Raw genomic sequence first — 72,089 nt, forward strand, 5'->3', positions numbered from 1 at the left:
TGCCACACAAGAATCATTAGAAATGATTACTGCCATGAATGACAAAAAGTCTGATGGTGGGGAGGTGTCAGGACTCATCTGACGTGTCATCTGACAGCGATTAACCCCCGAGAAAAGTGAGGGTGAAAAAAGAGCATGTACTTATTGTCGATTACAGTATATGACATACAGCTATTGCAACCACAGTCCGAAGAAAAACAAACACAAACTTGTTTTCTGATTTTTAAGATCACAAGACGCCACCACATTCGGGAGGGTCAAACTGGCCCTCACGGTCACAGAGTACAGAGCACTTTAATATTTCATCGCTGTAGAAGTCGTTGCTCACTCAACTGTGCCTATTTTGTTCTTTCTTTTAAAGATGGTGTCTCCGTGGCTATCGAGGCGGCCCCCTGCACCTGCAGGCACCCAGGTATTACTCAGCGCTATAACTTAAACGTACAGTATATATACTGTTTGCCTTACTGTTTATAGACTTCCTAGACACACTTTATATTTTGAATTTCAGAGAAGACTAAAGCAGAACGAACGATGATGAGTTCATCCAGGATGTCGTGGAGGCCTGCGGGGAGGCTTTGCTTGTTAGTGGAAATGATAATGATGCTAATAATAATAATTACAATTATAATAACAATAATAATAATAATAATAATAATAATAAAAAATAATAATAATAGCTGCAGGCAGCAATACACAGGGTCCAGTTTAGTCATTTTGGTACGTATTACAGTTTTCCAGTTTCTGTGAAACGCGGCACAAGTTACAAAAGTTACAAACACAGTGGACTTGCGTCTGTTGCTCTTTGGCGTTCAAGAATCAAGATTCAAGATTCAAGATTCAAGATTTTTTATTTGTCACATACATATACATACTTTCATACATATATGCAGTGAAATGTATTGCAACGCACCCGGTGATAGCACACAATATGTCCTAGGGAAAAATAAATAAAAGTAAAGAATTCCTTTCTAATAGACCGACTAACTGACTCCTAAAACGTAATACAGTAAGTTGAATACTTATAGAATAGGATAAATATATATAGAATAAAATGCAATAAAAATAAAATGAAATAAAATGGAATAGATAGAGGGAATATGCCAATGTATATACAGATATGTGCAATTAAAGTGGCATGTGAATTAAAGTGGCATGTGAATGTGAATAGAGTGAGGTAGTGTTTGGGATAATACAGCACAGTATACAACAGTACGGCGCAGCAATACGGCATCATGAACAACCCTGCACAGTGACACAGTATGCGGTACAGTATGCTACATACAGTACAGTAGGTAGTGGAGCCTAGTGTATGGCTCGGTTAGGACCCCTGGTGAGGTCAGCGTTGACAGTTGTAATGGCTTGCGGGAAAAAACTCAGTCTCAGTCTCTCTGTTCTCGCTGTGTGACTGCGGAGGCGCTTGCCTGACCGCAGCAGCTGAAACAGTCCGTTGTTGGGGTGATGAGGATCCTTCATGATCCTGCGGGCTCTGCTACTACACCTCCTGGTGTATAGCTCCTGCAAGGGGGGGAGGGTAGTTCCAGTGGTACGTTCAGCTGAACGCACCACCCTCTGCAGGGCCCGCCTGTCCTGGGCAGTACAGTTCCCAAACCAGGCAGTGATGTTGCCTGTCAGGATGCTCTCCACTGCTCCAGAGTAGAAGGACTTGAGGATCCTCACGAGATCCGGAATTTCCTCAGCTACCTGAGGTGGTAGGGACGCTGCCTCGCCTTTCTCACCAGAGTGTCTGTGTGTACAGTCCATGTTAAGTCCTCTGTGATGTGGACTCCCAGATATCTGAAGCTGCTCACCCTATCGACAGAAGTCCCATTAATCCACAAGGGCGCGTGCGTCCTCGATTGTGATCCACGCCGAAAGTCCACAATCAGCTCCTTGGTTTTGCTGACGTTCAGGTGTAGGCTGTTGTCCTGGCACCAGAGTGACAGGTCAGCCACCTCCTCGCGGTAGGCCTTCTCATCGCAGTCGGTGATCAGGCCCACGACCACGGTGTCGTCAGCAAACTTGATGATGGTGTTGGAGCTGGACCTGGCCACGCAGTCATGTGTGTACAGGGAGTACAGTAGGGGGCTGAGGACGCAGCCCCTGGGGGATCCTGTATTCAGGGTGAGGGAGCTTGACATGTACTTCCCCACCTTGACCACCTGGGGGCGGCCTGTGAGGAAGTCCAGGATCCAGGTGCACAGCGGACCATTCAATCCAAGCTCCATCAGCTTGACAGCCAGTCTGGTGGGGACTATGGTGTTTAAAGCTGAACTATAATCAATGAACAGCATTCTCACATAGGCCCCCTTCTGGCCATCCAGATGCGTGAGGGTGGTGTGCAGTACCTGGGAGGCCGAGTCATCCGTGGATCTGTTCTGCCGGTACGCGAACTGCAACGGGTCCAAGGTGCGGGGGAGGGAGGCGCAGATGTAATCCTTAATCAGCCTCTCGAAACACTTCATGACCACCGAGGTGAGGGCCACCGGACGGTAGTCATTCAGGCAGGTTGGAGAGGCGATCTTCAGGACAGGAACGACGGTGGACCTCTTGAAACAGTATGGGACCACTGATTAAGCCAGGGAGATGTTGAATATTGTGGTGAACACCGGAGCTAGCTGGTTAGCACAGGTCTTCAGTACTCGCCCAGATATGCCATCTGGGCCCGCAGCTTTCCTGGTGTTCACCCGCATCAAAGCCCTCCTGACCTCGTGCACGGACACTGAGAGTGCGCGCTCATCCCCAGCGGTGTAACTCCAATTAGCCGGCGAGCTAGCGGTGTTGCTGCCAGACTCGAACCGCGCATAAAAGGAGTTCAGTTGGTTGGCCAGGGAGGCGTCCACACTCGTGGCTGGGGAGGAGCTGCTCTTGTAGTTTGTTATTGTTCGCAGCCCCTCCCACAAGCGTCTTGTGTCCCCCCGCTCCATCTGCAGCTCCACGGTCTCTCTGTACGTCCGTTTGGCGTCCCTCACCGCCCTCCGCAGATTGTACGACGCCGCTTTGTAATTGTGCGCGCATTCAGAGCGCAGCGGATGGATTTATCAACCCCTGGTTTCTGGTTTGGAAATATCCGAACTTTCACCGTGGGAACGATTTCATCCGCGAGCGTAGCCACAAAACTTACTACAACCTCCGTAAACTCGCTGACGTCACTTGAGCTTGTTTGGAACATGTCCCAGTCTACGTCAGTCAGAGCGTCCTGAAGCGCAGCCTCTGATTGGTCCGTCCACCGCTTCACTTCCCTCGTCATCACCAGATCCCGCGCGATCAGAGGTCTGTAAACAGGAAGCAGCGAGATCGCGGCGTGATCTGATTTCCCGAAAGCAGGGAGCGAGACGGGCTTGTGTCCGTTCTTGTAAGGAGTGTTACAATGGTCCAGAGTTCTGTCTCCCCTGGTGGCACACGTGATGTGTTGGTGGAAATTCGGCAGAACTTTTTTAAGGTTGGCCCTGTTAAAGTCCCCAGTCACCACCACAGCCGCGTCGGGATGTCTGTTCTGAAATCCGCACAACACATCGTACAGGACCAGGACAATGATCGGTGAGGTTAATCTGCCCGCTACAAGAAGACAAAACTGAGAATATCCAAGATTATATATTCTGCAGAATAAAGAGAAAGATTCAGTACTGCTCCAAAGCAGCGCTCGGATCAATCTGATATCACAGAGAAAGAGAGGAGGCTTTATACAGAAGAAACAGGGTGTGGTTTGGGTTAGAGGTCTCCGAGTCTGCCTCCCCCCCTTAACTGTATTCCTGGGTGCTTCCTCCCCTAACTGTCTTCCTGGGTGCCCCCTCTTCCTAGAATGTAAATAACAGGTACTTGCAACCTTGACCTGGCAGAATGGGGGTTGCATGACAATGCGGTTCCCCAGGAGTGTCACTCATCTCCATAGAAGGTAAACAGGCCAAGTGTGATCGGATATTGGAATTGACATTGTAGGAGCAAAACATTTCTCTTTACATAATTCTGAGGGGTTCCTGCGGGGGCAGACACAAATGTTTTAAAACCCCCTTTTGGAGGTAGAAGCCTTTGTCCTCATTCAAAATAGTTGATCGTAATAATTTTTCCCTCACACTAGACAACCAGCTCTACCTCCTGAGCTACCACCCCCTGAAGGAAAAAGTCCTTAAGACCATCGCTGAAGCCGTCAGCACGGGACTTGAGTGGGCAAAGCAGTTCCGACACTCCAAGAAAACCATCGCCTTTGTCAGAGCTAGGGAGCAGGCAACCCCTGCCAGAAGAACACCTGCAGGCATCCTGACCTATGCAAGAGGATGGCAGCCGGCCACCTCATCCAGGTGGACGGCTGGGTCACCTGGATGAGTGTGTATTATTTTGAAAGGCCCGAAACACCCAATGATTCCAGGAACATCACTGATGATGTGTCCAGAGGCATCAGCAGATGTATTTACACAGCGATAGATATATATAAAGAAATGTATGATTAAGGCAATTATCATCATCTAACATGGAAGTATGTTAAATGTGACATCAAGGTGTTCACTTATTGTGCACAACATGGAATTTTGACGGTGGTAAGCTGAGCATTTCCCTCTCCAAATCCGGGTCATCCTCCATCACTGTAAGACAACATATTATAGATTTTTAATAATGGTCCATGGTGAAAATAATCTAATTCAAAGAGTAATGCACAACTTAATGAATATTATGAGAAAATGTCACAAATTACTTTGAATGACTAATGTAAGGGGTCAGCAGAGGTCAGACACTGGTGTAGAGAGAGACCTGTTTTCTCTCAACAGATACTCCTGCAGACGCTGCATCTTTGTACCTGAAGCACACCTTTTCCCCATGATGAATGCTGCATACCCATAAGCCCCCCTGTCCCACACTTCCTTCCTGGTGTCCTTCGCTCTGACACCAAAGCCAAAAAGGTTGTTTTCTTCTGACACAGGTGGTGGAGCACTGGAACTCTCAGCCTCATATTTAAGAAGAGACCTTATCTCCTTGAAACTAAGTGCATACTGCTGAAATAAGATAAGACTGTCCTTGCTGGGCCCTTCAGCCATAAAGACTCCAGTGTCTCTCTCCTTCTGGGCACTCTTGATCAGGTACATTGTGTACCCTACATCATTTTCAAGAAGCCACCTGAAGGATTTGCCCTTATATTTCCAAAACTAGAGAATATACTCCCTGAGCACTTCACTCCGGTCAGTATAGTCCCCTCCCTGTTGTAAACCACAGTCCAGGCATTCTTTCTGACCACATCCTCTTTGACCGGTGCTGACCTGTCTTGTTAGGACAATTAGGACAAGGAAGATTTTTTTTTTTTCTTCTCTGAGGGATCCCGCTGCAGAAAGCCCAATGGCCCCATTTGGAAGAAAACTTTTACCTTCCCCGTGAAGATTATACGTTGTTTTTGCGACATGTTGATCACTTCTGTACAAACAACAACAACAACAAATGATCCAACTATTATGCCCAGCAAAAAAGAGAAGTCATTCAGCTTTGTGACATGTAACAACGTCAGATGCGGTAGTTAGTACAGGGAGCCAAATGTCATGATGCCAAATGATGAATAATCCCCCATATAGCCCCTGCACCCCTAGGCCAGCAGCCCCATGGGATTTCTATGTGATGTCAAAGCTCTCCTCCAATGGGGATTCAGTGTTTGAACAATGCCATCAGTTTCCAACTGGCAAATTATTGCGCTACCCCACTGACTTACCAAAAATAACAGCAGAAAGAGGTCTACGCCCGAGCAGCTTGGCAGTTTTCAGCATGGAGCACAGCAACAGAGAGATTGTGGTCTCTTTCATCAGCTACAAATTGTCTCAGCAGAACTATCCAATACTGCAGCTGGGGCCGGAGAGCACCAGTGAAAAGGCACTTTGGGAGTTGGCGGACGAGTTTGAGCTGCGCTATATGAAAGCCTTCAGCGACACTTTGTCCCAGCTCCACATCACTCCCGCCACGGCCTACAACAGCTTTGAGAACGTGATGGACGAGGTGTTTCGGGACGGGATCAACTGGGGACGCCTCGTGGGCCTGTTTGCCTTTGGAGGTGCCCTCTGCGTGATTGCGTGCAGAAGGAGATGAACAACATGATGCCCCGCATAGTAGACTGGATGACCATATACATGGGCCACCACCTTGATCCATGGATCCAGAGTCAGGGAGGATGGGTGAGTACCTCGGCTTAAACAAAGTAACCTTGTTGCCTTAACATTTTGAGTAGAGACTTTGTTATTTCAACTAATGCATTTAAATTGGGTTAGGCAAACAAAAAGAAAAAAGAAACCGACCTGGTGTCAGTTGGCCTGGTTTCAGTTGGGCCGGTACAGGCCCAACTGAAACCAGGCCAACTGACAAGCAGTCCACCAGGGGAATGCCTGGTACTCCCGGTGGCCAGTCTGCCCCTCCTTCTGACGCAAGTGGATGGATAAATGGTTATTTGTCAAAAATTGTTCCCAATGTAGCCGAAATTCAAACAACATTTGATTTCGTCATATAGACTAAAAGCTAATTTCCCGAATAAAATAGTGTGGTAGAAAGGCTGAGAACCAAACTCAACCCTAACAGCCTGTCAGTGGTGATGTGTGCAGACCAATAAACTATGAATTTATAATCACAAATAAAAAAATAATTTGTTATATTAGAAAGTTTCTTTGTTCTGTCCTTCTTGTCACTGTCCAAATTAAATAGACAAACACCCAAACAGGCAAACTAATGTTGTGCACGAGTTGAACCAAGATGTTTAGCAGGCGCAAGTAGCCTTGTTCTCTTTGACTCTTTGAGCGAAACATTTTGAGTTCCAAGTTGAGTGCCAATGTTCCTTGACATTCAAAGTTGTTCAAGCGTTTTTGCTGAAGTTAGTTTAACCGACTCAACAACAACAACACATGAATAAATTGCTGTATGACACTCAAGACACAACCACTGTGGCGACTGCTGCTGGCTATGTAAAACTTTAATTCATTCTAATCTTCTTTTCTCTGTCCGTCTCGTGATCATCATGACAGCACCACTTTGCGGAGGTATTCAGCGAAGATGCTGTTGCCAGAGTCAGGAGGTCGAAGGAGAGTTTAAGGTGATGGACGCTGGTCGGGGTCGTGCTACTCACAGGAGCGCTGTTCTACGTGGTCATTGTGAAGAATCGGCTTTAGAGCAGAGGACAATGGTTATTTGATTCTATTTTTCATATACAGTAGTTTGGAAAAAATATTAATTCATCATCATCATTATTTATTTTTCTATTTTGGAAAGGCTTGTTCTTTTTTTCTGTTGTACAGTTATTTGCATGCTTCAAACAAATGCATTTTAGAAATGTCATTTTTGATATCTTTGATCTGTGATACTATTTTTAGAAGAGGAAGAACACAAGTACAGAAGGTTTTCATTTGGTGGTTAAGTGACATCTCTGAACTACCACAATTCAAGTTCAAGAGATTATTATACGGTCATACATATGTGCAGTGAAATGTCCCTTTGGGACTCTGCAATTTCTCTAGTTGTTAATGTGCCTTATTACTTAATGAAAGAATTTTTTTTTTTCCTTAAAATTAACTTAACCACACCATTGCTCTGTTTAATTATTCTATTATATAATTATAGATCCAGAATTACGATTGGTGCGCTGCCCCTTGCAGCTACCTGCGCGAGCACCTTGTATCGATCGCGCACATTTTAGTATTTTTAGTATTTTTAGAGCTCATAGAGCTTATTGTGCATAGTAAATTCTGCAAAAGTGCAATAAATGTGTCAAGTGGAAATTTAAACACACAGTTCCAGTTCAGGTTTTATTTGTGTTGAGTTAATGCTGAAGTCTTCCCACCTGCCTAATTTTGAACATTGGGATGCTTTGAGCAATAATGGCCACATGAAGATGATTTCACACCATCTCTTACTGAAGAAGGTTAAAGGAGGTTTAATGCAATTAAGTAGTGTAAAGCAATAAATGCTTACACTCTATCAACAATCTATCTCAATACAAATATAATTTTAAGGGCAGCGCCACTCACACACTTGGGCACCCACACATACAGTACGTACACAATTCACACTATGTACTGTAGAAGAAGTTCTCCTGCATTTTCTGTGAGGTTAATCTGCCGCTACAAGAAAACAAAACTGAGAATATTAAAGATATTTATTCTCCAGAATAAAGAGAAAGATTCAGTACTGCTCCGAAGCAGGAGCAGACTGGTCAGGAGACTGCTTTGGAGCAGTACTGAATCTTTCGAAGAAGGCTTTATACCGATGAGAGGTTGTGTACCTTTAGTCAGGTGTCATTTACAAGACAATGCCCCCCTCAATCATCCATTGATCAAAGCAATTCAAGAGAGCTCATACAATGGGTTAACAGCCAAACTCAGGTCACAGGTATGCTCTGACATCATACACACAATGCTCTGTCAAGTTACCCTTATCTCCACACAAGGTTGAGTGAGGATGAAATGTGATCTCGTCTTTATACTACTTTTTCTTTTTTACTTTTTTTAACCTGTGCTGTCAGCATGCAATGGCATACAACACAGAGTATTTGTATTGCATTCAGGACAGAGTTAGTCTGCAAGTGGAGTTCAAGTTCTCAACCTGCAATGTGACTCTTTATTAATTCTTAAATCATCAAGAACTGCTGCAATAACTCTGTCCTGTGGATGACCTGTAGAATGACAAGAGCACAATTTTTGGCTATGGAGAGCCACCACCAACCCCCCTCTTTGGAGAACTATTTATCATGTTTGGGTATATAAACAACTGATCACTACTCCAAGAGTGGGAGAATCATCACGGTGAGACAAATAAACATGGAAACAAACAACATTTACACAAAAACATGAACATTGGACGACAACATGTATTGAAAAACTGAATTAGGTCCAGGAAAACTGGAACTACAACTGGTCACGTGGCCTCTTCCTGTCATAGTTATGGAAGCAAATGAGGGAGGAAAGGAGAGGAATGCAACCAGGAGGGTGCTGGGGTGCACTCGAAGCAGGCGTGCGTGCGTGCGTTCGTGCATGCGTGCGTGTGTGTGTAAGATGTCCACCGGTAAGTGTACATGACTTATCCCCATTGGTACTGGTGCAGAAGGTCGGTAATATGTTGCGGCACCTCCAAGCAGCGCAAGGGGCCATGAAGCCCCCCGAACCCCTCAGCCCTGAGGACAACCCTCGGCTGCAGGTGATCCCCGGGTACCCTGCCCTGCAGCCACGGAAGACCCCCAGGCCCCCAGAGAAGTCAGAGGGCTGTGGAGCAACTCCAACGCCCAGCCCCGAGGAGCATGACCCAGTCCCAGGGAGTACGAGGAGACCCCACACCCCAGGGGCGCACACATACAACCAACCCCCGGGCGCAGGCACAAGATGCAGCCGCCGGCACAGAACCCGGGCCACGGGCGCAGGGCACGGACCGCAGGCCCAGATCACGGTCCCATGGTGACAGACCGACACTCCTCGAGCCACCCGCCCCACGGGCGGGCCGGCAGGACCCCCACACCCACCCACGCCCCGCACAAGGGGGGAGGCCCGCCCCACTGCAGTTGACCAGACGCCCACACACCGCAGCTAAGCGCCCACACACGCAGCGAGCACCCAGCGTGGGGCACCTCGATGCCACACCCCCCTCCCCCCCGGCAACGCCTGCAGGCCACCCGGCACACAGGCCCAACGCCACCCCCAGCACCCGGGGCCCTGCAGCAGAGAAGCCGCGCCGCAGAAGCAAAAGGCCAACAGCCGCCCCCTACACCCCAACCCACACCCACAATGACAAGCAGTCCCCCCAGGGGCCCCGGAAGGGCCCGGCGGCGCTCTCCGCAGCCCCACCAGGTCGCAGCACATCCCAAGCCACCAGGCGCAAGGCCAGCGACCAGCCACCCCTGAAAAAAAAAAACCCCAGTGCAGTTAAAATTGCGGGGTTGGGGGTGCGAGTCCATCAGGCATAAGCGTTCATCGGATCACTCGCACCCCTTTTGTCCCGCAGGCCCTGGTCTGATGGAGTGTTGTTTGGAGTAGGATTGGTGTGCCAGTGTATGTGTTCTAAGCTAATGTGAGTGGGATTAAAATTTTGAGAAGGACGAGAAGCTGCTTGGGCAGGAGTGTGACAGGCAAGATGGTAGCTGCCCGCCGCATCCCCAACCACATAGCCTGCACCCCGCCCATCTCGCAAGCCCTCGGCCTATTGTGTGGTGTATGTGCTGAGTATGAGTTTTGGCACTGAGAGAGATAGGCGAGTCTCGACCCGGGGCACGACTAAGGAGAGGTCACCGAGAAGACATATAGACGGGGAGAAGGGAATGCTGAGACCCAGAAGAGTTGATAGCTTCTTGGTGATGTTAGTCCAGAATGCTATGTTAGGTGGGCAGAGCCAGAAGGCATGAAAGTCGTCATCTCTGGTATCAAGGGAACAGTGGGAGCAAATGTCTTCATCCACAAAACCCATTTTGAACATTTTGTGTTCCGTGATATGGGCTCTGTTCAAAATTTTATATTGGATGAGTTGAATTTTGGAGTTGCGGGTCATAGAACAGGTGTTGTTGCAAATAAGTTTCCCCAGGTTTATATCGGTGGGACCAGCAAGGTCTCAAGCAAGGTAAAGATAAGGTGTCATCTATTTTTAATAAAAGTTTCTATATTCTGGAAAAGGGATTTTTCAAGTGACCGATATGAGTGAGATGTTCAATCATTTCAGGTGGTTGTAGGATGTTGTGGGTCAATTTGATTTAAACTTTTAGAGACTGCTGTAATTGAAGGAATTGAAGGAAGCCGTGGCCACCGATATATATATACCTTTGGGTTAAGGTTGGGAAGGATATTAGAAAATTGTTTTCAAAAATGTGTTCCAGATGAGTAATTCCTTGTCTTTTCCAAGACTTAACGATTATTGGTCTGTTTTTAACCAGGAAATCTGGGTTGTGCCAGATTGGGGTGAGTTTGTTTGGAGGTAGAGTGTGACCACTTAGTTTGAGGAATTTCCACCAGGCTGACAGAGTTGTTGTGATAAGTGGGTTTTTAAAGCAATTATGTTTCCTTAAAGATTCCGTAAGAAATGGGAGATCGGATAATGATAACTCCTGACATTCAGATTGTTCAATGTCTCGCCATCCATGGGCCAATTGTTGCTCTGGTTGTAACCATTTAATTATAAATTGAAGATGGTTTACTAGATAGTAGTATCTAAAGTTTGGGGCTGCTAGGCCTCCACAGTCTTTGTTTTTCTGTAGTGTTGCTAGTTTGATTCTCGGTTTCTTGTATATCCAATAAAATGTGTTGACCATTGAGTCTACAGTATTGAACCAATGTACTGGTGGTTGCACTGGGGTCATTGAAAATATATAGTTTATTTTGGAAGTATATTCATTTTCACTGCTGCTATCCTACCAATTAGTGAGATGGGTAGGTTGTTCCATCGAATGAGGTCTTATTCAATGGATTTGAGCAATGGGGCGAAGTTAAGGGGTAAACAAATCTGATAGATTGGGGGAGATATCAATACCAAGGTATCTAATATTGCCCGTTGTGATGGTTAAGTGAAGTTTCTGGGTTGCAGCATTACAGTCCCCCCCAATGAGTGGTAAGACTGTGGTTTTAGTCCAATTTATTAAATAGTCTGAGAATTTAGATATAAGATTTAACACCTCCGGTAGGGATGATATTGGGTTCCGTATGTACAACAGAATATCATCTGCATACAAACTGATTTTGTGAACAGAGTTTCCTGTTTGTATGCCAACAATATAACTGTTTTGACAGATACCCGCCGCGAGGGATTCGATTAGGATGACGAATAGTAAAGGGGAGAGCGGACATCCTTGTCCTTGAATCTTCGATGGCTGTAAAAAGTGATTTTTCTCTATCACGTTTCAATTGATTGGCAAGAAATTTACCTGATTTGTAATTGAAATCAAAATAATTTGCTCTTGTTCACGTCATAAGGAATTGTGTCTTTTGATGGATGATAGCTTCAGGTTGAGATGTATTTGTCCTGATCTCATTTCGGATTTGCTCAGAAGATGAGTGGGCTTGTTGGGAATGTAACTACTTTAGTCGCTGTTGGAGTTTATTTTGGCATTCTTGTCCTTTCTTTTTCTTGTGAGTGGAGAATGAAATAATATTACCTCTTAGAACTGCCTTTGCTGTTTCCCAAAGCAAGGATGGTGATATTTCTGGGGAGTCATTCAGTTCAATGAAGGAAGTCCATTCTCTTGGAAATACCTTACTTTCCGGACTATAGAGCGCACCTGTATATAAGCCGCATCCGCTCTATTTAAAAAAAAAGAGATATACAAGCCGCACCGGGCTATAAGCCGCAGATATCTATGTTGAAAAATTAGATATTTACTGCATGTACAGAACGATTTTGAACTGTAAACGTACATGTATGTACCTGAACAGATTTCCGAACAGTGCCTTTTAACACGGCAGCAACTTTGCTGATTAAAACGGAACAGAACCAAGAGAAAAAAAACGGCATTTATTTACCTTTATTTCTCCTGTGTTTGAAACCACAAGTCACTTTAATCATCTTCGCTGAAACCCATGAAGTCGTCTTCTTCAGTGTCGGAGTTAAACAGCCTCAGAAGCGCTTCGTCACATCTGTCTCCATCAGTCTCGCTCTCCGTGTCACTGTCATCCACCGGTGAAGTTGACTCTGAAGGTGCGCCGCTCTCTTCGCGTAGCAGTCCAGCCTTTCGGAACCCGTTGGTGATGGTGGATTTTATAAATAATTACCAGTTGGTAATTTATCGTCCGCGTTATATCTGCTAAAGAAAAAGTAACGTATTCTTCTTTGCAGTGATTTTTCGTCTATCTTATTTTTGATTCTAATTCCGGTTAGAGCGCCCCAAGCGGTGGAAGAAAAATCCACAGAATAGCCGCACCTTTGTATAAGCCGCATGGTTCAAAACCTAGGAAAAAAGTAGCTGCTAATAGTCCGGAAAGTACGGTAAATGGTTAAATTCTTTATCTGTTAAAAGTGAGGTGTTAAACTGCCACCTGCCGGGAGGGTTCCGGATTGTTTCATTTATCAGGTTGAAACTAATTGACCCGTGATTGGAAATTACAATAGGGTGGATTTCTGGATTAGTGATTTTGGACAGTGGAGTTACTTGTCAAGAAAAGGTAGATTTGAGAGAAACTTTGGTGATGTGGTGAAGAGTATATGTATTCCTTAGAATGTGGGTTATTTGATCGCCAACAGTCCCCAAGAGCAAGATGACTCATATATTGTTTTATAGTGTCCGACGAACGCCAGGATTTGGGAATATTTCTGGTTTGAGAACGGTGTAAATTTGGATCCAGTACTGTGTTGAAGTCTCCTCCCAGTATGATAATTTATTCAAAAAATTCTAAAAGTTTTGAAAATATATTGTCAAAGAAATTTGGGTCATCCTCATTGGGGCCATAAATATTAGCTAAGGTTCATTGATGTTACCTAAAATCCCATTCATCATTATGAAACGCCCTTCTGGGTCAGATATTGTGGTTTTATTTTGATATGGGATACTTTTATTGTTCAATATACATAGATACACCTCTTTTTTTTGAGTTGTATGATGCGGAAAACATCTGATTAACCCATTTAGCTTTGAGTTTGAGGTGCTCAGATGCAGTGAGTTGGGTTTCTTGAAGTAGACAGAAGCTGGGGTTCATCTTGGTGAGGTGAGTTAGGATTTTGCTACGTTTAGCAGGTGAGCCCAAGCCTCTCACATTCCAACCAACAAACTTAATGGGTGTCATTGAAGCTAGTTAGGGGGTGATGGCACAATGCATCTAAGGCAATAGCTATACTACCGTTCCCATGCTTTTCCATAGATAAGTCTGGGGTTTCCTCCTTTATATTCCTTTTCATTGCCATCATATTGTAGGAAGTTTGTAGGGATACATAACTACACAAACAAATGACGAGTAGACAAAGATAAACACAGAAAATTGCCGGATTAGACATACATAAAGTGAAAGACATTATAGAGTGAGAGTGATAGGAGAAGTAAGGAGAGAGGGATTAGGGAGGTGAGATGTGGCATATCCTCTTCGTGGAGATGGAGGTTACTCGCACATATCCCACTAGGATCGTGATCTCAGTTCACATCCGATGATTTACCGTTGTAGTCGTTTATCTGGTCCTCTGGAAGGTTGCAGACTTTCTTGAAATGAGATGCGTGTGCCCACGTAGGTCATTTTACCACCTTAACTGCTGCTGCGGTGGTGAGGAGGATCTGGAACGGTCCAAGGAATCTGGCAGAGTTCCAGCGTTCCCTCCGGAAGTTGTAGATCACCACCCAGTCACCTGGTCGGAGGTCGTGTAGTGGTCCTTCAAGTGGGATTGCAAGGGCTGCTTTGACCTGGGCACATACATTTAAACACTTGGGTGAGAGACTTACATTATGACAACATTGTTTGCTCTAGGTCCAAGAATGTAAAATAGGGTATGGGGAATAGTTCTGTGTTTTTCCAAACAGTTATGTTGAATAGACAACTATAGTCTCAGTACAAAATAAATATATGCAGTCACCCTAGCGGAACAACAGAATAATATTATCACATTGTCTAATATGTAGGAGATAATGTTAATAGAATATAGATTAGGCTACAAAATAACCGACAATGTGTAAATCATGCAAGGTTTTTTAAATTGTCCTAAAATGCATTTCTCGAATGTTGCCTGAACATAATCTCATCTACACAATCCATTAATAAACGCAAGTCTAAAATGATAAATCCTAAAACTGGACAATCTGATCACTGCTGATTTACATGATGTAATTCATATGTGGCTTTTGTCGACAGAAGATAGACCTAAGCGGTCTCCCGGTCAGCACTTCATGCTGGGACAGTGCTCTCGCACCATGTGATCGCCCTCACATTCCCATCATCACTAATGGCAGGAATGAAACTCAGTCAAGCTGACCTTCATTGGGATTCCATTAAGAAAACCATGTCAAGCTCCCCAAACAATATTTTAACCATGACAAAGCGTCATGGTAAGCGTCTGTATGTCTCATCAATCAGCTGCTCGTCACATCACACTTGCCTGTACATATCATGCAACCAAATAAAACAAAAGACAGTTTACAGCAAATAGATACACAAACACAACCAGTTGTACCAAGAAAGACAAACACTGTTTTCAACAAAAAAAACAGATGATGAACAGACAAATCAAACGAAAACCCTCCTTTTTGTTGTACTCATGAGTTTAAATTATTGTGGTTGAACTTTTCAAGAACTTCAGTAGCAAGATCTGGGCGGGACGAAGCCACAATGGCAACGCTGTCAAGTAATCATGTGAATCACCAAAAGACGGAAGAAGAGAAGTTGGAGTAAGCAAAGTGAGTGTTGCACATGTTGATGATGGAGAGGTGCTGCCTGAGAGAAATGAGCCGGTTTGCTTCGTAGCAAGATAAAGGCTCAATGACTCAAATAATGACTTATTTAGTGCTGGCTGGAGTTATAGAGGAGAAGAAAAGAAAAAACATCAAACTAAGAATTTTAGGAAGTCCTGTGTATCCATGACACAAGCAGATGAGTAAAACATCAATATTGCAAAGTGTGCTGCCATTGATAAATTCAAAATCAGTCAAAATAAATTTCCGTAATGTGGCAGGACAAAAACATTACCGACCCAAACCCTATCCCTAAACCTAACCCTAACCCTAACGAGTTAAGCAACTAAAGAGGGTAAGGAAAAATGTGATCAACATACTAAAACATTTTAATATTTAGCCTTCATTACTATTTTCTCTTTTTTTAAATTAAAAAACATTGAAACGGTCGACGTATTTCACATTTATTTTAGTGTTTCAATTTTTAGAAAGTGAATGTTCACAATCCATTACCTCTCTTGTGTACAAAACAAAACAATTATTCCTCTTTGTTAAACTACTTGTTAAGTTTTATTGTGTATAAGAACATCTATCTTGTTCAATGTAAAATTGCGATAAAAATAATAATAATAATAATAATAATGTTTGTTTGATTATAGAAAATCATTTGAGAAAAACAAAGTAACCGGTAAGGATATGAAACATACAAACACAGTTGTATATCACATCAAAACTAACGATTCACTCATGCAAGATCATGATTTCATTAATAGTGTTTAATCAATACTATTTAGTTATTTATCATATCCTTTCATTTAGAATTACAAATTTACTAATGCTTTGTGCCATTGTGCCAATTTGTTACTGTTTTAACACTGCAGACAACCCACTGTGGGAAAGATAAAGGATTATCTTATCTCAACCATCACTTTGACAAAAGAACACAAAAGGGAAAAATAAAGTATCTAAAAAGAATAACTCTTTATAACCCAAAAAGTAATTCATTTCTGCTGCTACTATGCATCATATCTGTGCTCCGCAATGTCTTAAAACATATTTTGGAAGCAGCAATTATAATTTTTTTAATATTGATATATTTATTTTTAGCAGTTTGGAATGCTTTGTGATGGGCGCAGCGGAAGCATGCTGGCCCCATAACCCAGAGGTCGATGGATTGAAGCCATCCTCTGCTAAAGCGATGCATTTGGTACCATAGGATGTGGACTTATGCTAATTTCAAGTTACAAACTTTCCATGTGTTGAGCAGGTGGTCAAGACAGCTTTGAAACACTCGTGAGCAACGAGTATTGATGATCATGCCCTCCTTAAGCATAGATTGTGCGTCCGAGTCCCACCTGATGTGCTTATGAGCAGAGCTCACCACTGAGGCTGCCTGCCCCTAAAATCCAGGGATCTCTCGATCAAAACCATGATAAGGCCTTACCGTTACACTAGGACCAAATGCATTTGGACCTGAACTCCCGCTAACAGTATGTTGAGGAGGAAAATGCTTCTTATCTATCTAAAAGATGCTGATCAGAAAACATTTTCCAGCCAATCATGACAATTTCCCTCCACGGTTGATGATTTCACCTTCTAAACAAGGGAATGTGGGCTCAAGTCCTACCTGGGGCTCTCAAAAGCAGAGTGGTGCAGTGAGAGCGTACTGGCCCCAGAGCAAGAATGTTGATGGATCCAAACCATCCTCTTTTCAGACCTCCCGCTTGCTAGAGGTATTGATACTGATCACACAAACATTCTTGACAGTTTCACCTCCCAAACCAGGATGTGGACTCTTGCTAATTTCATCTTGCAAACAAAAAAGCTTTTTACCAACTCTCGATGTGTTGAGCAGGTGGTCATGCTGACCACAAAACAATTACTGTCCAGTGATGACAACTTCCAAACACTGATGAAGATTTCAAGACCAGTCATGACAATTTTCCCCTCCTTAACCAGGGATTGTGGGTCCGAGTCCCACCTGATGTGCTTATAAGTAGAGTTGCCAGCAGAGGCATGCTGGCCCCAAAACCCAGAGATTGATTGATGAAAGCATTCTCTGTTAAGGCCTTACCTTTACTATCAGACCAAATGCGTGTAGACATGAACTCTAGCTAACTATATGTTGAGGAGGAAACTGTTTCTTACCTATAAATAATCTATTTACCATGTGTTGATGCTGATTGCAAAACATCTTCCAACCATTCAGGAAAATTTCCCTCCACTCTTTACGATTTCACCTCCTAAAAAACTGATTGTGTGCTCAGGTACCACATGCCGTTCTCGAATGCAGAGTGGCGCAGCGGAAGCGTGCTGGGCCCATAACCCAGCGGTCGATGGATCGAAACCATCCTCTGCTAAGGCCTCGCATTTGGTACCATAGGATGTGGACGTGTGCTAATTTGAAGTTATAAACTCTCCATGTGTTGAGTAGGTGGTCATGACAGCTTTTAAACACTCGTGAGCAACGTGTCTTGATAGTTATCCCCTCCTTCAGCATGGATTGTGCGTCCGAGTCCCACCTGATGTGCTTTTGAGCAGAGCTCACCGCTGAGGCTTCCTTCCCCTGAAATCCGGAGATTGATTGATCCAAACCGTTCTCTGATAAGGCCTTACCGTTACAATTGGACCAAATGCATTTGGACCTGAACTCCCGCTACCAGTATGTTGAGGAGAGAGATGCTTCTTACCTATTAATCATCTATCTACCAGGTGCTGATCGGAAAACATTTTCCAGCCATTCCTGACAATTTCCCTCCACTGTCGTTGATTTCACCTCCTAAACAAGGGATTGTGGGCTCAAGTCCTACCCGGGGCTCTCAAAAGCAGAGTGGTGCAGTGAGAGCGTACTGGCCCCAGAACCATGATGTTGATGGATCCAAACGATCCTCTTTTAAGACCTCCCGTTTGCTAGAGGTATTGATGCTGATCACACAAACATTCTTGACATTTTCATCTCCCAAACCAGGATGTGGACTCGTGCTAAGGTCATCTTGCAAACAAAAAAGCTTTTTACCAACTCTCGACGTGTTGAGCAGGTGGTCATGCTGTCCACAAAACAATTACTGTCCAGTGATGACAACTTCCAAACACTGATGAAGATTTCAAGACCAGTCATGACAATTTTCCCCTCCTTAACCAGGGATTGTGGGTCCGAGTCCCACCTGATGTGCTTATAAGTAGAGTTGCCAGGAGAGGCATCCTGGCCCCAAAACCCAGAGATTGATTGATAAAAGCATCCTCTGTTAAGGCCTTACCTTTACTATCAGACCAAATGCATGTGGACATGAACTCTAGCTAACTATATGTTGAGGAGGAAACTGCTTCTTACCTATAAATAATCTATTTACCAGGTGTTGATGCTGATTGCAAAACATCTTCCAACCATTCAGGAAAATTTCCCTCCACTCTTGACGATTTCACCTCCTAAAAGACTGATTGTGTGCTCAGGTACCACATTCCTTTCTCAAAAGCAGAGTGGCGCAGCGGAAGCGTGCTGTGCCCATAACCCAGAGGTCGATGGATCGAAACCCTCCTCTGCTAAGGCCTCGCATTTGGTACCATAGGATGTGGACTTGTTCCAATTTCAAGTTACAAACATAAATGCTTCCTACAAGCTCTCCATGTGTTGAGCAGGTGCTCATGATAGATTTTAAACAGTCGTGAGCAACGAGTCTTGATAATTATCCCCTCCTTAAGCATGGATTGTGCGTCCGAGTCCCACCTGATGTGCTTATGAGCAGAGCTCACTGCTGAGGCTTCCTGCCCCTAAAATCCAGAGATTGATTGATCTAAACCATCCTCTGATAAGGCCTTACCGTTACAATAGGAACAAATGCATTTGGACCTGAACTCCCGCTAACGGTATGTTGACGAGGAAAATGCTTCTTAACTTATAATCATCTACCAGGTGTTGATGCTGATTGCAGAACATCTTCCAACCATTCAGGAAAATGTCCCTCCACTTTTGACGATTTCACCTCCTAAACAAGTGATTGTTTGCTCAAGTACCACATGCTGTTCTCAACAGCAGAGTGGCGCAGCGGAAGCGTGCTGGGCCCATAACCCAGAGGTCGATGGATCAAAACCATCCTCTGCTAAGGCCTGGCACTTGGTACCATAGGAAGTGGACTTGTGCTAATTTCAAATCACAAACAAAAATGCTTCTTAGCAAATCTCCACGTGTTGAGCAGGTGGTCATGACAGCTTATGAGCAACGACTCTTGATAGTTATCCCCTCCTTAAGCATGGATTGTGCGTCCGAGTCCCACCTGATGTGCTTATGAGCAGAGCTCACCGCTGAGGCTGCCTGCCCCTCAAATCCAGAGATCTCTTGATCAAAACCGTCCGCTGATAAGGCCTTACCGTTACAACTGGACCAAATGCATTTGGACCTGAACTCCCGCTAATGGTATGTTGAGGAGGAAAATGCTCTCACCTATTATTCATCTATCTACCAGTTTTTGATGTGGAACGGAAAACATTTTCCAGCCATTCATGACAATTTCCCTCCACTCTCGATGATTTCACCTCCTAAACAAGGGATTGTGGGCTCAAGTCCTACCCGGGGCTCTCAAAAGCAGAGTGGTGCAGTGAGAGCGTACTGGCCCCAGAACCATGATGTTGATGGATCCAAACCATCCTCTTTTAAGACCTCCCGTTTGCTAGAGGTATTGATGCTGATCACACAAACATTCTTGACAGTTTCACCTCGCAAACCAGGATGTGGACTTGGGCTAAGGTCATCTTGCAACCAAAGAAGCTTTTTACCAACTCTGGACATTTTGAGCAGGTGGTTATGCTGTCCACAAAACAATGACTGTCCAGTCATGGCAACTTCCAAACACTGATGAAGATTTCAAGACCAGTCATGACAATTTTCCCCTCCTTAACCAGGGATTGTGTGTACGAGTCCCACCTGATGTGCTTATAAGTAGAGTTGCCAGCAGAGGCATGCTGGCCCCAAAACCCAGAGATTGATTGATGAAAGCATTCTCTGTTAAGGCCTTACCTTTACTATCAGACTAAATGCGTGTGGACATGAACTCTAGCTAACTATATGTTGAGGAGGAAACTGTTTCTTTCCTATAAATCATCTATTTACCATGTGTTGATGCTGATTGCAAAACATCTTCCAACCATTCAGGAAAATTTCCCTCCACTCTTGATGATTTCACCTCCTAAAAAAGGGATTGTGTGCTCAAGTACCACATGCGGTTCTCAAAAGCAGAGTGGCGCAGCGGAAGCGTGCTGGGCCCATAACCCAGAGGTCGATGGATCGAAACCATCCTCTGCTAAGTCTTCGCATTTGGTACCATAAGATGTGGACTTGTGCTAATTTCAAGTTATATACTCTCCATGTGTTGCGCAGGTGGTCATGACAGCTTTTAAACACTCGTGAGCAACGAGTCTTGATAGTTATCCCCTCCTTCAGCATGGATTGTGCGTCCGAGTCCCACCTGATGTGCTTATGAGCAGAGCTCACTGCTGAGGCTTCCCGCCCCTAAAATCCGGAGAATAATTGATCAAAACCATTTTCTGATAAGGCCTTTCCGTTACAATTGGACCAAATGCATTTGGACCTGAACTCCCGCTACCAGTATGTTGAGGAGGGAGATGCTTCTTACCTATTAATCATCTATCTACCAGGTGCTGATCTGAAAACATTTTCCAGCCATTCATGACAATTTCCCTCCACTCTCGATGATTTCACCTCCTAAACAAGGGATTGTGGGCTCAAGTCCTACCTGGGGCTCTCAAAAGCAGAGGGGTGCAGTGAGAGCATACTGGCCCCAGAACCATGATGTTGATGGATCCAAACGATCCTCTTTTAAGACCTCCCGTTTGCTAGAGGTATTGATGCTCATCACACAAACATTCTTGACATTTTCATCTCCCAAACCAGGATGTGGACTCGTGCTAAGGTCGTCTTGCAAAAAAAAAAGCTTTTTACCAACTCTCGACGTGTTGAGCAGGTGGTCATGCTGTCCACAAAACAATTACTGTCCGGTGATGACAACTTCCAAACACTGATGAAGATTTCAAGACCAGTCATGACAATTTTCCCCTCCTTAACCAGGGATTGTGGGTCCGAGTCCCACCTGATGTGCTTATAAGTAGAGTTGCCAGGAGAGGCATGCTGGCCCCAAAACCCAGAGATTGATTGATAAAAGCATCCTCTGTTAAGGCCTTACCTTTACTATCAAACCAAATGCATGTGGACATGAACTCTAGCTAACTATATGTTGAGGAGGAAACTGCTTCTTACCTATAAATAATCTATTTACCAGGTGTTGATGCTGATTGCAGAACATCTTCCAACCATTCAGGAGAATGTCCCTCCACTTTTGACGATTTCACCTCCTAAACAAGTGATTGTTTGCTCAAGTACCACATGCTGTTCTCAACAGCAGAGTGGCGCAGCGGAAGCGTGCTGGGCCCATAACCCAGAGGTCGATGGATCAAAACCATCCTCTGCTAAGGCCTGGCACTTGGTAGCATAGGAAGTGGACTTGTGCTAATTTCAAATCACAAACAAAAATGCTTCTTAGCAAATCTCCACGTGTTGAGCAGGTGGTCATGACAGCTTTTAAGCACTCGTGAGCAACGAGTCTTGATAGTTATCCCCTCCTTCAGCATGGTTTGTGCGTCCGAGTCCCACCTGATGTGCTTATGAGCAGAGCTCACCGCTGAGGCTTCCTGCCCCTAAAATCCAGAGATCTCTTGATCAAAACCGTCCTCTGATAAGGCCTTAGCATTACAATTGGACCAAATGCATTTGGACCTGAACTCCCGCTAATGATAGGTTGAGAAGGAAAATGCTTCTTACCGAATAGTCATCTATCTACCAGGTGTTGATGCTGATCGGAAAACATTTTCCAGCCATTCATGACAATTTCCCTCCACTCTTGCCGATTTCACCTCCTAAACAAGGGATTGTGGGCTCAAGTCCTACCTGGGGCTCTCAAAAGCAGAGTGGTGCAGTGAGAGCGTACTGGCCCCAGAACCATGATGTTGATGGATCCAAACCATCCTCTTTTTAGACCTCCGTTTGCTAGAGGTATTGATGCTGATCACACAAACATTCTTGACAGTTTCAAAGGTGTCCCCTTTGCTACAACCACATATGATTCAGGATGTGAACTCATGCCTATTATATGCTGAAGAGGACACAGCTTCATATCTACACAATGTTTAATTAACAGGTGGTCATGGTGTTCACAAAACAATTTCAGACCAGTCATCAGAACTTTTGACCACTCGTGACAATTTACAACCAGTCCTGACAATTTTCCCTCAGAAATGAATTCTTTGGGATGTGAACTCATCATGTTTGCCATAGATTTCCTGTCACTGTTGGACTGTTTTAACATTATACAGCACGTTCAAGAACCCACCCACACCAAAGGCCACACGCTCGATTTGGTGGTCACCACTGGCACCTCTCGCTCCCATCTTCATCTGCTCACGACGCATGGCCATATCGCTCTGAATAAGCCCGATGTCGTCCGAGATCTCGTCCCACCTAAAACATGCACACAACATCGTCTGACCAGCGATGGACATCTGGAACCAGGTCCCCGGGCGCGTCATCGAATGCTGCCCACTGCTCCTGGCTGCCCCCCCGGATGAAGGACAAGCCAATATGGGTGAAATGCAGAGTCTGCATTTCACCGGCCACCATCAAAAAAGCATGTGCATGTGTTGTCCTGTGACAAATAAAGATTCTTCTTCCTCAATTCATTCACCCTTTAGTATCTTTTGGTGGCATATTGTACCAGCACTGGGGGAGAGTGGTATCTCCTTTACTCAATATTTCCCCACACTTATTTAATTCATATAGCGTGTAGGCAAGATAATACTTATATTTTACCATTGAATGTTATAGTAAATTTCTCCCATATACTTCCCCTTTGGGGCTTACTATGTCCCAAACATCAATTAACATATATTTGTCAATTCACAATCATATATGGCTACTTTCCGGACAGCTAGATAAATCATCAGTATTCACATTTGGTTATCAGAAAAATGTTTTTTTCTTTAATCAGAATTCACAACCTGATTTCCAAATGTGTTATACCTTTAATTGTTTCCATCCCATCAATCAATTAGCCTATATTACAAAATATATGATTAGAAAAACACATCATAATATAAAAGTAAAAAACCTTTGGTATGATATTAAAAATATGACACATTATATGATTATAACAAAGAATACATGACACTAGAATAAAAACTTGAAAAACCTGACCATTCAATTTGTTTCAACATGCATTGATTCATCATGGCCTTTCAAAGCTTAGGCCTTTGTGAGTCCATATTCTTCATCATCTTCATCATCACTCTGGCTTCCTTCTCCAACATGTTCCCCTATTCCTTTTGACTGGACTATGTCCCATGACGTGAGGATCATTTGTTTGCTCAACCTTGACGCTATCATGGATCTCATTATGGGAATAGAACAGAAAAAAATTAAACCCATTATTATTAGTGGCACCAAGAGTATTATACCTATTTTGGTGAACATCATTCCCCATCATCCCATTTTTTAATCTAGCCATGCAAACCAATCTTTTCCATATTCCATATTCCATATTTTTACCTGCGTTGTCTTTGACCTCCTGTCTTAGCTTTTTAAGTTTATTTATTGCAAGAGGGAACAATCCATCTGGCGAGATATTATTTGGGATAAAAGTGCAACACACTTCGCCTATGAATGCACACACTCCTCCTTTTTCTGCTAAGAGCCAATCTAAAGCTTGCCTATTTTGCCAAGCCACAGCTCTTGTGGCTTTCAATTGTTCCCCTAAGGCGGATAAAGCGTCATCCGTGTAATTAATAGACCTTTGTGATTATAATGGATGTAATTGATCCATTCTGTGTTTTTGGATATTCCTCTGGCTGGTATTGTTTCAAATCCTGCCGCTACTTCATCTCGTGCTTTGAACTTTTTGGGGTATACCTCTAGGTTGTCCTATGTTATCAATTTTTACACTCTCGTCTAATTCGTATGCTCTTTTTCGCCTTTTTAGCTCCTTGGTTTCAAAGTTACCATCAACCCCATCTAATGAGTGTAATAACACAATTTCTGTAACCATTTGTACTCTTGCGCTTCTACCTCTCCACAGTTTAGATAGTACGGGCAACAAATCCTATTACCGCAGATCCAAAATTGGTCTGCCACCACTTTATCCTTTTTTTGATATACACTATCACCCAGCAGGGATGACACAAATGACTTCTTAGCCATTTGACCAGGGTCTTTTAGGTACTGGTCACCTTTTATAACAGGTGATTGTCTTCGTAGTTCGATCCGCTTGTTATCATATATGGTGACATTCCAAATTATCCCACATTGCGCTTCTTCCACACTGCCCACATGACTAGCAGTTGCGCTTCCTTCGTCATTTTGATAAAACTCTCATCCTTCCTCTATTTGAAAATCTGTTCCTATTGGTAATGTTACTTCACCTACTGCGTTGGATAGACTTATGTCCATATCTCAACATCTTTTCATAATTAGGTTATAGGACTTCCATCCCATTTAGCTTTGTAATACTTGTTGTATACACTTGATCCTAGGTACAGTAAACATTGCATTGAACACACTACTACCTTATTATGATATGAGAATATACTGTATTACTTGTTGTTCGTGTTTTATTCAGTTCGGCCTGTTTCCTCAACTCTTTCTCTTCTAAGCCTCTGATTTGCTGCCTCTTCTCTTCTCTACATAATTCACAATTGTATTTAGTGTTAATTACGTACAATGCATTCTGACGACTTGTACTACATAAATAACAGTTGTCTGCGTCTTATTTGTTTTCCGGTGAACTCCACCCATTTATACCAACTATTTGCTTTTGCTCATTCATACAACCGGTCTTTTTTTCTTACCCTAATTGTGCGTCCATAGGGGTCAAGTTTATACTGCCTTAAGGTTCTTGCTGTTGAGAGGGGGTCAACACTCCCAGTTGCATTGAACACTGATTTTGCACGTGAGGTGTCTGGAAGGTTTGAAGTGAATAGGTCAATGAGCTCCCAAAGCTGAGATATAGTGTGGGAATAATAGTAACGTATGTTACGATTAGATTTATTGCCTCCATGTCATACGGAGAACGGAAATAACAACGGGTTAGGGTTAGGTCTATTCAGAGGCCCTATGGGAGAGGAATTTTGTTGATTTCTTCAGCTTGTCCAGAGGAGGAAATGTTTAGATTTATGGCAGAGCCTGAGCGGGCACCTATGTGTTGGGACAAGATATGGTATGTTATCTCTGTACAGCTTTGAAAGCGAGTGCAGAGCGTCGCTTGGCAGAGATTCCATCCGGCTTGGGTCTCTCCTGGACATCCTAGGCAAGTCTGGTTTGATGCTGATTTGTGTAATAAAACTATTATTTTAATCAAGTCAACGTCAGCGGTCACTCCTTCATTCATCAACACATCACATTCATTCAGAAACTACACACGTATCTCGGATATAGGTGTTGGTATTGTTGTTATGATTTTAGTCATAGTAGTCACATTAGAGATTGTCGACATTATCGTCTTATTCAGAGTATTTTCAGAATTGGCCATCGATATCCTAGTCACCTTTGTGCTTAGTATATTCTCTTTTGGGGTCATTGTTGGGCTCGTCTCTGCCTTTCTTTGCATTGTTGTTGTACAATTCACTTCACTCTGTAAATTGGCTGCTGTACCATTTGTTGTTTACATTTTAACCTATAAGGTGTGACTTGCATTGTTATCATTACCAATTGTTTTTAAGGCGTTTGTTGGTTTGTTCGCGGCCGTTGTTTTCTCCACAGTCATAGTTAAGTTATTTTTGGTTCTATTGTCACTGAAGCTCTTTCTAATTTGTTAGAAACCAAAGTTTGTGCTAGCTTATTGGCTACTGAAGTTTCATCTTTTTTAGTAGTAACTGGGGTTGGGCCAACTTTACCCATAATCAGAGTTGGGTCTATGTTATCAACCAATGGAGTTGCGTTTACTTTATCAAAAGTTGTGTTTACTTTTGGCTTACTTTTTCCGACTGAGAGGCCTTGTCGTTTTGCTGTTGTGTAATACAAGAGGCTTCCGGTTCTTGTTTACGATCTGTTGTTATTTCTAATTTTATTTGCAGAAACTGACCTCTTCTTATTTCTAATTTATACTTATTTTTATCGTGGTCCCATTGTTTTTTTGGTTGTATCCTAAAATACCAGTAGGTTTGTTCTTTCCGGATATCTATTTTACACTGGTCTGGTCCCCAGGTGAGAAGTTTGTGTTTCTGGTGCATAGCTTCCCCACATAGCTGTTCTCCTTCTACCTTGACAGTAAAAGTAATTTGTTCGTCGGTGAGTTTTAATTCTTGCGGTGCTATCTGAGCTTGTAAAACCATTTTGTACAACCTCTATTCTCTTGCTTTGTTTAGTCTTCCTGAATATCTCAGGATTGGCCGTTGTTTTGCCACATTCATGAAGAAGAAGCAGTAGAAGCCTTAAATGTGTACTTGTGAGTTCCGACTGAGCAAAAACAGATTTTGCATGTTGCATGTTAGATTGAACTCTGCTCTCCAGTGACAGTTTACAAATTTTGACTTGTCATCTTGGATATTTTAACTCCACATCTGTGATCCAAAGCTGACAATTGTGGTACAGTGGCCTAGTGGTCTACGATGCTGTATTTTGGCTCCATTCTATTTATTTAAATCCCACCACTGCCAAGCTTGACAGTGCTTTTCTCAAGTTAACATACAACTGATGCTTCAAACCTCAAATATCAGTCCCTCAAATTACATGTCCAGAAGTCATCAACAATGGTGGTGTCTTATACAAATTCCATGTAATCCTAGGCCAAACTGTTGCTCTGCCAAGGAGACATCCTTCTCAAACAGCAAAAAAATTGTGTTAATTCTCTTTCAAAGTATTATAGCTATATCGGGCAATCCTTGTATTTACCTAGAGAAATGTGACTGTTGTTGTTTAAACATTACAAACCTGTCCAGAAGAACTCTGATCAAAGTTTCTCAAAGCTTGTGGGTCTATCCAGGGTATGAACCAGGACCTCTCACACCCAAAATGAGAATCATATGTTTTGCCCAACAAAGCCCTAGACCCCTAGTTTAACGATGCTGATTAGCAAGCCAGCCAGTGCAGGTAAAAAATGATGACCTGTCGCCTTGTCTGTCTCCTCTGTTATTAGAAGAACCATGTAGGCAAGCACCGGCTTCACATTTGTCATATTAAGTCTTTAAATGTAGATAGGGTGGCATTAGACACTGTATTTTTGCTCCAGTCTCTACGGATGCCTCGGTTAAGATCAGAATGCTGCCAAACATGGCTTTGGTTAAATCAAGGTTCATTGTAACCTACCATAAGAGCAAGTAAATTGGTCTCTATCAGGATTTGGTATATGGCCATGAACAAATTCTGTGCCTTCCATCTGGACAATGAACAATGCCCTGGAAGGATACAAATTCACTCTTAGAGCTCATCTGTGATTTGAACCTGGGACCGCTCCACCTCAAAGCGTGAATCACACGCACAGATCAACAAGCTCTTCTTAAGTGAACATACAACTGCTGCTTCTAACCTAGAATATCAGCCTCTCAAATTACATGTTCAGATGTCATCAACAATTGTGGTGTCTCATACAAATTGCACCTAATTTGTAACCCTAGACCAAAACTTTGCTCTGCCAAGGAGACTTCATACTCACATCAAATGACAACAATGATGAAAAACAGCAACTCAAGGATGACCTGTCTCCTCTGTTATTAGAAGCACCATGCAGGGGAAGCACCAGCTTCACATTTGTCATATTAAGTCTTAGAATGTAGGTAGAGTGGCATGAGGCACTGTATTTCGGCTCATGTCTCTACGGATGCCTCGGTTCAGATCCAAATGCTGCCAAACATGTCTTTGGCTAAATCAAGGTTCATTGTAACCTACAATAACAGCATGTTAGTTGGTGTTAAATTTGTCTCCAACAGGATATGGAATATGGCCTATCATGGAGAAAACCCCAGTCTTAGGTTCTTTAAACAAATAGGCAGCACTTCAGGTAAGTTGGATACACGGAAAATACTTTTCATTAAGAGAGAACCAGCCTGAGTGAGGTCTGCAGTGTACACTGAAAGCTCTTTGCTTCACAAAGTCATATATTCTTTTCAAAGCATTTACTCCTCCTTGTCTTCCAATTTTTCAAAGTTTTCCACCATATGGAGATAATTACATAGGAGCCCTCTCTACCTCTGAGTGAGGTCACAGGTCACTCAAAGTGAGCCCCTCACCCCTCTGCCTTTTCAGAGGCCTTTCCTTTGGGACATGCATCCAAGTGACATGCCTTTGCTTATTCTCAGGTGCTGCATCACTTGTTTCACTGCCTTCTGTATAAATGATTTTCCATTATCTGAGCTGATCTCTGTTGGAAAACCAAATCTAGGTATTTCTGCTGTAGTCATGAACTTAATTACTGTCCTTGCTCCAACTCTGCTGACGGAACAGCTTCCACCCATCTACTGAATCTGTCTACTGCTATTGGACGTCATGCATGTCTGCTATTCCTGGTGAATAGATAGTGTAGATAATAACACAATGTACCGTAAGGGATACAACTATTTCAAAATTATATTAAAGTAATAGTCAATCTTACATTTTCTGGCTGGTATCCAGCACTAGTTTTATTGTATTTATGATTGTCTGATCATCATGGTATTCTAAATTGGCTATTTATACAGGCGATGGTACACTTAACCGTATTAATCTTGCTACCTGTATCAAAGGACGACCCATAGGTCCAAGGTAATTATGGTATTACCATAGTGGTATAACCTAAATGGCATGAATTGTTGATTTTCCCTTTAACCAGTATATGAAGTTTTCAATCATCAACCAGCGATCGACGTGTTAAAAAGGAGTGATCACTGGTGTAACCTGAGGTTGAATGAAATGCCATTTAAAACGTGATTATTTCCTGAACGTTGCTCTTGTGTTTAAAGTCTTGAAATCCGTTTAAGTGCTGGGATCGCAACTTGCTCCCCCCTCTTTGACACCCACTTTGTGGCCAAAAAGATATTACACCCATCTGTAACATAGAGAATGCATTGAAATTGTTTAGGGAGTTTTCGCGAAACAATCCCCGCCAGCCGCAAGCCAGGCCCGGTTTTAATTCCCAGCCAATGCAGTGGTGATTAAAAGACTGTGCCAATCGAAAAAGAGAAGCCATTCAACTTGGTGACATGTAATAATGTCCAACGCAAAACCCGAGTGTGGTAGTTAGAACAGGGGGCCCGTTAGGTCCACGTTAACTGCATGACTGGTTGGTTGAAAATGCCACTGTCGTGCTGGGGCAAAGCAGATATTTAGGATAAGATCTAGTCAAAGAGTTTGTGAGAAGTGGGATTTGAACCCACTGCAAACTGAATGCAGTGCCTTAGACCACTCGGCCATCCTGACTGGCAAGTGCTAAAGGAAGGCACAATCCACTACTACACATTCTAATTAACTGGCTGGATACCTCAGAAAAAGTGGAAATCCCCTTGAGTTTGGCCTTCTTTTAAATGTCTTTCTCGATGTCTAGCTCTTTTCTCAATCGCGACTGCCAAGATCCACCAAAGTAAATGTCTTCTTGTTCATGGCGTCTTCATGTATTCACTTTTGATTTGTGCATACTACAACCAAAAGAGGCATAATGTACAAAAAGAGTGATGCTTTTACATGTGGATGAGACAAAACCCAAAAAGCATTGCTTAAAATAAATAATACTCCCCACGAGACGGCTGCTCCATCCGTGGCGGCACCTGGGGAGGTGCTCCCCGCGGTGGTCCAGCCTAGAGCTGCTCCAACTGCTGTAGGGTCTCCTGTGGCAGCTGTCCATGTGGCTGTCCCTCCTCCTGTGGCGACTCCTCCAGCGGCGGCTTTCTCGGCTGTGGCTTTTCGGGCAGTGGCTCCCCCAGTGGCATCTCCATCAGCAGATTCCTCAGGGTCAGGGACCCTGGCAGTGTCCCAGAGGAAGAGGAGGGATCACTGCCAGTCCGGCAAGAAGGCCCCCAAGAAGCTGAGGGAAGTGTCAGGGGGGTTTTACGGGGGGTGCGGCCCTGAAGCAGGGAGTAGGGATGGAGGTCAGGGGGCAGACCCCCTCCTTGGGGGAATGTCTCTCCCCTTTGTGGAATGATGGGCAAGGGGGCGCCATGGAGTTCCCCCGCTTCCCCCAACAACATGCCCTATTCCTGGGCTGGCCTCATGGACGAGAGCTTGGAGGACATGGTGTTGGGGTTGTATGACTGATGTTGGGTTTGTTCTGTGTTTAGTTGTGTGTAGTTTTGTGTTTTCATAGCATATTCTTTTTTTCACATTTTGTTTTAAATTAATTATATAGGGGATGGTGGCTCAGGCGGTAGAGCTGGTGTTCTAGTGATCTAAAGGTTGCCGGTTCGATCCCAGGCTCCTCCTGCTAGCATGCTGTAGTGTCCTTGAGCATGACAATTAACCCCTAATAGCTCCTGATGGCTGCGTCCGTCGGTGTTTGAACAATTGTAAGTCACTTTGAATAAAAGCGTCTGCTAAAAAATGTAAAAAAAAAAATGTAATTGTTTGGGGGTCATCACAATTTATTCACGGGGAATGAGGGACTCAGTGAAGAGAATGTTTTTTTTCTATTTTGTTGGGGCTTTGGGTTGTATAATTAGTTTTATATATATTATATATTTGTATTATATATTTTCGAGGGACTGGGACAAGGGGGGGAGTCAGTCTGGAGTGTGGGGGGGGTTCACGCTTCAGGGATGGGTATTCTTTTCGGCAGAGGTGGTTTAAGGGTGGAGGGTTTTTTGTTGTGGTGCAGGGGAGGGTGCTGGGGGTGGATATTGTTTATGGGCGCGTTCCTTTGAGGGTTTTTGTGCGGGGGGAGGCTTTTTTAAAGCGTGTCACCCGGTGGGTGCCACCTGACTTGGCAGAGGCTATGGAGACCCCCCTCACTCTGGAGGAGCTTGAGGGTGCCATCTGAAGGATGGGAAAGCGAAAGAGTTTTGGGGGTTGCTTGGTCCGGGGGTGCTGGAGGTGCTGACCAAGGTCCTCCGTGCAGGGGCTCTTGGAATGTTGATGGCTATGGGGGTGATTTCCCTTCTTTTCAAGAAGGGAGACGTCTCTGACGTTAATAACTGATGGCCATTGACCATGCTGTATGTGACAACAAGCTTCTGGCTAAGGTCCTATGGTTCCTATCCTACCAGGCGAGGAGGGTGATGGGGGCTTTGGGCAACTTGGGTCCTCGGTCAGAGCAGGTGCCATGTCACTACGGCCATGCAGCGAGGTGGCTTCAGGCTCACCCTGAGGCCTTGAACAGGGGTTTGGGGCTGGACCAGAGGAGGCTCCATGCCCAGACAAGGCGGGGGGTGACCGTTCTGGCTGTTTTGGGCATCCTCGAGGCTGTCTGGCTGGCAGTCAAGCCACCAAGCCTGGATAATGGGCGTAAACTGGTCCTGCCTCCAGAAATCACTGCCGGTGTGTACCACCTTGTACCGGCGACGCTTGGCAACATCCCCTGGTGCCCCCGAGCCATGTGGCCAGAGGGGTGTGGGTAGAAGGGGGAACCGGAGGGAAGGCATCCTGCTTTGGCTGCTCATAAGCCTATTCAAAAAGGGCTTGTGGGTGGCAGGGCAGGACCTCATAAGGCTCGGGAGGGATTGCAGAGTCAGGGCTGACGTGGGCAAATGGGGACAGCACGGTGCCCTAGAGAGGTGGAAGGGGTATTTGGTTTGGTGTATGTTTTTAGGGGAGAATGTAAATGTTTGTTTTTGTTCATGGTTGGTTGTATGTATTATGTTAAATATCATATGTAACCGTTTGACTGTTGTTTTTCTCTGTTTGGTCTATTCATGGTTTGTCCCAAAATGGTTTGGGGGATTGTATGATTTGTTGGTGATGTGTGGAATAAAAAACATATCAACCGTGTTTTACAAAAGACTTCCGTGGAGAGGAACAACCAAGAGTTTCACCTCATTTAAACTTTGGCAATTTTTCCAACAGCATTGTTCATGTCAATCACGGAGTGGTTAACACTAAAATATCTGCCTTGCTAGCAGCAGAAGCGCGAACCAGTGAGCTTTTGTTTTATTCATTGACTATTTGATATATTGATTATTTATTTAAACATGTAACAATACGTTAAAACAATTCAAGAATAGCAATAAAAATTAGCATTAAACATATAGTGGAAGACGTATACACTCATGTAGTCCTCTGCCTTCTCCATAACTTGAATAAGTAACTAAATATTTATCACATATGCAACTTAGAAACAACTATCCCAATGCTATTATGTACAACCCAGATATCTACCCAGTGTCAATCAGATATAACATAAACAAATACCTCAACATTCATCCTACCAACCTTTCCTCATCCCTATACCTCTTAAAACATATTTTTATTGTAAATCTTCTTGAATTGAGTTACATGAGGACTTTGCTTGAGTTTAATATCCGCACCATTCCAGAAATCCCCCTGACAATGTGATATACACATACGTGCTGATGGTGGTCAACATGGTATGAACACAGTGTTTTTATGAATTCAAATTTCCTCCTTAACAAGAAACCCCATCTCTATCAAAGAACATTTTTGCATGTTCCCAAGAAGAAAATAATTTCTTGCTTAATTTGTGCAGTAAAAAATTCTACCAGATCCATGAACTTCAAGTCATGTGACTTTAAAAACAGCGTGTGAGTATGTTCACAATATCCTACATTGTTAACTCTCCTTCTGGCTCTTTTTTGTAGTATGCATAATGAATGTAATGTGCTTTTTTACATGTACATGTTACCCCACACCTCCACGCAGCAATTTAGATACAGGTATATGAGTGAACCATACAGAGTGTGAATTTCCATTCACTTAAAAGTGAATGGTTAAAGCAATGGTCTAGAAATCTGAACAGGTGTCCCTGAGCAGGTTCAAATCCTTCCAACTCTGCTTTGTACGGTTGTCCAATCTCTGAACCTATTTTAATTCTATGTGCCATCTTCTGCTCAAAATATGTCCGAAAATCAAGTGAATTACGTTTTGCTGCGACTTCCTCAAATAATCGGAATTTCCATGTAATTTTCAGATCACAAAATATGTGGTCATGGTTGAGTGTTTAAGGTTTATAGGTATATCTCCAAAATTCAAGTGCGTGTTTCCAGCTTCTTCCTCATTTGAATGTAGTTTCCCTGTCTTTTAAAATCACAAAATATATAGTCGTCGCCATTTCCTTGTGCAGGTTCAAATCCTGCAGACTACAATTTATAAGGTTGTCCAAACTTTAAATGTCTTTTACTGAACCTGAACTTCTTGCGCTAGTGTCTCCTTAAAATATCTCCGAAAGTCAATTACGTTTTGCAGGGTCTTCCTCAATTGATCAGAATTTCCTCCCATTTTCAAGCTCAAACTTTGTAGTCATGGCTGAGTGGTTCAGGTGATGGACTTGATATCCATTGGGGTTACCATGTGCAGGTTGAAATCCTCTAGACTGCAATTGTCACAGATGACCCTGCTTTTATGTCATTTGAATTCCTTGTGCTAGAGTCTCCTGGAAATCTCTCCAAAATTCCAGTGCGTGTTTGCAGCTTCTTCCTCATTTGAACGAAGTTTCCTTGTGTTTTAACATCACAAAGTATATTGTCGTGGCCATGTCCCTGTGCAGGTTCAAATCCTGCAGACTACAATTTTTAAGGTTGTCCTACTTCTAAATGTCTTTTAATTCTGTGTGTCAGTTTCTGCTGAAAATATATACAAAAGTCAAGTATGTTTTTGCGGTTTTTGATGATGTTTGAATTCATTACACTCGTGTCTCTTCAAAAAATCTCCAGATGACAAATACATTTTTGGAGCCTCTTCCTCATTTGAACGGAAGTTCTTGGCATTTTAAATGAACTATCCATGTAGTGGCATCCGAGTGGTGAAGGCGATGGACTCTAAATCCATTTGGGTGTCCTGTCACAGGTCAAAATCCTGAAAACTACAATTCACAAATAGTTCCCTGCTTTCATGATGTTTTGACTTATTGCACTGGTATCTCCTAAAAAAAAGCTCCAATACTCAATTATCTTGTTGAATCTTGCCACTGGAGGTGCACAAGCCAGTGTATCATCAGTGCCGGTCCCAAGGCCAGATGAATAGTGAGGGTTGCGTCAGGAAGGGCATCCGCTGAAAAACGATGCCAAATCAAACATGCAGACAACAAATCTGATTTCCATACCGGATTGGTCGTGGTTCGGGTTAACAACGACCGCCACTGGTGCCGTCAGCCAACAGGGTGCCAGTGGAAATTGTGCTACTGTCAGCCGAAGAAGAAGAAGAGGGGGAAGTGTGTCCGGAGACAGCAGGCGAGGAAGAACGGTAGGAGAGTAGGGTTGAGAGTAGGAACTTTGAACGCTGGCAATATAAAAGGTAAAGAGAGAGCTGGCTGACATGATGGAGAGAGGGAAGGTAGATGTACTATGTCTACAAGAGACCAGGTGGAAGGGGAGTAATGCCAGGAGTATCGGAGCCGGGTACAAACCGTTCTACCATGGAGTGGAAGGCAGGAGAAATGGGATAGGGATAGTCTGAAAGGAAAAATATGTCAAGAATGTTTTGGAGGTGTCGAGAGTGTCGGACAGAGTGATGAGCATGAAGCTGGAAATTGATGGGGTGATAATGAATGTGGTCAGTGCATATGCTCCCCAAGTTGGGTGTGAGATTGAAGAGAGAGAAGAATTCTTTAGTGAGTTGGATGTAGTGGTGGAGAGCGTCCCATGGGAGAGAGAGTGGTCGTTGGAGCAGATCTCAATGGGCATGTTGGCATGGGATCAGAGACATAGATGACAAGAAGGTGATGGTTAGGGATGGTGTCAAGGAGAGGAATGTGGAAGGACAGATGGTGATGGAGTTCACCAAAAGGATTTAATTGGCTGTTGTGAATACGTATTTCAAGAAGAGGGAGGAACACAGGGTGACATACAAGACTAGAAGAAGGTGCACACGGTGGACTACATCTTATGCAGGAGGTGCTGAAAGATTAGCGACTGCACAGTGGTGGTAGGTGAGTGTGTTGCTAGGCAACCACGGATGGTGGTCTGTAGGATTTCTCTGGAGGCCAAGAGGAGGAAGAGAGTGAAAGAGCCAAAGATTAAATGGTGGATGTTGAAAAAGGAGGAGTGCTGCATGCATTTTAGGGAAGAGGTAAGGCAGACAATAGGTGGGAATGAACGGTTACCAGATGACTGGGAAACAACTGCAGAAGTGGTGAGGGAGAGGGCCAAGAAGGTACTTGGTGTATCATGCGGGAAGAGGAAGGAAGACAAGGCCTCTTGGTGGTGGAATGAGTATTTACAGGAGAGCATAGAGCAGAAGAGGTTGGCAAAGAAGAAATGGGATAGTCAGAGAGATTAAGAAAGTAGACGGGAGTACAAGCTGATGCGGTGCAAGGCAAAGAGAGAAGTGTCAAAGGCAAAGGAAAAGGCATACGACGTGTTGTATGAGAGGTTGGACAGTAAGGAAGGAGACCGATTGACAAGACAAAGGGACCAAGCTGGGAAGTATGTGCAGCAGGTTAGGGTGATGAAAGATAATGAAGGGAATGTGCTGACTAGTGAGGAGAGTGTGTGGAGGAGGTGGAAGGAGTACTTTGAGGAGTTGATGAATGAAGAAAATAAGAGGGAGAGAAGAGTGGATGATGTCGGGATAGTGGATCAAGAAGTGCAGCAAATTAGCAAGGATAGGGTGAGAAGAGTGGAAAGGCAGTGGAAAGGCAGTTGTCCCAGATGACATACCTTGGGAAGCATGGAAATGTTTAGGTGGGATGGCAGTGGCATTCCATTCAGAGGCTGTTTAACACCATCCGGGAAAGGGAGAGGATGCCGGAGGAGTGGAGAAGAAGTGTACTGGTACCCATCTCTAAGAATAAGGGAGACTTTCAGAGCTGTAGTAACTACAGGGGAATAAAATTAATCAGCCACAGCATGAACCTATGGGAAAGGGTAGTGGAGGCTAGGTTAAGAGGAGAGGTGTGGATCAGCGAGCATCAGTATGGTTTCATGCCAGGAAAGAGTACTACAGATGCAATGTTTGCTTTAAGAATGCTGATGGAAAAGTATAGGGAAGGCCACAGGGAGTTGCACTGCGTCTTTGTGGATTTATAGAAAGCATATGATAGGGTGCCGAGAGAGGAAGTGTGGTATTGCATGAGGAAGTCGGGGGCGGCAGAGAAGTACGTAAGAGTGGTACAGGACATGTATGAGGGCAGTCAGACAGTACTAAGGTGTGCAGTAGGCGTGACGAAGGCATTCAAAGTAGAGGTGGGATGGCTTCAAGGATCAGCTCTGAGCCCTTTCTTGTTTGCAGTGGTGATGGACAGGTTAACAAATGAAATCAGGCAGGAGTCTCCGTGGAATATGATGTTCGCGGATGACAATGTGATCTATAGCGAGAGTAGGGAGCAGGTTGAGGAGAGCCTGGAGAAGTAGAGGCATGCATTACAGAGAAGAGCAATGAAAGTCAGCAGGAGTAAGACAGAATACATGTGTCTGAATGGGAGGGAGGGCCGCGAAAAGCTGAGAATACAAGGAGTGGAGGTGGAGAAGGCGGATGAGTTCAAGTACTTGGGGTGGACCATTCAAGGCAGCGGAGAGTCGGGAGAGAGGTGAAGAAGAGAGTACAGGCAGGGTGGAGTGGATGGAGAAGAGTGTCCGAAGTGATCTGTGACAAAAGGCTTCCAGCAAGAGTGAAGGAGAAGGTCTACAGGACGGTAGTGAGACCAGCTATGTTGTACGGTTTAGAGGCTGTGGCACTGACAAAAAGGCAGGTGGCTGAACTGGAGGTGGCAGAGTTGAGGATGTTGAGATTTTTATTGGGAGTGACAAGGATGGACAGGATTAAGAATGAGTACATTAGAGGGACAGCTCAGGTTGGACAGTTTGGTGGAAAAGGGAGAAAGGCCAGATTGAGATGGTTTGGACATGTGTAGAGGAGAGATGAGAGTTACATTGGGAGAAGGATGGTGAGGATGGAGCTGCCAGGCAAGAGGAAAAGAGGAAGGCCAATGAGAGGGTTAATGGATGTGGTGAGGGAGGACATGTAGGCGGTTGGTGTAAGGGAGGAAGATGATACGTTGTGGTTACCCCTAACGGGAGAAGCCGAAAGAAAAAGCTCAATTATCTCGTTGCAGCTTCTTCCTTGTTTGGTCAAAATGTCCTTGCATTTTACAACAACAAACAATTTACTTGTGGCCGAGTGTAAATGCTGATGGGTTGGATTTATGGGCATGGATTTAGGGCCTCCATTTATGAGAATGTGATTCCAGCACGAGTAAAGGAGGGTACTGTACATTAATGTACTGTTTCGCCTCCCTGTCAGGAAATTGAACACTGGTCTCCAGCGTGACAAACATGGATTCTGGCCACTATACTAACGAGTATGCACAAGCAGTTCCTTCGCAGAGCAGAGTTGAAAAGGGCTTATGTTGCAAGGAAAAAAGAACTCCAGACAGATGATTAAGGAGCTGTTCTCCCTGCTTTGTCAGCTCATTTTAGTCTGGTATAATTTTTGCCATAGAAATCCTCAGCATAGCACGCACATGTTTTCCTAGTAGATGTAGGTGGATCCACACGGGACCAACCTACTTTGGGCCAGTTGTCTTGTGTTTGGATACTTTGCCTCACTCAAAGAGGTGTATAAATCAGGCAGCGTGGATGTCTCAAACTTGTCTCTGACCTTAGAGTCGCAGAAATGTAGATACTTTATATTTCCTAAAATTTTGACACAGCAATCGCCACTGGAAACAACTAATGTCATGAGCAAACCACATGACTTTTAAAGTTGTCAGATGGCTGGAGTGTTTACACTTCACAACTTACTGTATTGTATTCAGTAATCTTGCACTCTTGTGGTTCGCAAACTACATGACTGATTGGCAACAGGGCGTCACACATTACAAGATCTTTCGCTAGGAGGAATCCCTGTCAGGTCTCCAAAATACATTTTGTCACGAAAACACACACAAGAAGTGACACCGGAAATGACACGATACCTTGCGCTGGACTGGTTTATTTATTTTTTATTGTATTCTTGATTCCCGTAAAAAAATGAATAAAAGCAGAATTTAAATACAAAATATATTAAGAACCTAGAGAAGAAAAGTGAAATAGGTATGTTGTGTTTGTGGCAGCTGCTCCGCTGCACTCCCATTTCTCAGTCTCTCCTTCTCGACTCCTCTATCCGCCTCACTCCATGTCTGTTCTCATTGGATCACTCCCCACTCAATTCCAACACAACCTGATATTAAATCTGCTTGATATCTCGCCGGCGTCTGCGAGCAATCGGCCAACGCTGGGCGAGCAGTCAGATTGCATTTTGAGCAGTCCATACCACACTCCCGTCATTCACGGGAGAATGCTATGATTTTACTCCAATCTGTAGCTTTGCTTGGCAATCTCGAAAAACCTTCCGGCGAGTGGAAAATTAGGCCAGAATGACATAGTCTGAACTCAGGCCTAAAGACACGCAGGAAAGCGTATTGGTACCAGCAGGGGGCATCTGCCTCTCCTCCTGCTGCGTCGTGGCCCATTATACAGACAATGGTTGGAAAATGGCTGGAGAAACTGATAATCCTGAGAAAAATAATACTTATTTTTATTCATTTTGATGATGAAATAATAATAATAATAATATGGAATACATTCGGTTTGTGATATAGCAATATATAATATAATCTGATAATCAGTTGAAGCTCTGGATGGCACGTTGAGGTGCAGAGGAGGGATCAGGTTAATCAGGGAATTAGAGAAAGATTTAGGTTTACTTAGTTTCCTGATTTTCTTGGATTGAAAATTCAAGGTTCAAGATGTTTATTTATCACATATGTATACAACTGGGCATACATATATGTAGCAGTGACGTGCGGTGAGGTTCGTGGCTGGTGAGGCTCTGACTTTTTCAGAGTCAGATTTACAAATATATGAACCCAATAGAGTAGCTTAAATTCACCATTCAGTTGGCAGCTTGCACATTGGCTACTGGTTGTGTTTCATATCTCATATAAGCATTCTTTACACACACATAGTTAAGTTTCATATTTGGCCAAGGAAGAACGTTAATTTTATAGCGGCTCAGAGAAAGAGCGCATTTGCTCTGCATCCTCCGTGTGTTCTTAATTTGCCATTCCTCAAATACTATTAGTATTTAATTGATTACATACTCATTCAATACAAATAAAAATTACACTAATCTTTGTCGCTTGTTACACTAATCTCTGTCGCTGTTACACTAATCTCTGTCGCAATGTAGCTGAATGTTATTCTCCCTTGAAAGTCGCTTTGGATAAAAGCGTCTGCCAAATGACTAAATGTAAATGTAAATGTAAAAGGACATACTGCAGTGGATGCATGGTCTTACCTTTACTTGTAAATTAAGTCCATTCTCCTATCATTCTGGACAAATATCTCCGTTAGTTTGTTGTAAAAGTCCTCCTTATCTTCCTATAGTTTTAAAAGTCTCTCGGTCTCAAAGGAGATTATTGACGCACACGCCCCCTTCAGTGAGGCAGAGTTGGCTGCTGGCTGCCTCACCTCGTGCTTTTTCACTGCAGTTTTATGTCAGATAAGCAAGACTAAATATGTTTTACACATACATTTATGGAAAGTGAGGACATACAATAAACGTGTCTACAAACATTACCTTGGTGACAAACAGTGAGAAAGCAAAAGGCGCATGCGCTCAACCCAGTTTGTGAGGGATTGCGCAATCTGAGATGAGGCTCCGGCCCTCGCTGCCTCACCTCGTGCGTCTCCCTTCTAATTGAACAGGAAATACGCAAATTCAGCGATTTTGAGAATAAAAATGATTGAAATTATTGGAATCGTACATGAATTACATCTATAGCACAGCTCAGAAGAGAAATATTAATGTTTATTTTATTTTATCCTCATTGTTTTTTTTCTTTTCACGATGACAGCCTCCCCTGACCGCATGTCCCTGATGTGATAGTGTGTTCATACATGTGTTTGGGCTGGATGTGGAAAATTTGGATTCAAAACCATAATTGGGATCTTTTTACACGGAGCGAAACCTTGTGCTGTTCTCAGGAATCTTGGTGAAATCAGGTTGAGTTTCTCTATAAAACACAAGCTACATGGAGACAAAGGAGCTAGAAGAAATTTTTTGCCACAAGTGGTTCCAGCGGTCCCCATCGAAATGATTACTAGTTAAAATGATTCCTCTGGATCTCAAAGACTAAATCTGATCCAAAGGTGTCTGTGGCAAATGCATCGTATCTATTTATAAAACATATTTTTTAGTAATATTATAAACTTGGATTCGCAAACGTTTACTAACAACAATAAATTGTTTGTTCTAGTCCTAGAAGCAGTAGTGCACCGTTCCAAGTGGATCTGGGCCTTCTGCAGAACGACACAAACCAGAACTTCACTCAAATAGGCCCTGGTCCATTTTAAATTAAATACTCCACACACAAATTCATTATTTTACAAATTCATCCCCCTCACCCTCCTACCATTTTGCAGTTCCATTTCAAACACCATCACTGTCCTAAAATAAATACTTGTCATTTCCTTTATGTAAGTTACATGTAGTTACGCATCTAAAAAATAAATCATGTAAATCATCGTGGACTGGCCTCAGAGGCTTCAAGCTCTTGTGGGAAAAAATATCAAAGTTTGTCATCAAACTGAACTCATTAAGACAAAGTTCTAATATGTTATATAATACATCTTAATGGTAAACTGTTTAAAATGTAGAAAGAAAAGAAGGAAACAGTCTTTAATCGTCACACGACACTCCACAACACATGCTTGCACACACACACATGCTTTGATGGTGGCCGGTGAAATGGCTCCTCTGCTTTTGACCCATCCTGGCTTGTCCTTCCTCCGGGGGCACAGCCAGGAGCAGTGGGCAGCATACGTGGACGCGCCCGGGGACCAGGTGATAAGTGTCCATCGCTGGTCAGACGATGATGGGTGCATGTTTTTGGTGGGGGTCCTTACTGACGTGAGGTGGAGGAAACCCCATGTGAACACGGGGAGAACATGCAAACTCCACACAGAAAGGCTCCTGTTTTTTGGAAGATAACCCGCCGGAGCACGGTGCCAACAGCGCCCCAGGCGGGAATCGAACCCTTCTTGGTGTGAGGCAGCAGTGCAATGCACTGCGCCACCGTGCCACCTATGTATGTAGGGTGTAATTATATATTTAGTGAAATTAAATGCATCTGTGGAATAATGCCTTATATTTTATATTGTGAAGTTGTCTTCTACATTTGTGTGGTTCATATAATTAAGTCATGTCTTAATAAAATTGTAGATGGATCGGGATCCTATACTTTGGTTTTCCATCTGACCTTATCTGATTTGTTAAAAAAAACATCACACTGGAAACAAATAACTCAGTTCTGCAAGATAGAAATGTTACAAATGAAACGTGAAATGAATCCACTTCAATTGGAACAAAGAACACAGTGAAAATGTAAATTGTATTGTGAGTTATTTTTAAATGAAGTGGCAAAATACCTAAGGAAAAAGAAGAGCAACTTGTTGAAAAGAGGTAGACCTGCATTTTGTCTGTAATATTATCATAATAATAATACATTGTTTATTTTTCAAATATTATTGAATTTAATTTTCGAGCAGAAAGACTAAAGCATGTTTGTATGACTTGCAGCGTAGGGCCAGTGTGGCCTCCTCTACGTCCACTGTGAAGCTTTAACACCAGGACTGAAGCACAGGGAGTCATTGCAGCTTGTTCTACTCGTCCTGCGAACATGAGCGGTCGTGGCAAAGGAGGCAAGGGACTCGGGAAAGGAGGCGCCAAGCGCCACCGCAAAGTTCTCCGCGATAACATCCAGGGAATCACCAAGCCCACTATACGCCGTCTGGCTCGCCGTGGCGATGTGAAGCGTATCTCAGGTCTGATCTACGAGGAGACCCGCGGTGTTCTCAAGGTGTTCCTGGAGAACGTGATCCGTGATGCCGTCACCTACACTGAGCACGCCAACAGAAAGACGGGCACCGCCATGGATGTGGTCTATGCTCTGAAGAGGCACTGACGCACCTTGTACAGCTTCGGCGGTTAAACTGCAACAGCTCCACTAAACAAAGGCCCTTTTCAGGGCCCCACGTCCACTGTGAAGAGCCTCCTTCTTTAAGCTTTGAGTGGAACGAGGCACATACTCAACACAAATACGACATGCTAAACGGCCAGAACAACAAACCACCATCTGCTGTATGGCAATTAATTACACTTTACTATAAATACACTATCGTTTTATAACGTCGCTGATCACAATACTATAATATATTTGTTCATATATTGTATATTATGCTATTGCCAGAATGCAATTATGATCAAAGTATCCAGAGTTTCTTGAGATTTGTTTGCATGTGTTGAGGCATTTATGTACACTTCACAATAGATGCATTTTAATTGTGTATAACTTGTCCACATACCACATTGTATATTTATTATATTTATGTGAATTGATTTAGTATTCTATTATTTAATTTCAAACATGGATGTAGATGAGTTAAGAATTCCGTATTTGTTGAAGCTGCAGCTTTATATTTATGCTTTGTTTTCTATAAATCGAAAAGCCAAGGAGCCTGCAGAGATTTGAAGGAATGCATTCAAGAGGTTAATTCACCCATTGGGAATATTTAGGACGTTTTCCACATCTATACATGGTTCTCCTCCCAGTTCTCTTGTTTGATGGCATTAATTATGATAAAAATGAATAAATTGTAAAAAATTAAATCAGAATTATGTTTTCGTTAATACATATAATACTTCCAATTATACATAAATATGCAATAAATTATGCTGACCAAGACAAACTAGTGTGTAACTATACATCATTAATGTATATTAGAACAAAAACAAAAATATAACATTTCTATTGAATATATGACCAAGTAAATCATCATCACGTGACCATTGTGTAATAGAAAAGCCTTTGTTGGACAGTGTGGGCCAACCCAATGAACATATGCAGAGATTTAAAGGATTACATGTTGTTTTAACATAACCCATCGATTGACACAATAGTCCTCAGATACTGCTTTCATCCTTTGGTTTGAGAAGCTGAGCGCTCAGATTACTTGGAGCTGGTGTACTTGATAACAGCCTTGGTGCCCTCGGACACGACGTGCTTGGCCAGCTCTCCGGGGAGCAGCAAGCGGTCGGCTGTCTGGATCTCCCTGGAAGTGATTGTGGAGCGCTTGTTGTAGTGGGCCAGGCGACAGGCCTCACCGGTGATGCACTCAATGATGTCATTGACGAAGGAGTTCATGATGCCCATGGCCATGGAGGAGATCGCGGTGTTGGGGGTGGACCTGCTTCAGGACCTTGTACACGTAGATGGCGTACCTCTCCTTCCTGGTCTTTCTGCGCTTCTTGCTGCCCTTGTTGACTGTCTTGGATACGGTTTTCTTAGAGCCCTTCTTGGGCGCTGACTTGGCAGGTTCGGGCATGATTACGGTGCAGACACACACGGAACCAATGACACGCATGGGATGGTGCTGCTTTTTTTTTTATAGATTCCTGATGCAGTTGATGCTCTGTGACTCCCTCAAAGTGATTCGATAGAATCTGCATGTGACAGTGGGCATGTGCCAGTTGCTTTCGAGGACTAGAACACAGAGACTGAGATTTGAAAATAAGTATCCGTAAATTTACTTTTATTTTATTATTAAAAAGACTTTTATTGTGCCTAATATAGTGAATGGTTTTAATATGAGAGCAATTTAAATAATACGCTCCTTTTTGATTGAAAAAGAGAATGAGAAACTAGATTTAGGATTCAAGAGGTAAGATGGGACATTATAAAAGTTTTTGTTTTTTTTCTGTAATACTACTTAACTACAAAAATGACTTGTCCTTTATACTAGTACGGGGATCATCTCGCCCACCTGGTCACAATGCATAGGTCACAGTTCTGGCCAGGCTGGAGGCATCAACACATTTCCTCTCCCATAGGGCCTCTGAATAGACACGTTATTTTCGTTCTCGGTATGACATTGAAGCAATAAATTAAAAGAAACATACGTTAGAAATTATACCATACAATCACTATACAATGGGCTCTGATTCTTGAGAACCCAGGGCCCTCATTCAGACACCTCATATTTCCCCCTTTGAGACTATACAAAGTCTTGACAGAGAGAAGAGTAATTGAACTTATAATGTTAATTGGCTTAATATAAATCACTTAATAATAAACAAAATTGATTATAAAATACCCTTCTGACCATGCTTAGTCGTAGCAATACATTAAATTTGTGGAGTGTGAGAGCGAAAAACCCATCCGGCAGCTTCCTTTCTTAGTGCATCCAGCAAATAATCAAGACAGGAAAATTCTCCCACGGTCCCTCTGCCCCAGGCAACCCCCTAAGGTATTACAAATCAATAAACAGAAAAAGCCGAAGGGTTTAGAAAACTGTATAGGATGTTATACATATAAGTGCGTACAATTAGAACCTCAGAAAAAAATCAAAAATTTGTCCAAAGTCAGGCTGGTCGACCCATTGGACCTTCCAGTGGACCTTTCCCTGCCTATCACCAATGTCCTAAAAAAAACAGCAAAAAATAAAATACCTGAGGTCCCAATGTATTCACTTCATCCTATTACAGACAACTTAAAGAAAACAATAGCAAATCAAAGTAAGATGTCTTGCTAAAAATATCTAGTGTAGAGTACAGGAATATTCATCCTGTACTGTAATGTAATGTAATGTAATGTAATGTAATGTAATAAACAACTTCCAATATTATAAAAAACATTCAGGACACATATGTATGTATTGAACTGTTGCTTTTTGAACACCATCATTTTTAATGATATTTCACTCGACACCCCTGATCATGATGTCCTCATTCAGGGTCCGCCATCCATTTTCATCCTCCATTTTGCAGTGTCCATGTTTGAGTGCTCAAGTCCATCAGGGTGTAGGATCTCTGGACACAGCCATCCTCTGACTGGTCCTGAAAGAAAGAATCACCAGCCAGTATCTTGCACAAACATCAAATACAGTATAATAATTTCCCTTTTGCATTATACTTTAACATTATTCCAATATATGATTAACCAATTCGGATCTGTGTGTTGACAAATTTTAACAATGCGGTTTTTTCAGCACACCATTCATTTTATCACAAACAACTTGGCTTTGCGGATGATAAACAGCTCCTGAGCGTTGTTTAATTCCCAATTTTTTTCTGAATTAATTTTACTGCTCTATCCACAAACTCTTTCCCATTCTGAGGATATGCGATCTGGAAGTCCCCACCTGCTTATGACCTTACGACACAAGAACTTGGCTTGGCTGAGCATCTTTACGCTTGGTTGGACATGCCTCAGGCCACCGTGAAAATCTATCCACGACGACTAACATGTATCTTTTACCTCCTATTGATCTTATCATGTCAACAAAATCCACAACCAACTCACGTATAGGACCTGTCGGAGTTGGAATGTGACCAGGTGGCCTCATCACACCCCTCCTAACATTGTTTTTAAGACAGATTGTACATCTGCCTTTGACATAATCAATTTGCTCAAGCAATTACAGTGACCAAAAACCATTCTCTTTCGTGTTTTTTCTCCTTACCTCCCCCCTTGCAACATGGGATAACCCATCCATAACCCTTCCTGAATCATCAGACCTAGTAGGTCGGGGGGTGCTGCCATCAGTCCTTTATGATTTCTCAAACAGACCAGCAGAATCTTGTGTGGCCCCTCGGTCCAACCATAATTGTTTATCTATGGCTAACGCCTCTTCTTGCATCGCAATCACATCTTTGAGCTTGATTTTATATTCCAGGTCCACTTCATGGGTGACCCGAAGAACCTTGCCTGCTTTGTTTAATCCTGTAACTGCTTTTGCAGCCTCATCAGCCGCTTTGTTATCTTGTGTGACCCTTGATGTGTCCATTTTGTGTGCTGCACACTATGCTACAGCTATTTCCTTTGGATCCCTCATTGCATGCAACAGTTTCCTTACTGTGCATAATGCTGTATCGGAGAACCATCGGTTTTCTTAAATCCTCGATATTTCCACACTGATCCAAATTAATGACACACATGTGTGCATATGCAGAATCTGTATATATTGTCACTCGCTTGCCTTCAGCCAATAGACAAGCTACAGTCAGGCCCACAAGCTCAGCAAGCTGTGCAGAAGCAGGTTGTGGTATTACTTCTGCTTTCTCAACAACAAATTCAGTTCCCTGGGCTTTGACTACTGCGTAACCAGCACTCAATGAGTCTCCTATTCCATAGCAGGACCCATCAGTCCAATACTCCACATCTGACAGATGCAGTGGGAAAGCTTGCAAGTCTAGATCTGAGCGTTGCAAATCTCTCTACTTCCTGAACACAATCATGTGGCTCTCCATCCTCTGGTGTTGGTAAATTCTCAGCTGGATTTACCGTGACACACCATACAAAGGTGACATCTTCCTGCTCTAAGAGCCTATGATAGTCTCTTAGCCTAGACATAGTCAATGTACATTTACCGAAGTTCAAAAGATTTCAGAGACTATGATGGGTAACAATTTTCACTGGGTAACCCATAGTTACTGAGGATGCTTTATCATGCATTAGATAAACTCCCACCATTGCTCTGTAGCACCGTGGTAGCCCCAATTATACTTCTGAATAGGCAGTAGAATAATACAAAACAGGTTGAGGGATTGTTCCTGTACCTGTGGGCTGACAAAGAACTGCACATGCATATTTGCCCCCAGTGGACGTAGCCACATACAGAAAAAAGTTATTAGAGTAGTCTGGCCGCGCTTGCACTAGAGCTTCTTGTAGCCTCTGTTTGATCGTTTCAAATGCTATAAGACCTTCCTGCGTCCAGGTGAGGTTGCAATGGAGTTGAGCATTCCCAGTCTCTTTTTTCATGACTCTCAAAGGCCTTGTTAGGCAGGCATAATCTTCGACCCAAGCTGAAGAATATCCCGCAATTCCGAGAAACGTCATCATCTCTCTGACTGTTCTCGGATTTGGTGTCTTTCGAATGGCATCCAAATGACTCTCAGAGATGCGTCTGTGTCCATTGGTGATTGTTTGACGCAAAAAAATAACTTTTCTTGACAATACTGTAGCTTCTTTTGAGAAGCCTTGGGTCCTTTGCCTGCCAATAGCTGTAACAGTTTGATTGAGTCCTCAAGGCACGTTTCCTTATCTGGTGAACAGATGACGATGTCGTCCACATACTGACAGTACTTTTCAAAATTTGATCAATCCCAGTCAAGTCATCCTGCAACACTTTATTGAAAATGTGCGGGCTATGTTTGAATCCTTGGGGGAGCCTCTTGTATTTGAAGGTTTGTCCTTTGTATGTGGATCCAAACAACCCTTGACTTTCTTCGCTCAATGGAACACAGAAAAATGCTCCACACAAATCCAACACTGTGAAGTATGTAGCCTCAGGAGGAATTTGGGCTAACAAGGTATGTGGATCTAGTACATCTGCTGGAAAATCCTGCACCACTTCATTCATCGCTCTTAAATCATGTACCAAGCGATAGGACTCATCTGGTTTCTTTAAAGGCAATATAGGCGTATTTCTATGAGGATCCAGACATATTTCCACTACACCTGCTTTTAACAGTCCTTCAATTTGTGTTCAATCCCTTTGATTGCCTCCTCCTTTAGTGGGTATTTGTTCTTCAAAGGAGGTTTGGTTCCTGGTCTCAGTTCAACTCTCACCAGTTGGGCTGACTTCACAAGTCCGATGTCAGTACTATGTGACCACAAACATTGTAGAATTTGTTGCAGCATCTCCTTTCTCATACTGTCTGAGTCCAATTTAGCGCTGAACATTGACTCATGTGTTAGCTGTATCACTTGTGGTTGTCCTTGTCCTTGAGCTGAAATCATGATTTTCATGAACTTCTGATCTTCACTTATCCAGATAGCAAGATTCTCCTTTATTGGTGAAAAAATGGCTTCCTCAGCTTATGCCATCATTTCTCCTATATGCTTCTGCACAAAAACTTCAGCCACCATTAAAGTCACATGTGGCACTCTCCATGTTTGCGGTTGATCAAAAACTGGCTGTGGAAAGGAGACAGTGAGGACCACAGGTGGTAGAACCTGAATCTGTCCTTGCTGTGGTTGAGGTGGTAAGCACAAGAGCAGCTCCTCCCCAGCCACGAGTGTGGACTTCTCCCTGGCCAACCAACTGAACTCCTTTTATGCGCGGTACGAGTCTGGCAGCAGCACCGCTAGCTCGCCGGCTAATTGGAGTTACACCGCTGGGGACGAGCGCGCACTCTCAGTGTCCGTGCACGAGGTCAGGAGAGCTTTGATGCGGGTGAACACCAGGAAAGCTGCGGGCCCAGATGGCATATCTGGACGAGTACTGAAGACCTGTGCTAACCAGCTAGCTCCGGTGTTCACCACAATATTCAACATCTCCCTGGCTGAATCAGTGGTCCCGTCCTGCTTCAAGAGGTCCACCGTCGTTCCTGTCCCGAAGATCGCCTCTCCAACCTGCCTGAATGACTACCGTCCGGTGGCCCTCACCTCGGTGGTCATGAAGTGTTTCGAGAGGCTGATTAAGGATTACATCTGCGCCTCCCTCCCCCGCACCTTGGACCCGTTGCAGTTCGCGTACCGGCAGAACAGATCCACGGATGACGCGGTCTCCAGGGTACTGCACACCACGCTCACGCACCTGGATGGCCAGAAGGGGGCCTATGTGAGAATGCTGTTCATTGATTATAGTTCAGCTTTCAACACCATAGTTCCCACCAGACTGGCTGTCAAGTTGATGGAGCTAGGATTGAATGCTCCGCTGTGCACCTGGATCCTGGACTTCCTCACAGGCCGCCCCCAGGTGGTCAAGGTGGGGAAGTACATGTCAAGCTCCCTCACCCTGAACACAGGATCCCCCCAGGGCTGCGTCCTCAGCCCCCTACTGTACTCCCTGTACACACATGACTGTGTGGCCAGGTCCAGCTCCAACACCATCATCAAGTTTGCTGACGACACCGTGGTCGTGGGCCTGATCACCGACTGCGATGAGAAGGCCTACCGCGAGGAGGTGGCTGACCTGTCACTCTGGTGCCAGGACAACAGCCTACACCTGAACGTCAGCAAAACCAAGGAGCTGATTGTGGACTTTAGATTAATGGGACTTCTGTCGATAGGGTGAGCAGCTTCAGATATCTGGGAGTCCACATCACAGAGGACTTAACATGGACTGTTCACACAGACACTCTGGTGAGAAAAGCGAGGCAGCGTCTCTACCACCTCAGGCAGCTGAGGAAATTCCGGGTCTCGGTGAGGATCCTCAAGTCCTTCTACTCTGGAGCAGTGGAGAGCATCCTGACAGGCAACATCACTGCCTGGTTTGGGAACTGTACTGCCCAGGACAGGCGGGCCCTGCAGAGGGTGGTGCGTTCAGCTGAACGTACCACTGGAACTACCCTCCCCCCCTTGCAGGAGTTATACACCAGGAGGTGTAGTAGCAGAGCCTGTAGGATCATGAAGGATCCTCATCACCCCAACAACGGACTGTTTCAGCTGCTGCGGTCAGGCAAGCGCCTCCGCAGTCACGCAGCGAGAACAGAGAGACTGAGACGGAGTTTCTTCCCACAAGCCATCAGAACTGTCAACGCTGACCTCACCAGGGGTCCTTACTGAGCCATGCACTAGGCTCCACTACCTACTGTACTGTATGTACCATACTGTACCGCATACTGTATCAATGTTCAGGGTTGTTCGTGATGCCGTATTGCTGCGCCGTACTGTTGTATACTGTGCTGTATTATCCCAAACACTACCTCGCACTATTCACATTCACATGCCACTTTAATTCCCATGCCACTTTTAATGCACATATCTGTATATACATAGCCATATTCCTTCAACCTATTCCATTTTATTTCAATTTTTTTTTTTTTTTTATTGTATTTTATTCTATATATTTTTTATCTTATTCTATAAGTGTTCCACTTACTGTATTACGTTTTAGGAGTCAGTTAGTCGGTCTATTAGAAAGGAATTTTCTACTTTTTATTTTATTTTATTTTTGTACTTTTTCCTAGGACTTATTGTGTGCTATCACCGGGTGCGTTGCATTACATTTCACTGCATATATATGTATGGAAGTATGTATATGTATGTGACAAATAAAAATCTTGAATCTTGAATCTTGAATCTAATTGATTTAGTTGTGATTGGCTCTGCATTACCACAGCTTGTTTCTTTTTCTTCTTATTATTATCCACCAACTGTATTTGGTTGAGTTTTCTGAGAGTCTCCTTGTCCTGTTCCTCTTCTTTGTTCTGTGGGAGCTCGGGTACATCTTTAAGGTTGTTTAGCCTTGCCCATCTCTATTATTTGTTCATCCTCATCTTTGAAGAGATAGTTGCACTCCTGGGTAATCACTGGGAGCTTGGGATAAACATCAGTGCACTTCAGTTTCTGTACAGATGCTGTATGTGAGAAGGGTGCGGAATCTTCTCCATCAATTTTCTGTTTCCTTTAAATTTTTCTTTATTTCTTGTCTACATTGTTCTCTTTTTTCCATTGCAGCTTCGAACCATGTCTGTACCTCCTTTACGAACAGCTGCAGAATGCCAAGTTCTGTTTGTCTTTTCTCCGTGCATCTCTTTCCTTTCTTGCCTTTATTTTGATTTATTTTATATGTGGACACAAGCACCTGCATTGTTTTAATCACATCCGGGTTAAGAGTTCCTTCAACTGGCCATGGTTGTTCAATGTCAGTCCAACGCTTGCTCCATTTTCCTGATATTTTGGAATATCATTAATAAGGGGATTATTCTTTCGCACTACATCATTAGGAGTGATTACTTTTGTAATTTTGGTATACATTTTTGACATCCTAATGACCCTCTTATTTTTATTTTATTGTAAATCGAATTGACTCATTTAAAAATTTGTTTATTAAGCACCGTGTTATCACACTCAACCAAAAACAGCTGAATTTGCTAACCACAAAGGAGACCAAATCGCTTACCACTTGTGAAAGCCAATTCACTTGTTCACCATCTGATGCATCTGATCACACTCATTTATGTTAAATTATCAAAATTATATCAATGTTCACTCCCAAAACAGCCAAGATAAACCATACTCAGATAATGAAACCAATATTCACAGCACTCGACAGTTTTTAAATCAAATCAGCTTTTCCACATGTGATCAATCAATCGATAATACTCCATTAATTAGGCAAATGCCTTGATTAGTCAGTCCGTTGCCACGTCTCTCACTTAATAATTGCAAATGCAATGTATGAAAAATAACTACTACAAACCTATAGGTGAAAACAAGCTAAACACGTATATTATAACTAAATGAATAGACATTTAGGTAAATGCAGGTGAGGTCTGTTGAAAGAGTTTGTGGATAAAAATGTACTGGCCTTTAACTGGTTCAACTGGATTCAGGATTCTAAAACGTTGTCATCCGCAAGCCTCAGTGTCTGTGAAGATAAGCCAGATGTCTTGTCATCTGCCCTTTGGATGATTCAATTCAGCCTCATTCCATCTTCTCTGTCTTTCCCCCACCTTTCACTCAGCATAGTAAAAGAGAGGAAGAAAGAAAAAAGAAAAAGAACAACAGAAGAATTCAGTGTCTTAGGCTCACTCTAAATTCTTATACACACTGTAGTACAATTCAGTGTGACATACATTATCAACTTTATTATTTCGCACGCACTTGAAATAAAGCAATGGTTACCTTTAATCATGCAATGTATTTAAAGTCCAAAGAGTGTATTAGTCAATCTGATATCACCTTTAATGAGTTATTTTTATTCTAATTATCTATTTATTTTTATTTTATTTCATTATTTTTATTCTATTTATCTATTAAATTTATTTTATCTTATTATTCTTTCTTCTAACTACTGAGAGAAAGGAGTAGGGGGGGGGGGGCTCAACACAGCCCATCCTGTCAAGAGGAGTTAATTAAGTTTAAGTTCCATTCTGTATGAAGCCCCACCCCTTGCTCCGCCTCTTAAATTTAGCAAAAGCTTCCAGTATGGACTGGTCGTCAGTGAGTGAACATCCTGTTTTGGCTCCCATAGGAACAGCCCAGCTCACTGCAGTTACGCACAGCCGAAACATGAAACCTCTTTTCTTGCATAAAAAAACAGCGTCTCCCTTCACCCCAACAAGACTATCTGCTCTTTTAAGCAGACAGGACTCACAGAAATCACCGCCACACACACCCCAAGCATTAAAAGAAAAAGAAAAAACCCACACACTAATCAAACAATTCACAAATCCTACTTCCAATTGAGAGCAGGAGATTTTCTTTTATTTTCTGGATGTGTACATGCATGTGTAGGCAGACTGGCTCTAGTCCTTCAGATGGTTCATTTTGTTATTAAATATATAAAGCCCTGTAAAGGTTCATAGCCTTTATCAAATGTACAACCGTCCTTGGAAAAAAGGCTCATATATATTTATCAAACGTCCTTAAAGAAAAAGGCTCATATATTTATCAAACGTCCTTAAAGAAAGGCCCATAATCTTTATTATCAACTTTACAAAGTCTGTAAACAGGCTCATATATGTTTATCATTCGAGGGGAAAGAAATGTTTCATTTTATGTATTATTCAACTGCTCACCACATATGTATACATATTTAATAACACATTTATTCTATATATCACTTACACATAGACAAAAAAATACACAAAGCTCTTCACACATCTCCAAATCTCAGTAATGACGCACCGCGCGCTGTGACCGGATTGGTCCAGGTCTGGGCAGCTGGTGTTATTCGGACAATAAGCAATGGCATCGAATCTTAATTTTTTTTTTAACTCTGCTTAAACAAATACATAATATATGAATGATGTCAATATAACAATACTATTCACAGAATGGCTGTTATTGGTGTCAGGGAATTGCAGTTATTGAGTGTACAAGCGAGCTGGATTATGTGATGTTGATGTGGTGTATGACAATAACCGTAACTTGATTTATAGGAAAGTTAAGTAGGTTCACAAGATTTACTCTCTACAAAGATGTGGGTGGGTTAGGGTTAGGGTTAGGGTTAAAATAACCTTTGGGTTGTATTTGGGAAGTGATCCAGCAGATTTACTTTGACTTGGCAGCCTTCTCAGTCTTCTTTGGGAGCAGAAAAGCGTGGATGTTGGGCAGGACGACGCCCTGAATGATGGTCACTCCACCCCGGAGCTGGTTGAGCTCCTCGTCGTTGGGAACAGCCAGCTGCAGTGACGGGGGATGATGCAGGTCTTCTTGTTGCCACGGGCAGCGTTTCCAGCCAACTCCAATATCTCAGCGGTTACTCCAGCACGGCTGCCAGGTAGACGGAAGAGCCGGCACCGACGCGCCGGGCATAGTTGTCTTTGCGCAGCAGCCTGTGAACGCGGCCGACGGGGAACTGGAGACCGGCACGGGAAGAGCGAGTCTTGTCCCCCCCAATGATCAAAAAGAAACCTAAGCCACCCACACACACACACACACACACACACACACACACACACACACACACACACACACACACACACACACACACACACACACACAGGCACACACACAGTTCCGACTTTTACCCCTGAAAGATAGTGGACGTTCAAAATGCTTTATCAAAAAGCATGTCCTATACTTCTGTCTTGAAAGAATTAAACATGGTATACTTAAATCTTTTTCTTGCAATATTGTCTTCTTCTAACTCGCTGAAGGTCATCTGAGGTCTTCAGACGTTGGTTTTAATTGTACAAGGGTCTGATCAGAGAGGTGCTAAGGAGAAGCTCTCTGAGTGGATGTATAGATATATTTCTGAGCAAACCAGAAAAAAAAAACATTAACACAACAAATTCACGAAGATAGAAGAATAGAGTCTGTCATGTGTGGTTTTAAACTCGGGTGTCATGTGAGGAGGTGGTGTCTAAATTGTCGTCAAGGCCTACATAAGCAGGAGACCAAGATTCCAGAGGGGGCTCAGGGTCGTCAAAAGGGATGGCAACAAAGGTTTTAACGATTTGGGTGGTCAAGCGGGGTAGTAATGGTATTATACTGTAGTTTCGTTTCTTGATGGGTGTGATGTGTTGAAGAATGAAGGAGTGACTGCTGACGCTGACTTGATTAAAATAATAGTTTAATTACACAAATCAGCATCAATCCAGACTTGCCATGGATGTCCTGGGAGATACCCGAGCCGGATGGAATCCCTGCCAAGTGACGCTCTGCATTCACTTTTAAAGCTGTACAGAGATAACATACCACATCTGGTTCCAACCCATAGGTGCCCCTTCAGCCTCAGTTCTGTCATAAATCTAAACATTTCCTCCTCTGGTTGAGCTGGAGGAATCAACAAAATTTCTCTCCCATAGGACCTCTGAATAGACCCATTATTGTCTTCGCTCTTCGTATGAGATCGAGGCAATAAATCTACAGTAACATACGTTACTATTATTCCCGCACTATATCTCAGCTCTGGGAGCTCAGTGACCTATTCACCTCAAACCTTCCAGACACCTCAATACAAACCAAACAAGTCCATAGAAAAACAAGGACGGCGACTAAAGCGGTGGCACTAAGAGTGAGCCAGTGGCACCAATTCATGAGAAACCACCAGGACCCACTCTGAGTGTCGGTGACCTCCTCCTTAAGAGTGACTTCACAAAATTGGATAAGCTTATGTAAAGCTTTGTCTATGACATGGCCGTTGGCGTCGTTGTTGGGGACAAAAGTACAACAAGCCGTTCCAACCAGGACGCAGACCCCACCTTGTGCTGCTGTGAGCTGGTCCAGCACTATACGGTTTTGTAGGGAAAATTGTCGGAGCACGCAAAGTTTTTGTGTCGTGGTCTTGGTTATGTGTAGAGATTAGTTCAAAAAGGCGGGAAATTGATAAAGTAAAGTTAGCATAGTATAGCATAGTTTTACCAACCCTGGTCGAAGGGAAGAGCGAGAGTAGGACCTTTTGGCCCACAATCCATAATTTGTGATCCTCTGGGACGTCGGAGGCCCGAACGGGGTCATGGGGGCCGAAGGTGGGTAGCGCGTGTTTAGTGCGAGTGGTGTGGACATCAGCACTCATGTGGAAAACTGGGACGATAAAGGTGTGATTGGCTGTGGTGCAAATGCTATTCCAGCCAACTGGGAGATGGGTGTATGCACTATGGCCACATAACCAGAAACACAGTTTAGTAGACGAGTGCCATTAAGGCCGGGAGCTGAGTCAGTGCTATGTGTCGTACTGCCGGGAACATGTATTTTATTAACTGTGATTGGGGCAGTTATATTCTCAGGAAGTAAAGTATGTGACGTAAAGTATGATCATGGACAATGTATATGGGGACAACAACAATTATAGCAATGGTGAGTAGGAAACAAACAGTACCGCGTAGGCAACAAAACCCTGTAAGGTGAAAAGAGTGCCATGGCCGCAGGTGTGGTTGATGTGGTTCCATTGCAGTTGCAGTGTGAGCAGCGTTCGGTGTACGCTCACGTTGTCTTCTCAACGAGTAGCTCGAGGGGAGGAGGAACTTTCTTACTGTGGGAGGCGTGAACCCAGGAGGCACGGCCTTTGACCTTGAGGGCGTTGTTGGTGACAAGCAGGACTTGGAGCGGTCCCAGGAAACTGGGATTTTGCCAAGATGACCGTCGTAGGTTCTATACGAGGACCCAGTCCCCATGTTGGAACTGATGGAGGGGTTTGTACTCAGGCGGATGTTGAGCTGCTTTTTCCTTTTCAAGGGATGTCGGGTAGCGGGTGAGACAGTTCTGGTGATTTAGTTGGGGTCAGGTGGGTTCAGTCGGGTTCAGTCAGTTATAAGTTTGTCAAGGTTATATGTGGGTATTAGTTAATAATCAGCATTATTATCTTATTCTAAATGTGTGTAGTTTGGAGTGGGTGGAACTACTATGATTTAATTATGATGTCGCTGTGTCGTGACAGAGCAGTGGATCCTGGGTGGGGTTAGCCACACACACACATTCACACGTCATCAGCAAAGCGCATGCAGTTGGAATCTCTTCCAGAAATTTCCCTCAGTATGCTCCAACCCTCTAGCAGCTCACTTCCCTTTATCTCTATCCAGTACTTTTAACAGTCCTTTTCTCATCCTTTTTTCCCTGTCCTTCGGTTTCCCTCACAATACAATAATTTTTCCGTCATCTTTATCCAAACACTCAAACAACATAAGTTTCAGCAATAATTCTGCAACACAAAATACAATTCACACGAGGAGGAAACAGACATTGTACAACTACCAAAGTCTTACCACGTCCCAGACAGTCAACACTAATACAGATTTCAAAATGGCTCTGTGAACCTTATTTCCGATGGGCCCTGTTGACTGGGTCAGATGATGGTCCGCGGTTCAGACCATAAACAAACCTGCATACTCTCACATATTTACATTTACATTTACATTTAGTCATTTAGCAGACGCGTTTATCCAAAGCGACTTACAAGGGAGAATAACATTCAAGCTACATTGCGACAGAGATTAGTGTCACAACAACATTATTAACAACAACTTATTTGACTCTTTTGGCACAATGAGGGTATAGTTAAAAGACCACTGACTGTGGACCTGAGAGTTCTTGCTGGTTCGTGTAGAATTAGCAGTTATTTTATAAACTGAGGTGCACGGCCATTTATTGCTTTATTTACAAGTAGCAGAATTATTTTAATCTATCCTGGTTTTAACAGGTAGCCAATGTAGAGATAAAGAACAGGTGTGATGTGTTAAAATTTGTATTTTCTGTGATGTCAGTGGGGGCGAGAAGTGTGGCTTGATTGAGTGGGGAACAGCATTGGATTTTTATGTTTGGCATGTCAAGCAGATGCACATGATAACGCAAAAGTCTTTGTGGTGTCATTTGTGTTGGTTTATCAGTTTGTAGGATCAGTTCTAATTTATAAGAGAAATATGCCACCGGGCGGAATCTTCCCCCATGATGCTGACACAGCACCGATAGCATATATCCACCCTTTTGATCCACAAACCAAGTAAACGGGAGTCCATAGTCAGTGACGGTATGGGAATGTTTCAGATCAGTGAAGGCCCCCGGAGCCTTCTGTACCGAAGGCAGGAGGATGGCAAGCTGCAGACTGCACTCTTTGACCATCTTGAATTGGGGCCCTCCGCTGTCGTTACACCACACACACACACACACACACACACACACACACACACACACACACACACACACACACACACACACACACACACACACACACACACACACACACACACACACACACACACACACAGGGGCGTGTGTGTATGTGTATGTGTATGTATGTGTGTGTGTGTTATATTATTTGGGGCATGAATGTCATCAAGTATGTGACACCATGGCGCACATGACTTGTGTATACTTTAGACTCAGTGCTCGAAACTGGAAAAACTGTCATGGGTGCTGCATTTTACAATACACTGGAAACTATAATCGTTCAAAGAAGATGTTTTTGCACCGCAGAAAGTTCAAAGATCCACTGGAGGAACCAACATTTTCATTTGTGTTCGTACTGCATCAGCCAGGAACGATCATAATTTTTTAAACACCGTTATTCAGGGAAATTTCAACTGAACACAAGACGCTTGTGGGAGGGGCTGCGAACAATAACAAACTACAAGAGCAGCTCCTCCCCAGCCACGAGTGTGGACGCCTCCCTGGCAAACCAACTGAACTCCTTTTATGCGCGGTTCGAGTCTGGCAGCAGCACCGCTAGCTCGCCGGCTAATTGGAGTTACACCACTGGGGATGAGCGCGCACTCTAAGTGCCCGTGCACGAGGTCAGGAGGGCTTTGATGCGGGTGAACACCAGGAAAGCTGCGGGCCCAGATGGCATATCTGGGCGAGTAAGGAAAACCTGTGCTAACCAGCTAGCTCCGGTGTTCACCACAATATTCAAAATCTCCCTGGCTGAATCAGTGGTCCCGTCCTGCTTCAAGAGGTCCACCGTCGTTCCTGTGCCGAAGATCACCTCTCCAACCTGCCTGAATGACTACCGTCCGGTGGCCCTCACCTCGGTGGTCATGAAGTGTTTCGAGAGGCTGATTAAGGATTACATCTGCGCCTCCCTTCCCCGCACCTTGGACCTGTTGCAGTTTGCATACCAGCAAAACAGATCCACGGATGACGCGGTCTCCCAGGTACTGCACACCACGCTCACGCACCTGGATGGCCAGAAGGGGCCCTATGTGAGAATGCTGTATATATTAATAGTATATATATATATATACATATATATATTCATCTTCATATTAGAAATATATATAATAATAATAATTTTATATTTATATATATATATATATATATATATATATATATATATATATATAAATATATATATACATATATATATATCATTAATCCCTTCATCATCCACTATTATAAGTGTCTATCCAACCATGCTGGATTCAATTTAAATTGATGACATTTGGCTGGCAGAATCCATGTCCGAAAAGTGATTCTGAAAATGATGTCGTAACCCTGTTAATGCAGAGTTAGCCTGAATGGAAGATATTTGATATATCAGTCATTTTTGGTAATGTATTGATCACATGCATGTTGTCATGCAATTTTAGAATTTTTTACTCAGGCAAAATTTTAAAATAAATGCTTTGGTTAATTTCAACAGCAACCTTTTTTATTCCTCATTTTGGGAGACAAAAACATAGTTTCTGTTATTGATTAGGGTAATATTGACTTCTTCTCAGAAAAAAGTGTGAGAAATGATTGCTTGTGCAGAGTTTTAATTTGTGAATTAATCAAAACAATGTATTTAGCATTTTGGTAGGCATAATGCACATTGCACCATGAAATGCAATACAATTGCCAATGAGGGTTTTACAGATACATTATCTTATATATGTGGTGTTTCACATTTGATACACACATTTTCACAACACAGTCTTAAAAATAATAAGCTATGGGATGTTAATCAATTATAAGTTGCCCCAAACCAGAAGATATTTATCTTGAAATATGAGTCACAATATAATTGTTATTGTGGCGATAACATTTTAGCAAAGCCCTCCTTGCAAAACAAATCGTTAAATAAAGTCAAGAAATTTTGGTTTAAGGATTGAAAGCCCCTCTACTGTCTCTGCAGTGCACGGATGATCCACCATAGCGCAGAAGACATGTCTGTTCTCGATTTTTTAAGATCATTGCATCACAAAAGGGGATATTATGGAAGTATAACAGTACTTACATTTTGAGGACAAAATATACACACCCCAAGGAACATGCAATTGATGCCTCTTCAGAATCATATTTGCCTGACACATGACGTGGTTCACTTCCTTCGCTATGCTAACGACATATTTGTTGAGTTTCCCCTCTCTATCAAAGAGCATTTTTGGGTGTTACCAAGAAGTAAATTATTTCTCGCTTCATTTGTGCAGTAATAAATTCTACCAGATCTATGAACTTCAAAGTCTGTGACTTTTAAATACAGCGTGTTAGTATGGTCACAATAGCCTACATTGTTAACGATCCTTATAGCTCTTTTTTGTTGTATGCAGAATGAATGTAATGTGCTTTTGTACACGTTACCCCACACCTCCATGCAGTAATTCAGATACAGGAATACGAGTGAACAACACAAAGTGTCTATTTCCTTTTATTTTAAAGAGAGTGGTTAAAGCGATGGTCTAGAAATCCAATGGGGTGTCCCCGAGTCATTTCAAATCCTTCCAACTACGATTTGTACTGTTGTCCTATCTCTGAACCTATTTTTAATTCTATGTGTCAGTTTTTTCTCAAAATATGTCCAAAAGTCAAGTATCATTTTGCAGCTTCTTCCTCATTTGATATGAATTTCCTTGCATTTTCAAACCACGATATGTAGTCGTGGCCAAGTGGTTAAGGCGGTGGACAACTCCATTGGGGTTTCCCAGCGCAAATTAAAATCCTGCTGACTACGATGATCAGGGATGTCACTGCTTTCATGATGTTTGAATTTTTGCGCAAGTGTCTCCTGGAAATATCTCTGTGGATGGGATGGTTTAAGTAGCCACACCTGATGCTCATTGGTTGGGCTAACGAGCATCCGGTTTAAAAACCCCGTCCACACACTCAGTCACAATAGGAGCCCTGTGTCATGACATGTTTCATCTGCTCTTGGCTAGTTCCGCCAAGCCTCAGCTCTACAATAAACTGGTGCTATCAACCAAACGTAATCTGTGCCATAGGTCCCTGAACACGTCACTTGGGTGGCGCGTGGTGGTGAAACTGTGACAGTGGTGCCCAATGTGGGGCTCCGGCACAGGGAAGGGACACGGAAGTGCTGCCCAGAGGTGCCCTGGAGCCACCAGTGGTCTAACAGGCGGCCCCAGCACCAGCCCTCTTTCGACTGGCAGCAGCAGCACCTAGGGGGTTCAAATCCTGCAGATTATGATTCATGAGGTTGTTCTAACTCTAAAAGTCTTGAAATTCTGTGTGCCAGATTCTGATGGAAACATTTCAAAGTTAAGTATGTTTTTGCAGCCGCTGCAATTATTTATGTTTGAGTTCATTGCGCTGAGTGTCTCCTGAAAATATCTCCAGAAGACAAATACATTTTTTGAGCCTCTTCCTCATTTGATCGGAATTTCCTGGCGTTTTAAATTCACTATCCATGTATTTAACATCCGAGTTGATAAGGCGATGGACTCTAAACCCATTGGGGTGTCCCCCAAAAGGTTCAACTACAGGGCCGACTACAATTCACAAATATATCCTTGCTTCCATGATGTCTTAATTTATTGCGCTGTTGTCTCCCAAAAAAAAACAACAACGCAATACTTTGTCTTGTTGCAGCTTCTTCCTGATTTGGTCAAAATGTCCTTGCATTTTAACCCCACAAACAATGTGATTGTTGTTGAGTGGTCATGGCAGGGCTATATTTCCATCCAATTGTCCCCATGCGGAATCAGATCCTGTCCACCACCTTTGGCAAAAATGACCTTTTCTTGATGTTTGAATTTGTTACAGTCGTTTCTCCTTAAAATATCTCCAGCTGTCAATTACATAGTAAAGCTTCTTCCTCATTTCATTGGAATATTCTTGCGCTTTAAAACCGCAAACTATGTTGCTGTGGCCAACTGCTTAAGACTAGAAATCTGTTGGGGTGCGTAGTTTCAAAAAATGCGGACTACTATTTTCATTCTTGTCCAGTTGTCGGACGAAGCGGAGGCACCATCGAGATAACTTTTACTAGCCCTAACCCTAAACCTAACCCTGATAAAAAGGTTCGGATACAGTCCTGATACATCATTCAGACGCATCCAGCTGTGAAAATAATTTGTAAAATCATCAGAGACAATCCAACCACAGAAATACAGCCTCTCTTTCAAATCACACTTAAAATCCAGATAGCTACGTTGACAAAAATGGGGTCAAAAACCTTCAAGTCAGAACTTCAATGCCCTATTCATCGGAAACTGATGGACACAAAATCTATTTTTTCTCTACCCTTTACATGAATAACTGAGTGGGTAATATGGGAATGGACAGCTGCTGAAGACATGCCCCGGCCCGTGCATTGCCTTTAGCATCCGATTTCAACTGTCCAGTCATCGGATGAAGCGGAGGACGTCATCGAGATAACTTTTACTAGCCCTCACCCTAACCCTAACCTAACCATAACCGTAACCCATTTCTTTTTGGGTATTTTCTGATCCACTTCTCAAAGCAGCACTCTTTTGTACATTATGTCTCTTTTGGTTGAAGTATTCACAAATTGAAAGTGAATGCAAGAAGGTGCCATGAACAAGAAAACATTTACTTTTGTGGATCTTGGCTGTCCTGGAAGTATTGGCAGTCGCTGAAAGAGCTGGAAATGAAGAAACACAAATTTGAAAGGAGGCCAAGCACTGAGGGAATTTCAATTTCTCTTCTGTATTCGTCCAGTTAATTAGAATGAGTAGTGTAGAATGCGACATCCGACTTGTTTTGTTTTGGATGGATTGCACCTTATTTCATCAGTTCGCCGTCAGGAAGGCGAACTGATTGACACAAAATCTCTTGTATCTTTACCCTTTACATTAATAACGGAGTGGGTAATATGGGAATGGAGAGCTGCTGACGACGTACCACGGCACGTGCATTGCCTTTAGCATCCGATTTCAACTGTCCAGTCGTCAGATGGAGCGGAGGACGCCATCGTCATCATCAAAACTTGTTATCTAATTAAACTTTTGTGTCATTGTCATAATTTCCGTTGGTGTGGTTTGCGTCAACTTTCGTTTTTGGCCATCAGACTCTGGCAAAGTTGAGATCGACATCTGAACCTACAATCTTGAGGATATCCTGAACAGGGGTTAGATCATTAAAATCCTCCTGATTGGGTTCGATCATAAATTCATTATTTGCATTTGTACTGTCATTGTTGTCATCATTAGGAACTTGTGTGTACAGCATAGTTTTAGTCATGGAGTTCTCTATGAGTCTTTATGACAACCCTCAAATGCATGGAATACAACAACAACCACACATAGCTATAATTGCAATAATTACTGCTAATGATAAAAGGATTGATTGTAAGATGCCACTTCATTAACCAAACATGCTCTTTAGACATTTGGTGAATGGATTATCTATCCCTGCATTTTCCATCATCTCCTCAAACAATGCTGTCAGTCCAACCAACGCTTTAGTCACGCTGCCGTCAGGAGCGGTGTTGTTTGGGATGAAAGTACAACATACGTCGCCAAACATCTTACAAACACCACCATCTTTAGCCAGCAAAATATCCAATGCCATTCGATTTTGCCACGTCATCAAACTAGTTTTATCCAATTGCTCTGCCAGGCCCCTTATCCCATCCCAAGTTCCGCTAAGGCCGCTAAGCCCAAAGCAGCCCAAAGCCCGAAGCCCAAAGCCTAAAGACCAAAGCCCAAAGCAGCCAAGAAGACAGCTCCAAAGAAGAAATGAATTAATTCCATCCCGTTGGACCAGGGGTGGGAAAACTACGGCCCTCGGGCCACATCCGGCCCGTTGGACTTTTTTATGCGGCCCGCCAAAGATTGGTACAGAATTCATAATTATGACTGCATTCATTTCACCTTGACCTGTAATGCCTGGCGTTTCACCAGGTGCCGCATTAGGCGCGGTGACTTGATTTTGTGGAGCCCGAGCTACTCTCTGTTATTACTCTGCTACTACTCTGAACCCATCTGCAACAACGAGTGAGCCAAAGAAAAGAAAAGTCCACAGTGAGTGTCGAGTGTTTAATAAGGAATGGACAACTAAATACTGCATGTCTTAATTGCCAAGAAACGATTGCGGTTTTAAAGGAATACATCAGCCCTCACTTTTCTACCAGGCATGCTAATAATGCTAACAACCGATCAACGCATATTCATATTCATATTCAGCTGGTGTCATGTCCCTTCTCACAAGACCCTGAAACAGCGACACAGGAGTTGCAGTTGGAACTGATTGATCTCCAATGTGACACCGTCTTAAAGGAGAAGTTCAACTCTCTTAAACTGGATGAGTTTTATGCTTCATTAAGCGCAGCCAAATTTCCAAACATCCAGAAGATGGCACAGAGGATGCTGGTGTTGTTTGGCTCTACGTATGTGCGTGAACAGACTTTTAGTGTGATTAACACAAACAAAGCACCCCAAAGATCCCAGTTGAGTGATGAACACCTCAGATCTGTTCTGAGAATTGCCACAACAAAATTAAAACCAGACTTGGATGCACTGGCAAAAATGGGTGAATAACAACACCATTCCCATTAAAAGGTAAGTGTATTAACACTGTCATGCTTTTTTTCTGTTTATGTTTGATATGTTTGCATCTTGTGCTGACCCGGCCCGTCTGTCAAATTTTCAAATTCAATGTGGCCCCTGAGCCAAAAAGTTTGCCCACCCCTGCGTTGAACCCACAAAAGCTCTTTTTGTAGAGGCTCCCACACCCTCATAGAGAGCACTTCTTCGACAACTATCGATGGAAAAATTGGCATTTTAGAAACAATAATCATAATAAATCCATATTCAAAAGAAAATAACACTCATTGGTGGCTCAACAGTGACGTGGAGCCAGTACAGAGAATCATCTAAATAATTATAATATAATAATACTTGACAGTTATTATTCATAATAATCATATTCCACTGCTAATACATAACAATAATATCAATTATATTCTTATATATATATATATATATATATAAAATAAAAAAAACGTTTTTATATAAAATATATTTATAAACTGTAAAATAAAAATTAAATGTTCATTCATTTAATTATTCATTTCAGCTATTTAAGTTGATGTGATAGTATAATATTTCACTTCATATATATATTTTTAAAATGACATTATATTATAATGCATATTGTTCTCTACTCCATGACACATATTTAACATGTAAATTTATCATCAGTGTTTATTGAAAATAACTCCATAAACTAATAAAAAACGTCAACCATTCAAAATGTTTTGGCGAAACTTTCATGAATCATGGTCACGTGACAACTGCCATGGACAAACCAGCACACAGCACGAGCGCAGAAGGGACTATATATATATCTGAGCTCCATATCTGAGGGTATAAAAGATATTTATTCCGCAGAATAAAGAGAAAGATTCAGATGCACTTTAAAAACAGTGAATATCGTAGTTGTAGATTTGAAGAAGCTAGCTTTTTTTGCAAAGAAAAAGTTGATCTTGAGACCAGCCATTTGATTTGCTGTTGCCTTCAGTTACACCTGAGGACTGTTTTAACAAAGAAACATGAAACACATGTGGTGCCGGGAAGGCATAAATTGAGTTTTTACACAAACGGTCCTTTTATGAGCTACAAAAACACAGATAAGGATTAAAACAGTTGTGCCAGTTGTGTGATGTGAGATTTCCCAATAAAGACCTGAGGTAATCACCAAACAAACCACATGCCCCTCAGCATTTAGACATCAATTGGTTGTGAAGTAATATCATTCATGAGCATTTTTCTACCACACCCTCCTTTTGTTCCCAGTGGAACAATACAAAAGAAAAATGCACTAATAAAAAGATATCATATAATTGAGGCAAAGGGATCACAAAATTACCTCAATGCAATACAATTTGTAGGACAAAGATCTCCTAAGAATTATATCTCAAATAGAATTAGACTGGGAAACAAACATCTTATGAAAACCGTTATAATAACAATAAAGATGTAAATGTATCTTTATTGTTATCGTTATATACATACATATATCTATATATATTTCATGTCCGTCCAGCGGAATGATTTTTGCTTTGGGTGCGAGAAGTCCTAGGTCCAAATCCGGATGAGCCCAAAGACTAAAATTTCTCCTTGCTGATGGATTTCTTAAACACTTTAAATAATCTGCAGGTTCTCAAGTATGCCTACATTGCTCATCTTGACTCCTCAGTCTAATTCAAGCTATGCTAGGTTACAATGGACTATAGTTGTAGCGAACATCGACTTCAGTAATTCAACTTTGTGACATGTAAAAACGTCTAACGCTAAAGTACAATGTGGCAGTTAGTCCAGGGAGCCAGTAGGGTGAGAGTGACGTCAAAGTTAAGTGCAACAACTCATTTGATTTTTATGAAGGATCTATAATTATACATGTTATATTGAACTCTGCTTTCCAGTGACAGTTTACAAATTTTGACTTGTCATCTTGCTTATTTAACTCCTCATCTGTCGTTCAAGGTCAGCCAAATGTGGTAGTGTGGCCAAGTGGCCCAAGGCGCTAGATTTAAGCTCCAGTCTCTTCAGGGGAATGGGTTCAAATCCCACCACTGCAAAGGTTGATAATGCTGTTTGTAAGCTTACATACAACTGCTGCTTCTAACCTAGAATATGAGTTTGTCAATGTCAGAAGATCATCAGCAGCAGCAGTGGTGGTCGTGGTCTCTCATACAATTTCCACTTAAGTTGTAATGGTGCTCTGCCAAGGAGACATCGGCCACCGTATCGCCAGACGAGAACTGACGTCAGGCACCGCAAAATACTTATCCGGAGTCCTCCCTTGGTGGGGTGCAGTCAATAACGGCCACAACATCGACGCTCTTGACATGCGTTGAGAGAACCTCACTGTACTTGTCACTAACGTCTTCTCCACTCTCACTCCCTTGATGACAGCCACGCGTAATATGTTACAACACCAAGCCGCCCTCGACATCATCGGAGCTTTCAGTGGCGGCCTCTGTCATGTTATCATGTTATCTCTGCCAAGGAGACATCATACTCAAACAGCAATAAAGTGGTGTTGATTTCCATTCGAAGAATTATAGCTATATTGGCAGTCCATATATTTCACAAGAGAAATGTTACTGTTGTTGTTTAAACATTACAAACCGGTCCAGAAGAACTCTGATCAAAGCTTGTGGGTCTATCCAGCGTTTGAACCAGGCCCTCTCACACCCAAAATGAGAATTATATGTCTAGCCCAACAAAGCCCTAAACCCCTACTTTAACAATGCTGATTAGCAAGCCAGCCAGTGCAGGTAACAAACCATGACCTGTCACCTTGTCTGTCTCCTCTGTTATTAGAAGAACCATGCAAGGCAAACACCAGCTTCACATTTGTCATATTAAGTCTTTAAATGTAGGTAGAGTGGCATAAGGCGCTGTATTTTTGCTCCAGTCTCTACGGATGCCTCGGTTAAGATCAGAATGCTACCAAAGATGGCTTTGGTTAAATCAAGGTTCATTGTAACCTACCATAAACGCAAGAAAGTTGGTGTTACATTTGTGTCTATCAGGTTATGGTATATGGCCATGAACAAATTCTGTGACTTCCATCTGGACAATGAACACTGCCCAGGAAGGATACAAATTTACTCTGAGAGCTCATCTGTGATTTGAACCTGGGACCGTTCCAGCGCAAAGCGTGAATCACATGCAGAGACCAACAAGCCTCAAATATCATTCATGCGATTGTTAAGAGGCAAGTCTAGCTAACAATGATGACAAGTCTCCTCTGTTATTAGAAGTATCATGGAATTTAATTAACAGCTTCAAAAGCTTCACAATTTTAGTCTTTGGGCTCATCCGGATTTGGACCCGGGACCTCTCGCACCCAAAGGAAGAATTATTCCGCTGGACAAACGAACAGTGGAAGCCTTAAATGTGTACTTGTGAGCCAAGAAAGATTTTGCTAAAGCCTTTTTAGATTGGAATGAACGATATATAATTATGCATGATATATTGAACGCTGCTCTCCAATCCCATCTCTCATCTGTGATCCAAAACAAACAAATTGTGGTAGAGTGGCCGAGTGGTCTAAGGCGCTCGATTAGGGCTCCAGTCTCTTCGGGGGCGTGGGTTCAAATCCCTCCACTGCCAAGGTTGGAAATTACAATTTCTGAAGATCAACAATGGTTGTGTCTCATACAAATTCCACTTAATTTTTATTCCTACACTGAACCTATGCTCTGCCTGTCTCTCCTCTTAATTTCCTTTAACCCAATTATAGTTATATTGGGCGATCCTTGTATTTTACAAGAGAAATGTTACTGTTGTTGTTTGAACATTACAAACCTGTTGTCGTGGTAATTTCTGGAATAAAGGATCGTGAACAAATTCTTTGTTGCGTGTATATTTATTTTAGAGGAAAAGAGTTAGTCATTGCAATGAGAGGAGAGGGAGAGAGCGAATCGCAGGACGCAGCCTGTAGTCGAACTCACCCGTCCTGCCGGATACAGGAAGTAGGTGTGTCTATATGTGGTGAGATGTGTGAGACCGTTGGGGTGGGTTGATGCACTGCCCTGTCTGGTGATGACCTTGAAGTCCTTGTAAGGATTCTATTCGACTATGTGTTTGAGTGTGTTGTTTTAGTCTAGAAGTGGGTCGCAGGTTTTCCTTGTTGCAGGAATAACACGCCCTTGCCTAGAGTGCATGCTGATCAGATAGTGTTTGGCAAACATGTTTTTGTAGAAGCGGAAAAGGAGGATTTTGCATGTACATATCCCTCCTTTTGTTTATATTTAAAACATCAGTACGAAAGAAAATCATCTCAAAAACAACAAAATATGAACGCACTCAAAATAAGCGAAAACAGCAAAGTATTAACACTCAAATAATAAGCAGATAATTGACAGATATATAGAAAACCTCCGTCGGCAAACCCGAGTACATCTAGGGACTCACACCCCAAGGTTTAAGAGAACCCATCATAAAGGGAAGAGGGACGGAGGTCCCTAGCAAACTGTGGAAAAGTCGTCGTCTGAGTCGAAGTCGGGGAGGGATAGGGAAAAGGGATCGTCGAGGGAGGGGGCGTCCATCTGGGGAATGGCAAAGTAACGGACGAAAGCGGAAGAAACGAGTTTAGTGGCGGCTGAATGAGCGTGGGGAACAATACACCATGATAAAGCCAAATGGAGGCCAAAGCCGACCACAACGATGGCGCAGGCACGAAGGAGCCACAGGTCTGTGAGCCAGGACCGCCAGTCCCATCCCGAGGGGGGAGGGACGTCGTCAGCCTTCATATCTGCGAGAAGGGAGTTAAGCTGTGTAATCGTATGGGAGATATTGCCGGCTGCATCTAGAATGTAGGTGCAGCACGAGTATGATGTCTCCTTGGCAGAGATAACATGATTACATGACAGAGGCCGCCACTGAAAGCTAGGATGATGTTGAGGGAGGCTTGGTGTTGTTGTAACATATTACGCGTGGCTGTCATAAAGGGAGTGAGGGTGGAGAAGCCGTCAGTGACAAGTGCAGTGAGGTTCTCTCAACGCATGTCAAGAGCGTCGATGTTGTGGGCGTTATTGACTGCACCCCACCAAGGGAGGACTCCGGATAAGTATTTTGCGGTGCCTGACGTCAGTTCTTGTCTGGCGATACGGTGGCCGTTGGTGGCGGGATCGGGATAATGGGGATAATAATGCGTGGTATGAAGTAATCTATCCAGTATGGTAACAGCGGGACGTTGTTTAATGAGGGAGCAAATGCCGAACCAAGACTGGGGAAGGAACTGATGTAGGAGAGGGTCGCAAAGCCACAAGACGTCGTGACCCCTGCCAGCACCGCAATCGTTTGGCCAGAACAACATGGTAGAGGTGAGATTTTCACTCCCGGAAACGTTACGGAAGAGATGGTAGGAGTTGACGCCGTGGGAAGAGTTGGCGAACAAGAGACAGGACGAGACATTATGAATGGGCAGAAGGCTGCAGTTGTTATCATAGGTAACCGCACAGCCTGTGGTGTTGCCAAGATTTACACAAGTGGGGTGTCGACGTCGTGAAACGCAGAGGGCGTGACGGAGACCCAAAAGGAAGTTGGGTTGAACGGTAGCAACCGGCTCAAGGAGCGCGCCAGCTCGGGAGCGGAAGGTGGTGCTGTTATGGGCACGTAAAGCCTGATTAGAGTACAGGGAACACGGGGAAGGTAGATTAGGCCTAGCGAGCCACCACCTATTTGGGCCCGCTACGGGATCGGTGAGTGAAAGGAAGGTGCAATACCATTCATCGGAGGTGAGGGGAACGGGGCGGACAGGGAGGACTCCCGTCACTGTATGGAGAAAAAGGGTGCAGGCGTAGCAGGAGTTATTAACTTCTGCGGCCTCAATCCAGGAGCGCAGTAGGCGCCACCAGAGGTTCATTCCTAGGACTTTGTTATCTGGGGACACGGGTGGGACCTACTCCATAAGACAGAGATTCACATAATGGACAGATTTAAAGGCGGTGGTGTCAGGGGAGGAATATATATGTCTGGCGAATATGGCGATGAGACGACGGCGCGGCGGGCGGGGGTCGAACTACCAGCCAAAAATAGCCGCACGGATCGGTGCCTGAAAGGTAGGCGCATATGACGAAGAAACCGAAGTTGTTTACCTGGAGTCTGGACATGCTTATCATGACCATAGCGTTAAGATTAGAGAGCTTTTGGAGCTTTAGTCGGTTGGTCAGGTCAGACTGGTCTTGGAGTAAGGTATAACCCCAGGGGATATGATCTGTATTCCACACAGCCTGGGGTCAGTTTGTACAGGGGCCCCAATTGCCTGGACGGGGAACATTTCCAGGATGAGAAATCCACGTATAACATATATATATTGTCGTCCCGCCCAGGGCCGCGCACACTGAAGAGGCCGGGGAGTCGGAACAGGTGCCAGGGTGGACGGTGCTCCATGGTGTCGTCTGCTTCTGCTTCCTTGATGTAGTGTGGTGTGTGGTGGTCAGCGTCGTTCGTCTACGACCTATGGGTGCGTTTGTCTATGACCTAAGGTGGACGGTTGCCCGCACGCATCACCTTGCAACTAACAGGGTTCGTAACAATGTTTTTTAGGGGATGGGAGGGGTTGTGTGTGACCCTCCTTGCTGGGTGTTTCCGGGCTGTAGTTGGAGGCTGATGGTCTTGCAGTGACTGGCATGCACCCATGTTGCCCTTTCCTGGACTTTTATCGTCGTGTGGGTTGTCAGGAAGACCTGGTATGGGCCCAGCCATCGCTGGTGTTTCCAGGACTTCCGGTGGTGATTCTTTATCAGCATGAAGTCGCCAGGTCGAATGTTGTGCAATGGGCCCAGTGGCGGCTTGGGGCAAGGCAGAGCCTACCTGTTGTCTGATTTCAGAAAGAGACTTTTGTTAAGGAAATGCAATATCTTACCAGCGTGTCTTCGCAGAGGTTGGTGACCATCAGCGGGCCTGGAGGTCCCAGTCCCACATTGGGAGGGGCTGCGAAAAGGACCTTGAAAGGGGAAAGGTTATTTCGCGGGCGCACTCGCATTCTCATATACATCAGCACGATGGGCAGCGCGTCTACCTAGTTGAGGTTTGTTTTGCTGAAGCATTTTGCCAGTTTGTTTTTCAGCGACCCGTTTTCGCATTCTACAGCACCCCCAGATTATGGGTGGTAGCTGCAGTGTGTTTTTAAATCAAATTGGAAATGTGTCGACAACTGTGTGAAGAGGTTGTATACAAAATGGCTGCCATTGTCGGCTTTCGCCACTGTTGACGCCGTGGCATGTTTGGCGAGGAAAGCTTCCACCCATTTGGAAAACATGTCAACCATGACCAGACAGTATTTTTTGTTTCTGCACGGTGTAAATTCGACGAAGTCTATCATTACATGTTGGAACGGGCGCGTTGGGGTTGGGTGTGCGGTGGGGTGTGTGAGGCCCTTTGGCCTGCTAGGGTTGTGTTGGGCGCAAATTACAAACTTGTTGCAATATGTGGCTGCAAATGTTGAAAAGCCTTTTGTGAACCAATGTGTTTGTACTGCCGTGCACATCCCTCCTTTTGACACATGGTCCAAACCATGTGACAACTTAACGAAACAAGGAAACAGGCGCCTGGGCAGGCAGGGTTTGTCATCGGGGCTCATCCAAACGCCGTCGCGGAGGGTGGCCCCACAGCTGGACCAAAGTCTGCGTTCATCTGGGGAAGAGAGGGAGAGCAGGTCAGTGAGGGAGGGGGGTGTGGGGGAAGGGGGGGATGAGTAGAGGGAGGAGGAATGAGGGAGGGGGCTGCGTCGCGCGGGCGTTGCCGAGGGAGACGGGATCTGTGTTGGGAGTGTGTGCGGCGCATTTACAAACAGCGATGGAGAGGGGGAGGAGGATGGCCTCCAAATGGGCCGCCACTTTATGGTGGTGCAGGAACGGCTTGCCGTCTGACTTCAAAAACCGTCTGTGTTTCCAAAGTGCTCCAAAGTCAAACACGACGCCAAAAGCGTAACGAGAGTCGGTGTAGATTGTCGCTGAACGGCCTTTGGCTAATTTGCGCGCCTCGGTCAGGGCGACGAGCACCGTGACATGTGGAAGCCCAAGGAGCACTGTGTGGTAGCGGAGCCAACGTGCCGCGAGAGACGGGAGGATTTTTGTTCCTGTAAGATGTTGGAGACGGAATGGGGAATAAAAA

General features: G+C 43.5%; 1 protein-coding gene and 1 pseudogene across 2 annotated transcripts; one reads left to right on the forward strand and one right to left on the reverse strand.

Moving 5' to 3' along the window:
• The first annotated feature begins 5,739 nt into the window (after positions 1 to 5,739).
• Positions 5,740 to 24,357, forward strand: LOC307247610 (bcl-2-like protein 1; annotated as a pseudogene). Its single transcript has 2 exons — positions 5,740 to 6,143; positions 24,322 to 24,357. The product of its transcript is annotated as a bcl-2-like protein 1 (transcript).
• Positions 24,358 to 43,395: 19,038 nt separating this feature from the next.
• Positions 43,396 to 43,771, reverse strand: LOC307247611 (histone H2B 1/2-like; the record flags this gene model as incomplete). The annotated part of the gene is made up of 2 exons (XM_080024655.1): positions 43,396 to 43,545; positions 43,634 to 43,771. The coding sequence occupies 2 exons, from the start codon at positions 43,769 to 43,771 to the stop codon at positions 43,396 to 43,398; spliced, it is 288 nt and encodes a 95-aa protein (XP_079880781.1).
• Positions 43,772 to 72,089: the final 28,318 nt, after the last annotated feature.

The sequence above is a fragment of the Zeus faber genome (genome assembly GCF_960531495.2).
Source record: "Zeus faber genome assembly, contig: SCAFFOLD_39, whole genome shotgun sequence".
Lineage (NCBI taxonomy): Eukaryota > Metazoa > Chordata > Actinopteri > Zeiformes > Zeidae > Zeus > Zeus faber.